Genomic DNA, 72,089 nt, shown 5'->3' with positions numbered 1-72,089 from the left:
ACAGCAACAAGTAAAAACAAAGCAATTCAGATAGTAATAACTGTTATGAAGAAAATAAAACAGAGTGATATGAAAGAGAGTGGTGGAACAAGATTGTTATTATAGATGTTTGCTTTCAAGGAAAGTGATGTTTGAGTTGAGACCAAAATGACACAAAGGAACTATGTGAAAATTTAGAGGAAGAGAGTTCTAGGGAGGGAGAACAGCAAGTGCTAAGACCCTAAGGCAAAAACAAGTTTAACTCTTTGCTGAATAGAGAGGAGATAAGTGTGACTGAAGCATAGTGTAGGGTAATCAATCACCCTGGTTTGTCCTGGACTTTCTCAGTTTCACCGCTGAAAATCTCATGTCCCAGGAAACCCCTCAATTCCTGTGTGGGATTAGGGATTACCACAGAAACTCATTAACTTGACAGAGTATTTTTCTCCAAGTTAAGCATGCTGTAGTCCTTCCATCTGAACTCAGATGGTATAGTTTGTTCCAAGACCTTTCAGTCACAAATCCAGATCTACTCCGAGAATATACTTGATTTTTTTCCAGCGCCCTCTTGAAGAGTGGCCCTTTGAACCAGACATGCTTCTGAAAGCATGGAATGACCAATGTCCAGCACAAAGAAACTACAGGTTGTGGCAGCATTCTTATACTAAGTCATCCTAGGATAGCCAGCAATTCTTAGTAGTATTATGCTTAGCAGGGAAGTAAGACCACTAACTCTGATTTTTCCACAACTACTCTCAAACCAGTTAGTCCACTTTCTGTAATTGTACAACTAATTTTCTTTTAACCTCAAGGCTCAGTTTTATCATTTGCTAAGCAAGGCTTCATCCTGTTCAGTTTGGCTCAGAGTTCCTTCCACTGAGTTCTTTTTGAATGCCAATTCTAATATCCAAAACTTTACCTAAACACTTCTTTCTTTGTGTCACCAAAAATTTGACAAATTTGTCTTCTGGGTTTTTATCTAAGTCATTTGATAAAAATATTGAACAGGACAGGGCCCTGGGCATGTCACTGGAGATATTCTTCCAATATAGCATTAATAAATTAATCAATATGTTAGGAGAAATTTGTTAAGCAGGTACTAAGTCTGAAAATTTCAAGCTTACTGTGTTATCCATGATTTTGGATATGACATGCAATCATGAGGCCAAAATATTGCCTGAAGATAAAGTTCCTCTCATTTACTCTTGTAGATACTGAGAATAATGGAGGATAAGACTGAAAATGTGGTAGAGAACAGAAATCTAGGAGGGAGAAAAAGAGCCCTCAAAGCTTATTCAGTGGTCTTACAATTTGGGAACAACCAAAAGAGGAGGAGGCTTGAGGAGAAATTAAGAGTTAAATATCTAAGCCTGTTATTGAAGTGAAATCAACAATTCAAAGACACTTATGCAGCCCTATGTTCATTGCAGCATTATTCACAATAGCCAAGACGTGGAAGCAACCCAAGTGCCCATCAACTGATGAATGGATAAACAAGATGTGGTATATATATACAATGGAATACTACTCAGCCATAAAAAGACAAAATCGTCCCATTCGCAACAACATGGATGGATCTTGGGGATATTACGTTAAGTGAAATAAGCCAGACTGAGAAAGACAAACACTGCATGATTTCACTCATATGTGGAAGGTAAACAAGCACATGGATGAAGAGAACAGATTAGTGGTTACCAGAGGGGAATGGGGTCGAGGGGTGGGCAAAAGGGGTAAAGGGGCACATATATATGGTAATGGATAAAAATTAGACTATTGGTGGTGAGCATGATGCAGTCTATACAGAAACTGATAAATAATAATGTACACCTGAAATTACACAATGTTATAAACCATTATGACCTCAATAAAATAATTAAAAAATAAAAGGATTTTTGTAATGAAGCTACACCCATAGAAGATATATAAACAAATGAGTGTGATTGTGTTCCAATAACACTTCAATTACAAAAATATATGGTGGGCCAGGTTTGACCAGCAGGCTGTAGTTTGCCAACATCAGCTTTAGATGATTCAGAATTACCCTTATAGAAATATCCTCATAGATGTATATTTTATTCTGGGAATACAGTTTCCCCCACCTCTCCTTCTCTATGTTAAGAAGTTTCTAGTACTGAGCTTCAACATTGTATGTTGGGATTTCTTTAACTTCCTTTTATCTTGGCTTCCTTTCAGGTTTATTTCTTCCAATCTTTCTCTTTTATGAGCTAGAACAGGCATCAGCTAGGTTTTTCTGTAATCAGGAATATTTTAGATTTTGCAGGCCATAGGTGTCTGTTGCAACTACTCAGCTCTGCCCCGCTGTATCACAAAGAAAACACAGGGATTATGAAAACAAATGAGCATGGATATACTGTGAAAAACTTTCTCTACAAAAACAGGGAGTGGGCTGGATTTGGCCAACATGCTGTAGTTTGCCAGCTGCTGATCTAGAAGGATGGTGATTATTCTTGAAATCATATTCTGTAGCCTGGACACCACCTGGCATTTGTTTTTTGCATTATACTAATTGGAGACCACCCCTGCCCTATAGATCACTGCAAACAGTAGTTCCTTAGGCATCCACAGGTCTTGTGTCCTATGTCTAATAGCACTCCTTGGTGGTTCTATGTGCCCTCTGAATCCCTCATAGAATTAAGGCCTGGAAACATCCTGTTGATCTCACAGTCCCCATTCTCAGAGTCCTCTGAGACGGCTGCTTTTAAACCTGCCAGTTTTCAAATCCCCTGCCCCTGGAGTGAAATTTCTGCCAATCTAATTATGAGGTGATAGCAATTAGCAGGAATTAACACCCATCATGTAAAAGTTCAGGTTTCCTTCAGTGGAACAAACTCATACCCAGACACATTGACAGTCATCTGCCAAAACAGTCTAATCTCCTTTTGCACCAGAGGTTATGAGCATCCCTGGATGACTGAAGCCACTGTTGGCAATGGGCACTTAGGAAGAACAGAAAACTGAAAGGAGAAACTAGAGAGCACAGCAAGGAGAATCTCTGCAAGATGATGAGTCCAAATGACTGTTCCATTCAAAAGAAGAAGTAAACCTAGCAAGCATATTCATTATTCATTTAAAACAACGTTTCCCCACTTGACTTTAGAATGAGTGTTAGATTTTCAAATGCATAGAATTCTTATTTTATTTAAATTTTAGACTAATTGAAAAATGAAATTTTAAGTCTATGTCTTCCCCAAATCTGAATTAAAAGAACAACGTAGTCTAGAAGTCCTGAGGCTAGATTTCTTGTCCTGGTTTTGCCAGAAAACTCCAGACTTCAGTTTTCTCTCCTGTGAAGCAAATGAATCTCACTAGACAATTACCATTTTTAATCAACATTTTTTCCAATCAATAGAGAAAATATGGAAGCTGCAGAAAACTATAGGTAATTGAACAAAAATCACAGAGAATCCCACTGTTTATTCATGACCTTTAACAACATTTGGGTTCTTTCCCTATTCGTATGCCTAACTATTTTTATGGTCATTATGTCATGCTATATGAAATGTTGTGACCTACTTTCCTACTCAAGTATTTTCCCATGGCATTAGACAATTGTTCAGGACTCTTCTAGCTCTATGATTTCAGGTATGTTTGGTTTCTTATGGTCAATATAAAGACCATCATGAATTATGGTGAATAATATTTGATTTTTTTTAACAATAAAGTCAATATAAAGCTTTTCATTAAAACTAAATAGAACAACTGTAAAAGTAAATTATTATAGACTTAGAAGGAATTATTACAATCCTTTATTTACATTTGTTGTCCCATGGTTGGATGGTAGTCCAAAGAAAAGTCCAACGTGGTAAATTGAGGACCTATTCTATTATTCCTTTCTCTCTCAGGAGAAGCGTTTCATCTGTAAGGCAGGAAGTTGGCTTTTGTGACAAATTACTGGGGATGAACAAATATAATGTTTTAAAAACCTGAAAGATCGCCTGAATTAAGCAGTTAAGAGTGTACATTTTCACCACCTGGTAAAATAATGAAACAATATGGGCACCATGTGGAAAAGAACAAAGATGGTTGCCTTTGAGGATGAATTATGGCAGGCTTTATGTGACAATAAAACACTATTGAGAGCTCAATAAAACAATGTTTGAAGTTTGGACTTGGGCCAAATATTGAATGAGCACCTCCTACACACAAGACATTGGCCCTAGGCACATAGCATCTCAGGAAAACCAAAACACTGTTGTTGTCTGCAGGAACTCACAGTTAGGTAGGGGGGTGAGGGATGACACTTGGACACAAGTAGCTAAAAGGTAAGGTGCAAAGTGGTAAGTCTCCTAGCAGACAGACATTTGAGGTGTAACAGGAATTTCTTTCTTCTGTTGACCTGGAGCAATGTTTCAATGGACCATTGTAGCCCAGGAAAGAATCCTTGGGCTGAGCCATGTCATATATCAACACAGAACACACATAGGCTTTTCTTTTTCATTTAGTAGAGACCTGAAGTGAATTCCAAATGTAACTCAGAAGGGGTAGCCCCTTTACTAAATGGGGAGAGGAATGTTCTCAAAGTCCGTTTATTAAGAAGGCCAGGGAAAGAAGTGGAATCATACCTGCTAGGGGACACAATATCAAAGGTTTCAAAGCTGCAAAGGGAAACCATTTCAAAGCCTCCAGGATCAGGTCCCAGAGAGGCAATGAGAAGGCCCTTCACATGAAGGAGTTCAGAAGTACTTACAAGAACATGCCCAAGAGAAGGAGTTTATTTCTAGACCATTAATACTAAAGTTGCTTTCCTCCTTAATTAACTCTCTAGATCTTTGGAAACATAAAAGATTTCATTACCTTCCTGGCAACTTTTGTCTCTACATGCTCTGGGAATCCAACACATGTGCCTCTAAGTGGTACCAAGTACCAGGATAATAGGCAAGCAAATCTGCAACAGTCACCTGGGTGATTCTAAATATCTGGATGGTTGATAAAAAATTTGTTTAGTTTGGTGCCAACATCACCACCTTGCGGCAGCACACCTTGACTCCTCAGGTAGAACTCTGGTTCCCTTTTCTTATGCTCGCACTTATCCTTCTGTATTTTAATTATCTGTTCACTTGTGTGTGTCTACCACTGGGTCTAATTTTGGGAGGAGAGACACTGTGTCCTTCTTGCTCACTGTCATTTCCACAGTGTCTAGCATGGTGCCTGAAGTGTTACTATACACTCAGTAATTATGAGACAAGTGAAAGAACACTAAGACAACCTGCGGTGGGCCATCACTAAGTGGCATATACTATGGTAAGGCAGTAGAGAAAGAGTTCTGCTAAGGGGCAGCCAATCCCTTAGAGATTTGCCCAAGTGGTTGCACAATGGCTAGAGCTGCACCACTGTGCAAGGATTTGTTCCTCATGCCAGTTGAGGAAGGTCAGGAACGGGGCTGGAGCAGCCAACTTGATATTCTGATACCATTTGCGTATGCACTTGAGGACCTTGGAGCCCACCTGATACAGCTCCCACATTTTAGAGATGGAGAAACTGTGGCACAGAAGGGAACAGCTGCTGTCCCTAAGGCACTAGCTAGCAGAGGAGATTTTCATACCCATGTCTCCAGACATCCTGGTCAGTGCTCATCCCTCTGCAATCAGCTGCCTCTCCTGAGCGCTCTGAATCTCAACAGGCCAGGGTTTCAATGGCAGCTCCACAAAGGGAGTAGCTGTGTGGCCTTGAGTGATCACTTCCCCCTTTTCCCACCTCAATTTCCCCATTGGGAAGATCGGCTTTATAACATATGACTTCCAGGGCCGTTGTGAGCCAGCCTTCGTGGAAACAGTGTGTGTAATATTCTTAGCAGAGTGCCTGTTACATAATTGGTTCCCAACTCTTAGCTCCCTTCTCTTCCTCCTGGGGCCCATGAGGCCTTTCAGGACATGGAAAAATGAAGAGTGTCCTTAGCGCTCAGGAAGGGTCAGCTATGCTGAGGGTCTCAGTTGCTCAGCGCATCTCATCCCTCAGGAGACGAATTCGGAGCTCAACCCTGCATCGATGTGGTCTTGCTCTGGAGACTCTCCTGCCTGCTCACTCCTAACATCCCCCAAGGAAATGCAGCCTTCAAAACACAGACTTTCCAATTTTCCTCGTAAAATGAATGAAAGAACCTTTTGGGGAATAAAGTGATTTTTCTTTAGCTGTGCTTGTTTACTTTTCCATAAGCTCCCAAGATGGCTTGCATGTTAGCTGTTAATCACACCATCTGTTCAAACAGTACTTCAGTAAATGATTCGATTCATGCTTTTCTTCTAAAAGAATCTTTTTAAGAACAGTGTTTATGTCTCTGTTATCCTTCAATTGACAACGTAGCATGAGCTATTTTAACTTTGCTATCATTGTAAACACATATTGAATTTCCCATTTCTTAACTGTGCAGAAAACAGGACGTCTCTGCATTTGTTCCACTTGACTCTAGGCTTGTGGTGGGGGTGGGAGTGTAACTGGGCAGATATTCTATGTTTTCAAAAAAGAAAAAAAGATGAAGACAAGAAATTACAGGCAATATTTCCTCTGAAATCTAGAAGTCAGTGACAATGACTAGGTTTTAACTGCATGCGACTATTCAGGCCAAGCCAAATAAATAGTGTCCTTAGAGGTAGGGAAGTGTCAGCCACGCTGAGGATTTTGGCTGCTCGGATGCATCTCGTCTCTCAGGAGGCAAAGTTGCCACTGGTTTAGAGAGATACCTGGGAAGAAGGGCCTGCGTCCCTCCAACCAATCCAGGCCAAAATCTTGAGTGATACCAGGCATGTGGAGGAGGTAAAAGGGCTGTTGGGGCTTTTGGGGAAGAGAAAGGCCCTGGAGTTAGTACAGTTAGAAAGATCAGAGAGTAGAGGTGGACTTCTTATTGTTGCAAGATGTTCTGTGGACCTCTGAAGGCCTCATATCCATTTGAGTGTCTGGGAAAGTTGACACAGTAGCATGGGTGTGTTCCTAGTGCTGACCCATATAGATGCCATTCTCTCCTGCTCTTTAAGACCTGTAGCCACACACTACATGTACAGTCATGTGCAAAATGTAAGAGATGTACAAAGTGGGCACATGTAAACTTATGTGTGGGGACATCAATGAACAAGGTACTTCCTCTCCAGGCCTAGTGATAAAGGGTAGTTGAAGAAGGCTCATATTAGAGGAGGTATTCTTGCTGGGTTTCCAGGGTTGGATAGTTCACTAGTTCAGAATGCATACATTTTGCAGAGAGCACATCAATCCTGTGCACATAGCTGGAAATGAATGAAGCATTTATGGGAGTGGTAATAAATTTGTATGGTTGGATCAGCAAGAGTCAGGACACCCATGTGGGCTGGGTTTAGATCTTGGAAAGTCTTAAATGTCACACTGAAGAGTTTAGCTTTTTGCCTCCACATGACCGAATATATTGTTGAGGATTTTTAAACAAGAGTGATGTGTTCTGACACGTCACAGAAAGATGGGTGAAACCATAGTGTGGAGTCTGGATTGGAGTTGGTTGCTAAGGAGACCATGTCTCAAGTCATTATAATAGTCAAAGAAAGAAATGATGAGGGCTGGAATTAAGGGAGAGATAGTAGGATGAGAGACTAAAGATGGATTTGAGATTTATCACAGAAGTAGAATAGGCAGATCTTCAAGGATGATTGGAGCTTGTAGTGAGGGAGGAGGAGGATTAGAGGATGTCTCTCAAGTGGATGGTGGCACCATTCAGTGAGATCCAGAAAACAGGAGGAAATGGTGGGCTTTTAAGAAAGAAAGATTTTAAGAAAGATGAAGCTTTCTGTTTTGGAATGGTTCAATCTGGGTTGTCTGTGCAACTTCGAGGTAGATACATGTCCATTTGCTGTGAACACATGCAACCGGAGCTCAGAAGAGATGTCTGAGCTGTAGACAGAGCTTTGGTAGTTATTACTCTGAATAATGATTTGTAACAGTGTTCATGAGTTTGAACTTGCTCAGACCAACATATTCTGCTCACACAGGTTGTCTTTAAAAAGCTATGTTTAACCCATGCTGTAGCATGTCCTCTCTCTTCGTGGTTTGGGGTGGAGAAGTAAATCAATTATAAAACAATAGTCACCAAGTATACAATGAAGATTCAGTGCTCTCACCACCGTGGCCTGCATTCATTTCCCAGACAGGGAACCACACCGCCTGTCAGGTGTCATACTGTGGTGGCTGTTTGTTGCTGTGATGCTGAAAGCTATGTCACCAGTATTTCAAATACCAGCAGGGTCACCAGCATGGTGGAGAGATTTCAGTGGAGCTTCCAGACTAAGAGAGATTAGGAAGAAGGACGTGGCCATCAACTTCCAAAAAAATTGGCCATGAAAACCCTATGAATAGCAGCAGAGCATTTTCTGATGTAGCGCCGGAAGGTGAGAGGATGGTGCAAAAAGACCGGGCAGATTTCCACTCTCCTAGGGTTGCTAGGAGTCAGAATGAATTCAACAACACTAACAACAAATATGGTGAATAATATGTCACTATGTAGGCAGTAAAGGAACAAACAGTATGGGTAGGGTTGAAAATCCTGTAAATATCCATATTCCCTACATATGTAGGGAAGTATCATTAGTCAGGCATGTTGAGTATTGAAACATTGTGTAGAAAGATTTAGTTACCTTCAAAGGGACGTGGCAAACTGGCAGGGATCATGTGTCAGTCAGAATCAGTTTCAGCTTCAAGGGACAGAAAACTTAATATATAGTGGCTTAAACAAGATGGATGATTTTTTCGTACCTCACATAACAGATAACTAAAGATGAGAAGTCCAGAACAGCAATGGTAGTTCTACAGCATTCATGAATTCACTTTCCTTCCAGCTAACCGTTCTGCCCTCATTCTCATAGAGCAAGAAGGTTGATAGAGCCCCAGACATCACATTTACATTCTAAACATCAGGATGGAGGAAGGGGAAAATAAGGGTGCTCATTTGATTCTATTTAGGACTTTCTAGGAATTTCTCACAACATTTCTACTTATATTTCATTGATAAGAATTTAGCCACCTGGGCATGCCTAGCTGCAAAAGAAGATTGGAACTGTAGTTTTTTAGCTAGATATGTTGCCACCTGAATAAACTTTGGTGATCTATTACTAAAGAAGATTGGTAGAATGGATAATGGGGTAGACAACTAGCAATCTCTGCCATAGGACATAATCTCAGTTTGGACTCATTTGGTGTAAAGAAGAGCTGAAAGAAAAGAACCACCTAGAAGATCCATGGTAAGACTTCAAGTCTGACAAGAAGAACATGATATATATATATTTGTTTAGTGAGGAAGATTAGCCCTGAGCTAACATCTGTTGATAATTCTCCTCTTTTTGCTGAGGAAGACTGGCCCTGGGCTAACATCCATGCCCATCTTCCTCTACTTTATATGTGGGACGCTGCCGCAGCATGGCCTGATCAGTGGTGCATAGGTCTGTGCCCAGGATCTGAACCTATGAACCCTAGGCTGCTGCAGCGGAGCATGCGAACCCAACCACTATACTACCAGGTCAGCCCCAGAACATGATATTTTAGGAGTTGTTGTCCAGGCAAACACTTGACACCAGAGAGATCCAATATGAGTTACTGGGGATAGCCTTACAGGCACTTAGAGAAGAGTAAAGAAAAATGTGGGAGTAAATAATGTTTAGATAATAAACCAACCAAGTGGTGTACACTAGGGATATCCATCAGTATGTAGAAAGGCCCCAGTTCAGGGGTAGGATGCTAATCCATGGGTAGTGGTGATGGTGAAGGACGTTGACGGACAAAAGCACAGCAAGGTCTGAGTCCTAGAAGGAGTAGTCTACTAAGCAGATATCCAAGGCAGACACATTGATCCAGAACTAAGACACTTGGTAAGAGGGGAATAGCAAAAAGATAGACTAATTGCTGAGTCCCCAAGAGGGATTTTAGAACAGTGGTTCCAAAAATTTTGGATTTCACATACAGGTACGTATTTTTTTAAAGTGAGCTTGCCATAATGTTGCCAACTTTTTATTTGCTAAGTAAGGCTATATTAGAAACAAAACAACCAACTATCCATAATTTATAAACCCTATTATTTCATTTAAAAGACTATTTTAAGGTAAAAAATTAGGAAACAAATTCAAAGCAAAGAACAGTCCTTGTTCAAAATTCAAAATGGACAAAAGAATAAACAATAAAAAGGCTCCCTCTTACCCTTGTCCCTTCATCACCCAGTTTTCCTATCTGGTGGCAGCCACTGTTACCTGTTCCTTGGACATCCTTCCAGAGATATTCTATATATAAACAAGGAAATACATGTGTGTGTATGGCATTCTACACACACTGTTTGTATTGAAAAGGATATCTTGAAAAGCATTCTCTGTCAGTACATAAAGAGTTTTCTAGTCCTTTTCATGTCTGCATAGTAGTCCATTGTATAGATTTACCAAATTAGTTTAACAGTCACTTATTAATGGACATTTCAATTATTTCCAACCATAGAATGCTCTTTGAAATTGAATTAAAACTAACCATGACCAGCTCATTTCTTTACTTTCATTTCAGCATAGACTGGTAAAAACCTTACCACCACCAGCACCATTTTATGTACTGCCATTTGGGAAGCACTTTTCTACAGTTCTCCGTGTGCTTGAAGTCATTCAAGCTTGTGAAATGGGCCTTTTGTTTCTGGCTGTCAGGCACCTCCTTGATACCTTGATAAAAAAGTAGAATCCATCCAAAAAGGTGGCTTATCTCACCAAGTGGGGCCTGAGTTTCTGTTTCCAATTGCTTTTTTTCATATGTTTTCCCTGTGCTCAAATATTTTTCCTATTTGGTTTCTCCTATTGTCATTTGTAACCAGCCACTAGCATAACACATCGAGATTCGATATAGCTAGACGTGGGCTAATCAAAAATGCCAAATGTAGTAACAAAAGGACAAGACCTTGAATACTACTCAGGAATTTGGGTGGATCTGGCACAGGGAGAAAAGACCATTCTCAAGTGTTGGGATATATTAGGCCTCTCTTGTATATCTTGGCTTCACCTGTACATTATTCTAGCTGTCACTATGGCAACCAGCTGTGTGGGTTCCAACATACTTCATGCATATGCAACCTGACAATACCTCACCTTATGCCCTCATTATATGCATCTTAACTCCTAGGCTGTGATTTACTAGTGAACACTACTGTGAGACCCTCCCTGGTGCCTACATATATACAACCCAGAAACATAAAGGACTGGGTGAATGGGTGAACCTTTGTCTGTTGGGAAATAGGAGATGGTGGTTAAATTCATCCCCGTTGTTTCCACTCATGAATGGGACTGAGTTTATATAACTTCTTGAAAAATTCAATGGGACTAAGCAAACAGTCTCATCTACCTGAGGTCAGCTCAATTATACATCTTTGAATTGGCTTTTCCTGCTGCCTTGATTCATTATCCATGTCCCTTACTCTTGTTCTCTGGAATTGTACTCCCAATACAACAACTGCACATAATTACTCTGCCTCAAATCCAGGTAGTGATATGAGACAAGACCTCGTAGGCAAAACATGATTTAGGTAAGCATGACCAAAACAAACAAGTGAGGATACAGATCGACAGTCAGAATCAGGGGTTTAGTGACATTAAAGCTTATCCAGACATGTAGATGGGGCATGATGGTCAGAAATGCATTGTGTATGTGGGTGTGGTACTCAGTAGTCTAGGCAGCCAGTCCTCACTCAGGAGTTTTGACAGTAGAAAGTTGTACTCCAGGTCAGGTAGGATTCTAGTCTATGGAGGAATAGTGGGAACACTGCTGGCAAGAGTAAGGCTGCTCATAAGTCCTAGAGGGCCTAGACTACTAGGCAGTTGACCATGATCCAAAGAACTAGTTGGAAAAAAGGTAATGGGGGTCAACTGGGACACAGGGTAAAATATGGAATAGAAGTTGAATGTCCTGATTTTAAATCACAAAAGTATTTAAAGTTTCTTATATATCCCTTGCTTAAGTTCAAGATTAAAATTGGGGTGGGGCTTAGTATGTAGACAGGTGGGCAAAGTAATCCCTGCTATGTGGAAAGAGATGTTTCAAAGACCAAAGACTGGGAATGACACAGAAATTGACAAGAAAGGCAGCATTCCTATGCTTGATGACACCGTGGTAGGTGGAGTGAGACAAGTAGTATGCTCCCTACGCAGACCCCAAGTTTCTTGGTTTAGCGTTTCACTCTATGACCCATATTAATTTCTTCACCTGTTTGATTAGAATGTTTGAACATGCCACCAAAATCAATGGCAATTAGGAGTTTACCTTACATCAATTTACTTTAAAACACAGTCTTAGATGTATGGTGGAAACTACACTGAATTTATAGTCAGGACATCTGACTATAAGTTGTGCCCTTTAGTGAGTCATTTGACTTTTCTGAGTCTCTTTTCTATTCCAAAAATGGGGCTAATATTTGCCCTATCTACTTCATAGGTTTGCTGTGAGTATGAAATATGATAATATATGTGAAAACAATTTGTAAATTGCTAAATGTTAGGTAAATGATAGTTATTATTACAAGAAAGTGTCTTTAGTGCTTAGGGGATTAGAGCTCCTTATACGATTTGCCTTAAATTTTGCATATGATACAAATGCAATAATGTTGACTTCAGGGTGGAGAAATTTCATATATTTATGATGTTAGGTTACTGAACCACTGCTTTGTCCTTTCTAGCCTAATGCCAAAAATGTGGCTTACAAGCCCCTGCCTATGCAGCAAATGTCTCATTATCCTCTAGGGAAGTCCCAGTTTAGATGTAATTTTGTAAACAACATCATTAAGGATGAGAAAAGCATCACTGAGTCATTGTCATGTAAGCTATAGTCCTGAATGATATCCAAGGCAGAAATGTGTTCTCTGTGGAAAACTTTGTTCTTTATTCTCAGTGTTACAGCAAAGCATAAGAATTATAAAATAAAATGTCTAAATGTTTAAGAAATTCTGTGTGATTTTATGTATGTAAACTTTTCTCTCTCCCATTCTCATTAAAGTGTTACTTGATATCCACATTACCCTATCCTTGTATTCTAGATGGGATTGTCCATGCTCTTGATACTCAATGTGTGGTCCACATTCTGGTAGCATTGAGATCACCTGGGAGCTTGCCAGAAATACAGAATTTCAGATTCTAACCCTGACCTGTTGAATTAGAATCTGCATTTCATCACGATTCCCCAAGTGATTCACAAAGTTTGAAAACCAGGGGTCTACACTAACCTGCCCTTTTAAGTCAACCCACTTTAATCTTCTTAACTCCTTAGTCTCTGTTCCTATGCCTCATTCTGCTTTGCTTTGGAATCCTTACATCAATCTCTGACTCTAGACCTCTGGACTTGCCTTTCTTTGTAGTATATGTGTTTCCCTATGTGTCTACAATTCCGCTTTTCTTTATGCATGTTGGTTTAATTTAGCAACTTGGTGTCCTTGTTGCTTCCAGTATATAAATATATACTGTTATATATTGCAGCTCTACCTCCTCAGAACCCAATCCCACACCCCTACTCATTCAATTCAGCCAGTACTGGCTATGCCAGGCCAATTCCCTAGGAAGAAAGGGAGTTGGAGAAAGCCAATTTGGCTGTACCATGGAAGTTGCCTAGATTAGATGGAGTATACACAGTCTTGTTAAATTTCTTATTCCTGTACTCATAGTCTTTCAGTAGTCATCAGGCCCTTTTCAAAGTATAAGCTCCTGGAAGATAAACAGAGCTTTCTCTACTTCCTGGGCTCTCATTTCTGTATGTAGGCAAGGGGGTGCTAGGGTAGGCAAAACAAAACAATAGCTGATCCAAGTCATTCTGATCTGGCTCTGGAAATTACAAACTTGTTGCAGCAAGTATATCATGATAAATAACATACCAAGGAGACTGTGGAGAGTGTGACTTCCTGCCATATCTTTTTCTTCCATCAGGTGAATACCATGGCTACCTTGCTGTGTGAAATTTGTTGCTACTAGTGGTTAGCAGCACAAGTGTTTGTGGCTATCCCTTCTCTGGGAAGGGGCAGTTTGTAAGCAAGGGTATACTTTTTAATTTGTATATAAGAGACCAATTCTCCTCCTTATGATACCACAGAGACTGGACTGTCCACTGTACCCCAAGATCTAGATCTAGCACCTGATTTTCCTCAGTTATGATTGTAATCAATGAGAAATAAATTCATGTACTGAAGAACCATCTTCAGGATCCATGTTATGAAAGATGAAACTGTCATGACAAAGAGTTTTTTTGACAACAACTGATCCCCATTTGATTGGGTCTGAGATAAGTTCATCTTTTATTCAACTCTGCTTTGTAGACAACTGTGAAAGAACAAAGGACTGGTGACTCATTGAAAAGGATGCTGGACAAGATACCTAAGGCCATTAGACCAATATCTTTCTTTTGGCGGCCTTCATTAGAGCATCTTTCACATCCTTGTTCCTCAGAGTGTAAATAATTGGGTTCAGCATGGGTGTTACTGCCCCCTACAACACTGAAATGATCTTATCCTCATCCCGGGAAGATTGAGAGTGAGGGAGCGTGTACATGAAGATTGCTGTCCCATAGTAAATGATGACCACAGACAAGTGGGAGCCACAAGTAGAAAAGGCCTTGAGTCTGGCCTCTACAGAGTGGGTCTTTAGGGCAGCTACAGCAATCTGGAAATAGGAAAGCACAATGAACCCAAAAGGCAGGAACAGTACTAATACACCACCAGCAAACATCAAGATCTCCTGTACTAGTACATGAGAGCAAATGAGTTTGAAGATTACTTGGAGCTCACACGTAAAATGGTTGACTACACTGTAGCTGCAAAATTGGATTGGTGTGAGTAGGACAGGAATCACAACCATTAAGAAAGTACTATCCCAAACTCCTGCCACCATCCACATGCAAACATTTCTATACATAATGGGTGGGTAGCACAGGGGTTTTGAGATGGCAACAAACCTGTCATAGGCAATAACAACAAGAAGGAAACACTCCATCATCCCAAGTAAAGAGAAATGGTCATTTGGAGCAAGCAGCCACTATAGGATATAGTGGGAAAGTACTTCCAGCAATTCACCAGAACCACGGATATGGAGCTTGTAGAGCAGAAGATATCTAAGAAGGATAATTGGCTTGGAAAGAAGTACATGGGGGTGTGAAGATAGGAATCAATCTGGATAATGACAATGATGAGAAAATTACCCACCAGGGTGACAGAGTAGATGAATAACATTGCCCAAAAGAAGAGGAGCTGAGATGCAGGCTATCTGAAGAGTCCCACCAGAATGAATTCCACCACATTTGTATCATTTTTCTCACTTGGGGAAATCATCATCCTTTCTATGAAGAGAAAAAGGAAGAAAGTGTGACAAATGTGATGTAATCCTAAGAAGACATTGGAGAGAGTGCAGGGCTGAATGATGAGGGAGAACTTCACCAGAGGGAGAAAAAAGAAAAGAGGAAAAAACAATACAGTTTATGCCATTCTAACTATAATCCCTTGAATCTTCTCATAGCTGTGGGTAGGTCAATGACACCTTGTTTTTAGCTCCTCATCCTCTCACTCATAGCAGTCAAACCTGAAGAGGCAGAACCACACCCTCCTTATAGACTATTTGTATTAAAGGGGGTGTTTTACATAGAGATTTGATTGGGTGGCTATACTTTATTCCATGTCTGTAATGAGTATTTTAATGGTGAAGTACAGCCCTTCAAAGGAATTTCTATACTTACTAAGGCATTTACTTGGCCCAGAATGATGCTAGAAGCCTTCAGATGCAAAGGCAGGCAACTCAAATCCTAAACAGAACATTTCCCTTGTCTTTGCCTAGGTAACAAAATCAAAATTATTTTGCTTCCAGTCAAATTCAGGTCTTCAGCATCTCCTGTCTTTAGGGAACAATTTCTTAGGTACAAGAGGGTAAAAGATACAGTAGAAATTAAAGATCTAGTCACAGAACTCAAGGAACTTGAAAAGGGGAGTTTGACCACAAAGAGGAGGCAGGAATGTGGCAATGGCAGATCTGTGCCAATTTTGGATCTTGCTTCTTGTGAAATTGCATGCAATTCTTGCCCAGTATAACTATAGTATCCTGTAGCTGAATTATAACTCAGAGAACCAGTGTGAATCATAGGAAAGAGTGCTACAGTAAGGGCATTTTAGTTGGGGTTTGACCATTTACTTGCCGTGTGACCCAAGTGAGCTGCAATTTCATTACCTATAGAATGAGGAAAATACATACCTTTCCTACCTCACAGAATTGTGAAGTCCCAACAAGATAGTGGGTTGGGAAATGCTATGAAAATTATACATATATGCAAATGTAAATGATTATTGTCTCTGGAAGAAGGAATACAACCAAGGTTTTCCTTCATTCAACCTTCTTGTCTCTTTTCAAGGTGTAAGGGAGCCTAGGAATTCAGGAGTTGCTTTTATAAGCACCTTCCCTTACCCTCTAATGCTAGGAACAATATTCAGTCAGAGAAAAGCTTTATAAACAGTTTCTTTAAGTGTTGGAACCAATTTCCCACCATCTCTGTATTCCTGTCAGTAAGCCCTTATAAGGTCATCAGAACAGCCCATTCAGGCTAAGGATTCAGCATTTGACAGGAACACGGAGGAGAGTTTAAGGAAGTGTAGTGTTGAGTGATGTCCTCCAGTCTCCTTTACTCCCTTAATCGAACCACATGGATCTATAATCTTGGAAGTTATCTAAATTAGGTTTAAGAAGCTTTTTCCTACTGAATATAACTGACTCAACTCCCACATATCAGTCAGAGGCCATACATGAGTAAAAAGTAACTTTAAAAAGTTTAATGGTCTTATTTGTGAAGAAAAAATGATGATTTAAAACTGTTCAACCTAATTTTTTATTTGTGAACTTAAAAACACTTATTTTTTTTAAAGAGGAAGGCTAAAATTCTTTATATGAGACTTGTTGAACAAAAAAATAGTTTAAAATACACATTAATCTAAATTGTTTGCATAGCTAGAAATGTGGTGTTTTGAATACATAGATCTCCTGAATACTGATACCTATATATATCTATATTTACATTTCTGTATAATTTTAAAAGTAAAGACAATTTCTTCAACCACTTGATGAAACTAAGGATATTAAGCATAAAATTACTGTTTAGTTTGTAGTTCAGGGTCATCACTGAGAAATAACGGAAAGTGACAGATGAGGATGAGGAATGGAAGGAAGTAGGCGGAGAGAAAAGAGACTGTCAATATGAAAAATGAGTTATGGAAGAGAATACTTTTGTTGTGGTACAGGAGGGTAGAACTAAGACTGGGAGAAAGTCAAAGGGAGGCAAATTTCAGCTAAGTAGGAGGACAGGTTTTCTGTGTAGATAACTAGAGTTATCTAATATGATGGAAGAAGCAGTTCCATGAATTCATGAGCTCACTCTCTCACTGATGCAGCATTCAGTTTCAGCCTGGTCAACAGTAGAGTAGATGGATCTCCTGTATTGGACCACAGGCTGAACTAGGCCCAGTCTGTACAGCTGTGAGAATCTATGATGCCATAATTATGAAAGGGAAGAAATGGCAGAGGGAAACAAGGGCATAAAGAAGGCGGGAGAGAGAAGAGAGAGATCTAGGGGAAAGAGAGATCTAGGGAGTTAAGTTAGGGGAATATGGAGGAAGAGAGTAAGCAAAGAGAGATGGAAAGAGAGAGAAGGAACCAAGCTTATCAAAAGGAAGGGAGGGCACAGTTAAGCAAATTCTCTTTCTCATCAATTTTCTAACAAGGGTTGTTCTCATTACTTAGCTCCACTTCCACCATCCCTGTTAACTCCACTACTCACTCCATCTTTAAAAACAAAACACTTTATTGAGGTATGATTGACATGTAAAAAGCTGTACATATTTAATATATACAGCTTGATGGGTTTGGAAATAAGTATATACCTATGAAACCATCACCACAATCTAAGCCATAAATCTATCACCTCCAAAATTTTCCTCCTTCTCTCTTTATTTCTTATTATTATTTGTGATAACAACACAACATAAGATCCACCTTCTTAGCAAATTTTTAAGTATATAATACACTATTGTTAACTATAGGCTCTATGCTGTATAGTAGATCTCTAGGACTGATGAGCCAGCAATCCCACTTCTGGGTATATATCCAAAGGAATTTAAACCAGGATCATGAAGAGATATTCGCACTCCCATGTTCATTGCAGCATTATTCACAATAGCCAAAACATGGACGCAACCTAAATGTCCATTGGTGGATGAATGGGTAAAGAAAATGTGGTATATACATGTAACGGAATATTATTAAGCCTTAAAAAAGAAAGAAACCCTGCTATTTGTGACAACATGGATGAACCTAGAGGACATTACGCTAAGCGAAATAAGCCAGACACAGAAAGACAAATACTACATGATACTACTTATATGAGGAATCTAAAATAGTCAAACTCATAGAAGCAGAAAGTAGAATGGTGGTTGCCAGGGACTGGCGGAAGGAGAAATGGGGAGGTATTAGTCAGAAGGTACAAAGTTTCAGTTATACAAGACAAGTAAGTCAACTTCACAGCTTCTGTTTCCATCACACAAATAAACCTACTAGAAAGAAACCTAATGGACTATTAATGACTGAATCCAATGTTCTTTCTCAGTCTTTAATTTCATCTAACACTTCTTAACTGTCCCACTTCTTGAAATTTTTTCTTTCCTTGTCTTCTAAGATCCATTTTCTTTTGATTCACCTCTCATCTCTCTGATTGTTCTTTTACTATGTCAGCTCCCTCTTCTTTCTAACCTCTATATGTAGGTATTTCTAAAGTGTCTGTAGCATTCAAAATAAGCTAGCTTACTCTACAGCAACAAACAACCCCCAAATTTTGAGTAGCTTGAAACATCAAAAGTTTATTTCTTGCCCATGCTGCATATCCATTGGGGGTGGGTCTCTTTTTATTGAAGTCTTCCAGGGACCCAGACTGATTGGGGATTCTTCCTGATGCATGCTTTAATGATTACCGGGGCAGGAAAAAAGAGGCACATTGAATTGTGCATTACCTCTTTAAGGTCTTGCCTGGAAGTGACACGTCACTTTTACTCATATTTAGTTGGCTAAAGCAACCATATGGCAATGATGCCATGTACTTGGAAGAACATGAGAACTGGAGTACTTGTGAAAGATTCTACTGACCACCATATAGTCCTTCCTAATTTCTGTTACTTTACTCTTTCCATGGATGGTCATATCTGGCCTTATGACTTCATCTAATTCTTTGTATTCATGACTCCCAAAACTTATAGCTAGAGGCCAGATGTCTTTCTTTAGCCCAAGATTCACATGTCCATTTGGCTTCCCAAGCCCCAGACTGTTGGAAACTAAAATAAAAAAAATTAAAATGTACTTATCATCATCCTATTTTAAACTATCATTGTTACTTCTCTACTTGTATTAATGGCACCTGAATTTTCCCAATAAACCAGGTTGGGAACCTTATTCATCATCCCTCTTTCCTTAAGTTTCCCATATTGGTCGCTAAGGTTTGGTGGTTTTACCACTGCGCTGTCTCTTCAATGTTGCTCCTCTGCTTCGTCCCCATTACAGATTCCTTTGTCAAAGTCGTCTGTGTATCTTTTGTATGGACTCCTGCAATAGGTTCTAAAATAGTTTTCTACCCTTTTCATCTTCCCTGGACATTTTTGCCAGAGTAATCTTATGTTTTGGTTATATCACTCCCTTATCCAAAAACCCCGTTTCATTTTCCACTGCCTACGAAATCAAGTTGTAACTTAGCCCGGCATTCAGTGCCCTTCATTATCCTTTGTTATCTGTTCTCAACCTAACTTTCTGTCGGTTTTATTCACTGACCCTTGGTTTTTCCTTCATTTATTTGCTGCCTATGATATATGTACCCAATGCCCCATACATATTTAGAGTGACCAACAGTCCCTGTTTGCCTAGGACTGAGAGGTTTCCTGGGATGCAGGACTTCCAGTGCCAAAACCTGGGAAATCCCAGGCAAACTAGGATGAGTTGGCTTCCCTAGATTTTCCATACTCACCATTCCCAAGACATGCTACTTTCTGTGATGTTGCTCACATCCCTCTGACCACAATGGCTACCCATCCTCATTCTTTCCATTAAATTCTAGCCATTCATTGCTCAATCTCTTCCAAGAACCTTTTCTCTCAAGTCAGGATTAATAAAATTTCCTTGTGTTCTCTCATAGTATTTTGGGTTTTTTCCTCCTCTGTTATAGCACATACCACTTTCTTCAATAAATTTTAGTTAATTGAGTATGTATAATACATATTTATCTCCCTCTCTAGATTGTAAGCTCTTTGAGGGCAAGAACCTTGTATCATTTATCTCTTTACCTGGCATAATGCTTTGTCCACAATAGGGATCAATAAATACTTGTTTGATGGAAATTAGGGAGCAAAGAGAAAGATGAGGGCAAGGAAAGAAAGAAATGTGAGCATAGAGGGGGTACAGAGAGAGGCAGAGTAAGGAAGAGGGAGGAGATGGGAGAATCTCATGCATATCCAGCTCTTTTTTCCTAAAGTGATACCAGAACTGCTCCTTTTCCACTGGTATTCCACCCAAACATTTTTCCTAATAACCATCCAAAAACAACCCCTAATCTACTTAAGTAATTGGTTTTCATCAACTTCTTACTGATTGGGTAGTCCTGCTTACTGTTTACCTTGGCTGGAAACACCAATTATTTATTTACTGTTCTCTACCAGCCAACATTATACAACTGTCTATTTCCTATTTTCAGAGGCTCTTACCTCCATATCACTTTTAGCTTGTCCCTTTTTATCCGTCCATGGTAAGCATCCTCCACCCCTGTTGGGGTAAAAACACCTAAGGATAGAGAATTAGTTCTTACATTTTAATATCCTTAGCCTCTGTGTGCTGGTCTTAATTTGGGGAAGTAAGTGGAAGGCATGGAGGAACTTATACTGAAAAACACTTGGTTTTAGGTACTTGTTGTTGCCTTGATCCACCTCATAGGACATGGTCCCCTCTGCTGAGCTAAACTCTTCTTCTCTTTAAGTAAATTAAATTTAACAAATAGATATTGAGCATCTGTAATGTGCATGACACTGTATTACTACCTGCTGTGTTCTTATAATATTCTGCACATACTTCTATTAGAGCACTCTGTGTACTAAATTGCAGCTGTTGGTTTAGAGTTCGATTTCCTCACTAGACTGAGACAGAGAGTATGCTTTTTTCAAGTGCATCCAGTGCTCAGTACAGTGTCAAGGACAAAAAGGATGCTCAATAAATGTTGGAAGGATAATTGTATAGATACTTTAAAAGAGACAGAAATAAATGAAAGACATGGGTCCCTGCCCTGGAAGAGGTCACCATCCAACAGGTAGGAGAGAGGAACTCTGAATACAAATAACATTAAACAAGTCAGATAACCAAGTCTTGCCACTCTGTTATAGAACCCAGGGAACAACTGAGAGATTCATTTTGACCAGGGGATCTTGAGTCTATTTAAATTCGAACTCAATGAAACTTTTGGGTTTACTTAATAATGGCTTATGACAGGTTTTTCTTTGGTTCCAAATTTCCTGCAATATAGGCTTTTATTTTGTCTTAGAATTTCATGATTTGAGAACCAGTTTCATTTTTCTGCTAACCAATATTTTTTTCTCAAGATGGAGAGAGGGACTAATACTAAAAATCAAAGCAGATTTGCTGTTTTTGTTGGGAGAGGAGGAGGGAAAATGAGAAGGTAAAGGCACGGTAACCGAATTTTCTGAATCTAAACCTGATATGGATATTCTGGCAAGTATGAGTCAACTTTCAGGAACACCATGATGGAATATTAGAGGTTGGAGTTATCCCAGATAATTGACTTATGAGGCACAATGTGGTGTTTAAGGGTATAAGCTCTGCAGACAGACATCGGTTTGAATCTTGGCCCTGCCACTTCGATGTGACCTTGGCAAAACTGTCTAACTTCTCTGAGCTTTAGTTTTGTCATCTGTAAAAGAATTTCTACTTTAGAGTCATGTTATGAATATTAAATGATATGATGAATAAAACATTATCATTGGTATACAGTGAGCACTCAATAACTTTATTTTTATTCTATTATTATTATAGGAGCCTGAATATGACGCTCAAGTGATGCAGGCATTGACCAGAAGTTGGACAAGATGGTCTTTTAGATTATTCCAGGCCTGAGACTCTGAGCTTATAATTCTTTAGCTGGGGGGAAAAATAAACTTTACTCACCCATGCTTGTGCTGATCAGATAACCTCAAAGCCCAGACGCACTGCATAATTCTCCGACAGCAATAACTCAGCTGGCAGTTCCCAGGCAGAGATGTGGGACAAAGTCCAATATCCGGGAAGCGCTAGGATCTACAACTTCTTGTGGTCTGCTTACTGAAATTTGACCAGATAAGAACAGTTAATAAGAAGCTCTCAAGATAGAAAAGCTCCTTTTATCTCTGAATGTGAATATGTTGATGTTAAATACCTGAATGGATGAGGTTAATTTGAATAGTCTTCCATTGTTGTAAGAAATACGGAAAAGTGTTCGGGAAAACTTGAAAAATTCTTCTTCATACTTGTGGCATGAACTGGAGGAAGTCTTTTCTTATTCTGAAAAAATGATGGCTCCACTGCCTGTGTGGATGTAGAAGTTTTCAAGATAGAAGCTTTTAAGGGCTGGACTCAGAGGGACCCCATTGTGGTGCCTAAGAAAAAATCAAGTCTCATATTCTGGACCTGCCTTCTGTAAGTTTGCAAGCCATGCCAGGTTCCCATCAAGGCTGACCAATTTACCTTGAGGTCCCCAAATATTTCCAACTGCAGTTATTGACTTGAATAAGAAAATAAGCATTACAATGAAAGCGTTTAATGGCTATAAATCAATTGCCAAGAAGTTCATCTCCTTTGGATACTCAAGGGACAAGGTCCCTAGGAAATGAATTATTATTTCCCTTGCCTATTCTGCAATGATTACAGAGACTATCTAGGTAAATATTTTGAACACTAGATTCTCCTAGTGATCCCTCCCCCTTTTCTTTCCTTGAAGCAATTTTCTAAGTATGATCGTATGCTCCTATTTTTCCTTCCATCATGCAGGGGTAAATTTACTATAAAATGTCAGAGGCTGCATTCTTGGCTCAAACTCCCTCTGTAAGCAGACCCAAGCTATGGGCCTGATAAAAATTTAGCAAGAAAGCAGCAGAACTTAGTAGCTGAGTGAAAGGTCTGTTGTCAGGCAATCTTGAATTGAATTCCCAGCTCTGCCACTTACTAATTGTGTGACCTCTCTGCATCTCAGTTTCTTCATCTGGAAAATGGATATGATTATAGCCATACTTATCTAATAGGATTGTTTTGGGGATAAAATTAAACAATGCACAGTAGTGACTAATTAAAGTGTTCAGTAAATGGTAGCTACTATTATTATTGAGAAGCAGATTTCTTCATCAAGTTCACAAGATGAGAGGATGTAGCTGAAGGGGTAACTGTATACAAGTACTTTATGAAGTGCGAAGCAACTCTGAGAGTATACCATCAATTGTTCTATTGAGTTGGCATATCCTAGGATTAGAGGTATTTGTGGAGGGATGCAACTGTAGTCCCTTAGGACCCCTTCAACTTCTGGGACTATAGCTATATCAGGGGATGCTTGGACAACAGCAATTTGGAACACCAAATTCCTTGGTCCTTAAAGCAAAGCAGGTAAAAAATAGCCTTTAGTTATGTTACAACAAGGCAGGATAAGCACTGGGGTATGATATCTTGTGCCTGTCTTACTGTTTTACTTCTCCAGCAAAAGGTTGATGGTTCCCTATTTGGCTTTTCCATCAAGCATTATAAACCCAATGAGGTGTTTGAAATGCATTTATAATTCTTGCCTTTGGGATGTGACTTGGATAGTTGGAAAGCAAAGTTGAGGCATTCTGTGAAGAACTCCCATTCTTCTAGGAGTTGGAAACACATTTGAGGTCTGCACCTGAAGAGAGTAGAAGGGAAGCTGGAAGACACAGTAAGTTGGCTTTTCATATACCTGGGATTGGACTTGAAGTGCTGAGTATCAAATTGTTCATTTTTGTTGTTAGAGTATTAGTTGCCTAGTATAAAAGTGTTGGCTGGGAGAGTGAGATCTGGGTTTTAAGGCACCTGCATGAATTTGAAACAAAACTTTGGACAATCCATTTGACTCTCTGAGACTTAGGTTTCTTCTCTCTTTTTTTTTTAATTGAAGTGAAATTTACATATAGTGAATTACACATATGTTAAGCGTAAAACTGATGATGTGAAAAATGTATATGCCTATGTAACCACAACCTCAGTAAAGATATAAAATATTTCTTAAATCCCCCTAAATTCTCTTGTGGTCCCTTCCAGTCAGTCTCTACTTCCACTGGCAACCATTGTTCTGTTTTCTATTTCCCCAGATTAGTTTACCAGTTCTTGAACTTCACGTGTATGGAAGAAAACAGTAAGCACATTTTTGTATCTAGTTTCTTGTACTTAACATTTTTAAGATTTATCCATGTTGTTGCATGTTTTAGTTGTTTATTGTTTCTTATTACTGAGGAATACATAGTCCATTGTATGTATATATCATAATTGGTTTATCTATTCTCCTATTGATAGAATTTGTGTTGTTTCTGATTTGGAGCTGTGTTGAATAATGCTGTTACCAACATTCATGTACAAGTCATTTTGTGGACATATGTTTTCAGTTCTCCTGGGTAAATACCTTGGAGTCTAGTGGCTGTGTCAGAGTGGACGTAGATTTAATTTCTAATAAGTTTTCAGATGTTTTTTGAAATTGATTGTAAAATTTTACATGCCCACCAGCAATATATGAGAGTTCCAGTTGCTCCACATCCTTGCTAATCTTGGTGATGTTGGTATTTTTAATTTTAGCCATTCTAGTGAGTGTGTGGTAGTACCTCATTGGTTTTTTAAAAACTATTTTGAAATAACTTTAGATTTAGAGAAAAGTTATAAAGATAGCACAAAGAGTTCCCATACACTTTTCACCTTAAGATTATCCTCCTATTGTGTTTTTCTTAAAACAGTTTGATTTATTTATTTTTATTTTTATTTTTGTGAGGAATATCAGCCCTGAGCTAACATCCATGCTAATCCTCCTCTTTTTGCTGAGGAAGACCGGCTGTGAGCTAACATCTATTGCCAATCCTCCTCCTTTTTTTTTGTTTCCCCAAAGCCCCAGTAGATAGTTGTATGTCATAGTTGCACATCCTTCTAGTTGCTGTATGTGGGACGTGGCCTCAGCATGGCCAGAGAAGCGGTGTATCGGTGCGTGCCCGGGATCCGAACCCGGGCCGCCAGTAGCGGAGCGCGTGCACTTAACCGCTAAGCCACGGGGCGGCCCCTATTGTGGTTTTAACTTGCACTTCCCTGATGACAAATAATGCTAAGTACATTTCATATGACTATTGGTGATTCACAATCTTCCTTTATAAAGTATATTCTTAAGTCTTTTGCCTATTTTTATTAGATTGTCTTTTTGTTATTGATTTTTAGGAGTTTCTTATATATCCTGAATATAATATTTTGTCAGATATAAACATTGTGAATATTTTCTCCCAGTCAGTAGTTTGCCTTTTCATTTCCTTAATGGTATTTTTGAAGAGCAGAACTTTTAAATTTTGGTGAAGTTTAATTTATCCACTTTTAAATGGTGATCTGTGAACTTTTCACGATCTAGGAAATCTTTGCCACTGCCAATGTCATATAGATATTGTATATTTTCTTCTAAAAGCTGTATAGTTTTAGTATTTACTTTAGTCTATGCTCCATATTCAATCAATTTTTGAGTATGGTGTGAGATTGGAGTAGAGGTTCATTTCTTCTTTTTTTTTGGAAATGGGTATCTATGTTAGTTTTCTAGGGCTGTCATAACAAATTGCCACAATCTGGGTGGCTTAAAACAACAGAAATTTTTATCTCACAGTTCCAGAAGCCAGAAATCCAAAATCAAGATGACAGCAGTGCTCTTGGGAAGAATTCCCCCTTATTTCTTCCAGCTTTTGGTGGCTCTAGGTGTTCCTTGGCTTGTGGAAGCGTAATTCCAATCTCTGCCTCCATCTTCACTTGGCTTCTTCTCTGTGTGTCTCTTGTTCTCTCCTCTTCTTGTAAGGACATCAGTCATTGGATTTAGGGCCCATCCTAAATCCAGTATGGTATCACCCTGAGACCCTTAGCTGATTACATCAGCAAAGAGACTTTCTCCAAATAAGGTCACATTTGAGGTTCTGTGTGGAGATAAATTTTTGGGGGGACACTATTCAGCCCACTACAATATCCAGTTGTTCCACCACCATTTCTTGAAAAGACTATCTTTTTGGTATTGAATTACCCTGTAACCCTTGTCAAAATTCAATAGCCTTTATATGTGTGGCTCCAGTTCTGGACTCTGTATTCTGATCCATTGTTCTATTTGCTTACGCTTAAAGTGATGCCAACTTAATATAGCTTTAGAGTAATTCTTAAAATCAGATAGTGTGAATCATCCAACTTTGTTTTCTTTTTTCAAATTGTTTTGCTATTCTAGACTCTTTGTTTTTGATATATATTTTAGAAAAAAATTTTAAATTTCTACAAAAATTTCTTTTGGGATTTTCAATGGATTATGTGGAACATAGAGATGAGTGTGGGGAGAAGTCATTTCATAGAAATGCAATTGATTTTTGTATATAGACCCTGTAGTCAGTGAACCTTATATATTCACTTATTAATTCTACTAACTTTTTATTTTCATAAGTGCCTTGAATTTTCTACCTATGAGATTATGCTGTTTGCATAGATTTCCAGTTTGATGTCCTTTATTTCTTTTTCTTGCCATATTTTACTAACAAGAACCTCCAGTACACCACTTACGTAAGTGGTGCGAGTGGACACCTTTAACTGGTTCCTAAGCTCAAGTAGAAATAGTTCAGTCTTTGAGCTGAATATGATGCTAACTGCAGGGTTTTTTTGTTGCTGTTATTTATTTATTTTTTGGTAGTTACTGTTAAACAGGTTGAGGATGATCCTTTCTATTTTTAGTTTGCCAAGAGTTTTTATCATTAACAGTTGTTGAATTTGATCAAATTCTTTTTCTGCATGCATTAAAGTGATCATGGGGTATTTCTCCTTTATTCTATTTATATAGTTAATAACATTGATTTGTTTTTTGGATATTAAATCTACCTTGCATTCCTGGGATAAATACACATAGTCATAATGTAGTATCATTTTAATATATTCAATTGTATTCAATTTGTTATTTTTTTGGAGGATTTTTGCATCTATGTTCTTGGAGGATGTTGGTCTGTTGTTTTCCCTTGTAGTCTTGTTGTCTGATTTTATTATCAGTGTAATAATCATAAAAAATATTTTGGAAGTATTTTGTTCTCTTCTATTTTCTAAGAGAGTGTGTATAGCAGTGATTACTTTTTCCTCTTAAATGTTTGGTTGAATTTTACCAGAAAAGAAATCTGATCCTGGAGTTTTCTTTTTTCATCTTTATTGAGAAATAATTGACATTTAACATTATATAAGGTTAAAGTGTACAGTGTGTTGATGTGATACACTTATACATTGCGATATGATTACTACCATAGCATTAGCTAATATCTCCATCAGGTCACATAATTACCATTTCTTTTTTGTGGTACTGGAGTTTTCTTTGTTGGAAAGTTTTAAACCACCAGTTCAATTATTTTAATTGATATAAATTTTATTCAGGTGTCAATTTCTTCTTGGATTAATTTTGGTAATTTGTGTTTTTGGAGAATACATACATTTCATTTAAGTGGTCAAATTTATTTGTGTGAAGTTGTTCATAATATTCTCCTTTTCTCTTTTATTATCTTGGGAACTATACCGATGTCCCTTCTCTTATTCCTGATTGTTATTTCTGTATTGTTTTATTTTTCTTCATCGGTCTAGATAGATATTTATCAATTTTATTGATATTTTAAAAAATTAGCTTTTGGTTTACAATTACCCTTAAGCATTGCTTTAGCTGCTCTAACAAATTTTGATAAGTTATATTTTAATTATAATTCCATTTAAAACATATTATTATTTCATTTGTGTTTTCTTCTATGACCCATGGCTTATTTAGAATTATGTTCCTTAATTTCCAAATATTTGGGTCTTTCCTAGGTATCTTATCATTAGTGAAATCTAATTTAATTCTGTTATTTCTAGAAAACACACTATATGATTTCAATGTCTTAAAGTTTATTCTTTTATACTACAGCATATGCCCAATTCTAGTGAAAAAGAAATGCATTATGCATTTATATTGAGTTAGTGTTCTATAAATACAATTAGGTCAAGGTGCTTTATAGTGCTGTACAGATCTTCTATTTCTTTGCTAATTTTTTTATCTAGTTGTTTTATCAATTGCTGAGAAAGGAGTGTTAAAATCTCCAACAATGATTGTGAAATTGTCCATTTCTCCCTTTGATTTTGTCAAATGTTACTTCAGGTATTTTGAAATTCCATTATTAAGCACATATATATTTATAATTACTATTTCTTCCTGATTGATTGAGCCTTTTATCATTATGAAATACCTCTATCTCTGGTAACACTTTTTGTCTTGAAATCAATTTTATCTGATATTATTATAGCAACTCCAGTCTTCTTATTTTTACTGTGTGCATTTATATATTTTTATAATTGTTTATTTTTAACCTATCTTTGTCTATATATTTAAAGTGCTTCTCTTACAAACAAAATTTATTTGAGTTTTGCTTTTTACCATTCTGAAAAATCTCTGCAATTTAATTTGAGTGTTGAATACTTAACCATTTACTGTAATTATTGATGTTGATATGATTATTGATATGTAGTCCATTTTATTATTTCATTATTATTTTGTTACCACTTTTTAATTCTTTTCCCTCTGTTCCTCTTTTAAATAACTTTTTTGGGATTATTTGAATATCTTTTAGAATTCCATTTTAATTTTGTTATTGGCTTTTTAGCTATATTTCTTTCATTATTTCTCATAGTTGTTCTAATGAGTAGACTCCAGCTCTTTAACTCATCAGAGTCCACTTATGGTTAATGTTGTGTCACTTAACTTAAAATGTAGAACAGCTGAAACTATATAGGTCATTATTCTCTTATCCTTTATACTAGGGATTGTCAAACTGTGGCCCATGGGCCAAATCTGGCTTGCAGTCCATCTTTGTATGGCTCTGGAGCTAAGAATGTTTATACATTTTTAAAAGATTATAAAAACAAAAACAAACAAGAATATGTGGCAGAGATACTATGTGGCTTGAACAGTCTAAAATATTCATTACCTGGACATTTACATGATAAGGTTGCCTACCCTTGCTTTATACTATTGTTGTTACATATATTACATCTACGTATGTTATAAATCCCATAACACAATGCTATAATTTTTATTTAAACAATCATATTATGATGACAAGGGCAAAAAATGTTTTGTTATCCAGATATTTATCATTTCCAATACTTTTCATTAAATTCCGAGAATGAGTCCTTCTGTCAAAATTACCCTTTAGCATGAAGAACTTACTTTATAATTTCTTATAGTGCATGCAGTTTTGCTTGTGAAAAATTTTGTTACTTTTATTTTATTAGGTTTGGAAATGTCTTTATTATGCCTTCGTTCTTAGAGAATATTTTCACTGAATGTAGAAGTCTGGGTTGGTGGTTTATTTTATTCTTTCAGCACTTAAAAGATATTGTTCCATTCTATTTTGGCCTCCATATTTTCTGATGAGAATTCAGCGATTAATCTAATTATTTTCACATCTATTGTGTTGCTTTTCTCTTATTGCTTTCAAGATTTTCTCTTTATCCTTGGACGTCAACAATTTCACTATGATGTGCCTTGGCATGGCCTTTTTCATGCTTAATTCTGTTTGATGATTTTGAACATCTTGAATCTATAAATTTATGCCTTTTTTAAATTTGGAAAAATTTCAGCCATTTTATCTTCAAATATTTTTTCTGTTCTATTTTCCATCTTTTATTACTTTGGCACTACAATTATACTTATGTTGGACTATTGGATATTCTCTAACAGTTCCCTGAGGCTTTATTCATTTTTGATCAATCTTCAATTACTTTAGTCTTTCCTCTGTCATTTCCATTCTGCTTTTAAGTACATCAGTGAACGGAATTTTATTAATTTTTTATTTTTTTTAAAAAATCACATTCATCAATATATTCTTATTTATTTATTTATTTATTTATTTATTTATTTTCCCCCCAAAGCCCCAGTAGATAGTTGTATGTCATAGTTGCACATCCTTCTAGTTGCTGTATGTGGGACGCGGCCTCAGCATGGCTGGAGATGTGGTTCGTCGGTGCGCGCCCGGGATCCGAACCCGGGCCACCAGCAGCAGAGTGTGCGCAATTAACCACTAAGCCATGGGGCCGGCCCCTGAACTGAATTTTAGACATTGTAGTTTTCATTTCTATAATTCCAGTTTGGATTTTTTTCTTTGTTTCTATTTCTTTGCTGAGACTTTCTGTCTTTCCATTCAAGTACTTTTTTCTTTTAATTCATTGAGAATAGTTAGAAAAATGCTTTAAAATACATGTCTGCTAATTCTGTCATTTGTGTTATCTTGTGGTGGGTCTCCATTGATTTTATTTTGTATTAAGAATGTATCACATTTTCCTGTTTCTTCAGATGTTGGATGATTTTGCATTGTGTCACAGACATTATGACTATTAAGTTGTGGAAGATCTAAATTCCATTATTTTTCTCTGATAAATGTTGTTTCTTTTGTTTTAGCTGGCAATTATTTTGGTTATACTCAAAGTGCAAACTCTACTTTTTTGGTGGAAGCTCCTATCTTATTTCATATCTTTTGCCTTTAACACAGCTTCTTTGAACCTGCCATCCTTATGTGTGATTCAGGGATCAGCCAAATATGTGGTCAGACAGAATTTGGGAATTCACTACCTTGGTATTTTCCTTCTTGGATATCCCTTCTCTCTCTAGCACTGTGGGTTCTCTAGATTCAATTTTCTGTATCCCCAGAAGAGAAACACTACCTCCCCTGCCCACCACCACTACTCTGCACACCATGCTGCCTACATATGACCTTAAGCTAAAACCCATGAAAATGGGAACTCATTTTGTGCAACTACTCTCCTCCAAGTGTGAACTTGTCACAAGATTCTGCCATTTTCTATTTACTACCCAGTGCCTCCGAGTAGCTGCATTTTGTATTATATCTGAAATGTGTATTTGTTATTTGTAGGAGTTCTGGTCTAGTAGGATCTTACTCACTTATTACCAGAAGTGGAAGTCATCCCTCTCTCTCTCTCTATTTTTCCTAATCAGACTTGCTAGGGGTTTAACCATTTTATCAATATGTGCAAAGAACAAACTTTTACCTCTACTCATTTTCTGTTTTCTAGTTCATTGCTTTCTTCTCTTGTTTCTGTTATTTCTTCCCTTCTCCTTACTCTGGGCTTACTCTGCTCATCTTTTCCTAACTTCTTACAGTTTAGAAATAGATAATTGATTTAAAATTTTTCTTCTTTTTAATGTAAACATTTAAAGTTACAAATTTCCCTCAAAGCAGTACTTCAACAGTATCCCATGAATTTGTATGTTGGATTTTTATATTTATTCAGTTTGAAGTATTTTCTAATTTTTCTTGTGATTTCTTTCTTAATCCATGTGTTAGTGGTGTGCTATTTAAATTCCAAATATGTGGATATTGGACTTTTCCAGATATTCTATTATTGTTGATTTATAATTTATTTCTTTTATGGCCAGAAAAGATATCCTGTTAGATTTTAATATGTGAAATTTTATTAAGACTTCTTTTATGGCCCAACCTATGATCTATCTTGAAAATTCGACGTACACTTCAATGTATGTGCATTCTGAGATTGTTGGGTGCAGTGTTTTATAAATATGAATTCAGTTAACGTGGTTGATAGTGTTGCAAAAATTTTCTTTACCTTTACTTTTTCCCCAGATGGAATAATTTTTATCACTCTGTCTCGAACTTTGTTAACTATTTTTCCTACCATCTCCAAGCCATTGAATTTTCATTTCAAATTCTATACTTTTCATCCTATAATTTCCATTGATTCTTTCTTGTAGTTTCAGTTTTCGTTTTGGGTTACTCATTTGTCCACTTATTTTGACCACTTTTTCTTTTACGTCCTTGAAGATATTTATGATAGCCTTTTTATTATCCTTCTCTGCTAATTCAACATCTGGATCGTTATGGTATCTATTCTTATTCACTTTTTTCTTATAACTTTGTGTTATATTTTTCTCTTTATTCACATGTCTAGTAATATTTGATTGCATAGTGGATACTATTGATGATATTTTGTAGAAATTTTTGATTCTCTTATCTTCCTCCTGAGAGTATTTTGATTTTCATTCTAGCTGACAGTTACATTATAGGCTGATCATCTTGAACTTTTGGAGCTCTCATTTTACTTTGTTAGTGTGAGTCTGATTCAGTTTTGCCCACAGTCTTAGGGTAAACCCTTAATCCTTGGACATAGTCTTTATTCCTAAGGCATGATCCTTTGGGGGTTTCAATGGAAAGCCTAGGATATTTACAAAGGTCCTCTAACTTGGTGCAATTCAGCCTCCAAACTCTGTCTCCCTTATGGTGAGCAACTGCTAAAATCTCTGTTCCAATTTTTCAACCTTGTTTCTGTTGCTTTCTGTCAGTTTTCTTCTTATTTATTTTTTGTACATGTGCAGTTCAGGGGTAATATAAGTATTTGATGGGAGTTTGTACATAAAAATTGAGGCTCACTTGTCTGCGACATTCTTCTTTTTGGGATTTCTCCCTTCAATTTCTAGCCACTCTGGCAAGCCCCACCTCCCATCTTCTGATACCTCAAGCCAATATGACTTGAGACTTCTGCTTGTGTTTTAGCCACCTCACACCAAATTTCCTGGGTAGTGCCTTCAGGTGAAAAGCCATATAGACTGGATCTCACCTGGTGTGGTTTGGTACTTTTAATAATTGAATTCTCTGCAGTTTCTGCCTTCAAATAGTTCTTTTTTAATATTTTGTCCAGAAGTTCTTTTTTGTTGAGATAATTGGTCCAAAACAAGACACACTGCCATTACCAGACTCCAAATTAGTTTTCTTTTTAAAAAAATATTCAAAAGAGAAAAAAAAATCTTTGCATGACATATCTCACAGGATAACATGTGTAGATTTATTTACAAGTAAAATTGAAAATGTCATGCAGTTATCTGTGGTTCCTCATATAATACATATCTCAGTCTCTGGAGAGGGGTCTATGTAACCTTGGGAACAATCACTTATTCTCTCAGTAACCTATTTATAAAACAGAAAATAATATCTATCTCGATTTTACCTCATAGAAAATGCCAGTTTTCTGGTCAATTATCTCTTGTCATCTAACTTGGCCTATCAGCAGCATTTGACAGAGTTGATCATTCTCTCCTTCTTGATATTCTTTGTTTTTGTTTTCCAGAACAATACGCTCCTCTGATTTGCTTTGTAACTCACTGGCTCCTCCATGTAAATATCTTTTGCAGGCTCTTTTTCTCCATGGTTTCTTAAGGTTGGAGTTCCTCAGTTCTCAGTTCTTGGAATTTTTGTTTTTTCCAGCTACTTATCTCTTGGTGATCTCATCCAGTCCCATGGCTTTAAATATACTCTATATGTCGACAATTCCCATATTTATATTTCCAGTTCACATCTCTCCTCTGAACTCCAGAATCATATATTTAACTGCTTAACTGATATCATCTCATTTTTGTTTAATGAGCATCTCAAAATTAGCCTGTGAAAAACTGAAATCTTGCTTTCTCCCTGCACTTCCTCTCTCCAAAATATTCCATGTTATCCCCCACTCGATTATCCCACATCTCTAGTTGTTTACAGCATAAACATTTGAGTCATCCTTAACTCTTTCCTTCACACCCCTGATCTAATCCATCATTGAATCCTGGTGACCCTTCCTTCAAATATTTCCAAAATCCTGTCACTTCTCACCACTTTGATTACTAACTTGTTTTAAGCCACCATCCTCTTTTACCTGGGTTATTGCAATATCTTTCTCAGTAGTCTCTATGCTTTTGCCCTTGCGCCATTGAAGTCAATTTTTCATACAACAGTCAGAGTAACCCTTATAAAATGTAAGCCAGAGCAGGACACTCTGCTACTCAAACTCTTCCAAAGAGTCAGGAATAATTATAAAAGTATGTTGATGGGTTTATAAGATATAAGGATGTAATTTGTATGACAACAATATTACAAATGAGGGGGGAAGGAGCTGAGTTATATAAGAGCAAAGTTTATGTATACTGTTAAAAATGTGTTATTTATCTAAATTAGACTGTTATACATTAAGATGTTAATAGTAACCTCCGAAGCAACCATTAAGTACATAACTCAAAAAATATATTAAAAGAAACAATTGAGTTAAAATGAGATACTACAAAAATTTATATTTAACACACACAAAATAATAATGGAGGAATAGAATAACAAATGAGATAAAGACATACAGAAAAGTAATAGCAAAATGACAAATCTAAATCCTACCTTATCAATAATTACATTAATTGTAAATGGACTAAATTCTCTAATCAAAAGACAGAAATTGGCCAAAGAGATTTAGAAAAAAATCAAAACATGATCCAACTCTATACTGTCTACAAGAGACTCACTTTAGATTCAAAGACACAAATGTATTGAAAATAAAATTTTGGAAAAATATATACCATGCAAATAATACCCAAAATAGAGCTGATGGAACTAAACTAATATTGGACAAAATAGACTTTAAGAAAATAGTTGTTACTATATATAAAGAAGAACATTTTGTAATGATGAAAGTGTCAATCTATCAAGGAGACATAAAAATTATAAACATATATGCATCTAATAACAGAGTCACAATTCACATAAAATAAAAACTGATGGAACTCAAGGGAGAACTAAATAATTCAACAATAATAGTTACAGACTTCTATATCTCATTTTCAATCATTGATAGAAGAACTAGACAGAAGATAAACAAGAAAATGAAAGGCTTGAACAGCTATAAACCAATGAAATCTATCAACATTCTATTGAACACTCCACTCAACAACAACAAAATAAATATTCCTCTCAAGTGCACATGAAACATTTCCAGGATAGATAATACACTAGGGCATGCAACAATTCTCAATAAGTGTAAAAAAATTGAAACCATACAAAGAATGTTTATGACTACAATGGAATAAAATTAGAAATTAATAACAGAAATTAGAGTAATTCCCAAATATATGCAAATTACACAAATACTCTAAATAATCAATATGACAAAAAAGAAATGACAAAGTAAATTAGAAAGTACTTTGAAATTGGTAAAAACACAAAATACCAACATTCATGAGATATACCTAAATTAGTGCTTAGAGAAAAATTTTTAGCTGTAAATATTTATATTAAAAAAATAAATATTTCAAATCAGTAACCTAAGCTTTCACATTAAGAAACTAGAAAGTGAAGACAAAAGTAAGCTCAAAACAAGCATTGGGAAACAAACAATAAACGCCAGAATGGAAATAATTGAAATAGAGAAGAGAAAAATAATAAAGAAATTCATTGAAACAAAATGTTTATTCTTTGGAGAGATCAAAATAATTTATCAACTTTTATCTTAGTTAACCAAGAAAAAGAGAAAGAAAACTCAAATTTCTAAAATCAGGAATGAAATTTGGGACATCACTATCAACGTTAGAAACATGAGAATAATTATAAAGGAATACTATTAATAATTGTATGCCAACAAATTTGATAAACTAGATGAAATGAACAAATTCCAAGAAACACACAAACTGCCTCAAAAGGAAGTAAAAAATCTGAATAGACCTATAACAATTAAAATGATTGAATTAATAATTAAAAATCTCTCAACAAAGAAAAGGCCATATCCATATGGATTTGCTGGAGAATTCTGCCAAACATTTGAAGAATAATTGACACCAATCCTTTGCAAACTCTTCCAAAAATAGAAGAGAAGGGAAAACTTCCCAAGACATCAAATAAGGATAATATTACTCTGATACCCACACCAGACAGACATCACGAGCAAAGAAAATTACAAACTAGTATCCCTTTTGAATGTAGACCCAAAATCCTTAACAAAATACTAGCAAACCAAATCCAGCATCATATAAAACTAATTATTCACCGTAACTAAGTGATATTTATTCCTGAAATGCAAGATTGGCTTAACATATGAAAATCAATGTAATATCAATTAACATTAGTTCTTTAAAGGAAAAAAAACTACATGATCATGTAAATAGATATAGTTAAATAATTTGATAAAAATCTAATACCTTTCTATGATAAAAAAGCATTAGGCAACTAGAAACCTCAACCTGATAAAGGACATTAATGAAAACCATACAACTAACATTCTAATTAATGGTGAAAGACTGAAACCTTTGACCCTAAGATCCCAGAAGACTAGGATTTCTACTTTTGCCTCTTCTATTCAGCATTGTACTGCAATTTTTTGCCAGGGCAATTAGGCAAGAAAAAGAAATAAAATCATCCAGACTGGAAAAGAAGTACATCTATCTCTATTTACAGATGTCATGATCTTTTATGTAGGAGATCCTAAGGAATCCACAGGAAAAAACTATTAGAACTAATAAGCTTTCAACAAAGTTGTAGGATACAAGATCAACATACTAAATCAATGTTATAGCTATACGCTAGCAATGAACAATCAAAAATGAAATTAAGAAAACAATTCCAACTACAATAGCATAAAAAAGGATAAAATACTTAGAAATAAATTTAACAAAGGAGGTGCAAGCCTTGTTCAATGAAAACTACAAAAAAAAGTTGAAGGAAAGTAAAGAAGCCCTAACTAAATGGAAAAATTTCCCATGTTCTTAAATTGGAAAACTTAATATGGTTAAGATGGCAATACTCCCCAAACTGATCTACAGCTTCAACCCAATCTCTACCTAAACCCCATCTGGAATTTTGCAGAAATCAGTCCATTGATTCTAAAATTGATATGGAAATGCAATGGACCCAGAGTAGCCAAAAACAATCTTGAAAAATAAGGACAAAGTTGGAGGATTCATGAATTTCCCAATGTGAAGGTTACTAAAAGATTATGGTAATCAAGACTGTGTGGTACTGATATAAGGAGAGACATATTGATCAATGGAGTAGAACTGAACATCTAATAATAAACTCATACATTTACGGTCAATTTATTTTTGACACAGGTGCCAAGACAATTCAATAGATCTAGTCTTTTCAACAAATGGTGTTGGGACAAGTGGATATCCACATGCAAAAGGATGAAATTGGAACTGTACCTCACACTATATACAAAAGTTAGCTCAAACTGGGTCAAAATCCTAAATATAAGAGTTAAAATTTTGCAACTCTTAGAAGAAATATAGCTATAAATATTTGTGCCATAAATATTTGTGGCGTAAATATTTGTGACATAGGCATAAATATTAGGCAGTGATTTCTTAGATATGGTACCAAAATCACAAATCACACACACACGCAAAAAAAACCCCAGGAAACTTGACATCAACAAATTAGAAAGCTTTTTTACTTCAAAGGACACTAACAAGAAAGTAAAAAGACAACACACAGAATGGGAGAAAATGTTTGCAAATCAGTTATCTGATGGGGATTTATATATAGAAGATGTAAAGAGCTATTACAACTCAATAATAAAAGGGAAGTAATCCAATTTAAAAATGGGTAAAGGCTTTAATACAAACCTTGTGGTAACCACTAAACAAAAAATTGGAAGAGAAACACAAATGATAAATAAAGAGAAAAATGAGAAAACCATCATATAAAATCACCAAACTGAAATGGCAGTCAGAAATACATGGGAAGAGAAACAAGACAAATATAGAACAACCAGAAAACAACAGATAAAACGGCAGTATTAAGCCCTCATATATCAATAATCACTCTAAATGTAAATGGATTGAATTCTCCAATCAAAAGACACAGAGCAGCTGGATGGATTAGACCCAACAATATGCTGCCTCAAGGAAACACATCTCAGCTCTAAAGACAAACATAGGCTCGGAGTGAAGAGATGGAATACGATACTCCATGCAAATGGGAAACAAAAGAAAGCAGGTGTTGCCAAAGTTATATCAGACAAAGCAGACTTCAAGATAAAATAGACAATGAGAGACAAAGAGGGGCAGTATAAAAGGATAAAAGGGACATTCCACCAAGAGGACATAACACTTGTGAATATATATGCACCTAACTCAGGAGCACCAAAGTACATAAAACAACTATTAACAGACCTAAAGAGAGAAATTAACAACAACACAATAATAGTAGGGGACCTCAACACCACATTTACATCAATGGATAGATCATTCAGACAGAAAGTCAACAAGGAAACAGTGGAATTAAACGAAAAACTAGACCAGATGGACTTAATAGATATATAGGACATTCCATCCAAAACCAGCAGAATACACATTCTTCTCAAGTGCAGATGGAACATTCTCAAAGATGGACCATATGTTGGGGAACAAGGCAAGCCTCAATAAATTTAAGAAGATTGAAATCATAACAGGCATCTTTTCTGTCCGTAATGCTATGAAACTAGAATTCAACTAAAAGAAAAAATCTGGGAAAGTCACATATATGTGGAGACTAAACAACATGCTACTGAACAACCATTGGGTCAATGAAGAAACCAAAGAGAAATCAAAAAAATATCTGGAGACAAGTGAAAATGAAAATACGTCATACTAACTCTTATAAGATACAACAAAAGTGGTTCTAAGAGGGAAATTTATAGCACTACAGGCCTACTTCAACAAACAAGAAAAATCTCAAATAAGTAATCCTAAACTACACCTAATAGAACTAGAAAAAGATGAACAAAGCCCAAATTCAGCAGAAGGGGAGAAATAATAAAAATCAGAGCAGAAATAAATGAAATAGAAACCAAAAACCAGTAGAAAGGAGAGCAATGAAACTAAGAGCTGCTTCTTTGAGAAGATAAACCAAATTGACAAACCCTTAGCCAGACTCACTAAGAAAAAAAGAGAGAAGGCTCAAACAAATAAAATTAGAAATGAAAGAGGAGAAATTACAATGGATACCAGAGAAATACAAAGGATTATAAAAGAATACTATGAAAAACTATATGCCAACAAATTGGACAACCTAGTAGAAATGGATAAATTCTTAGACTCATACAACCTCCCAAAACTGAATCAAGAAGACATAGACACATGTGTGTGGTGATGGGTTGTAATTAGTATTTTGGTGGTGAACATGATGTAATCTATGCAGAAATAGAAGTACAATGATGTACACCTGAAACTTTTACAATGTTATAAACCAATGTTACTGCAATAAACAAAAAATTAAAAAAAAAAAAGAAGACATAGAGAATCTGAATAGACTGATCACAAGTAAAGAGATTGAAACAGTAATCAAAAATCCCTCAAAAAACATAAGTTCAGGACTAGATGGTTTCTCTGGAGAATTCTACCAAACATTCAAAGAATATTTAATACCTATCCTTCTGAAACTATTCCAAAAATTTTAAGAAGACGGAATGCTTCCTAACTCCTTCTATAGGCCAACATCTCCCTGATACCAAAACCAGTGAAGGACAATACAAAGAAGGAAAATTACAGGCTGATATCGCTGATGAACATATATGCAAAAATCCGCAACAAAATATTGGCAAACCAAATACAGCAATATATTGAAAGGATCATACACCATGACCAAGTGGGATTTATACCAGGGACACAGGGATGGTTCAACATTCACAAATCAATCAATGTGATACAGCACATTAACAAAAAGAGGAATAAAAATCACATATCATCTCAATAGACGCAGAGAAGGCTTTTGACAAGATCCAACATCCATTTATGATAAAAACTCTCAACAAAATGGATATAGAAGGAAAATACCTCAACATAATAAAGGCCATATATGACAAACCCACAGGCAACATCATACTTAATGGTGAAAAACTAAAGCCAACCCTCTGAGAACAGGAACAAGACAAGGGTGCCCACTCACACCACTCTTATTCAACATAGTACTGGAAGTCTGGCCAGAGTTATTAGGCAAGAAAAAGAAATAAAAGGTGTCCAAATTGGAAAGGGAGAAGTGAAACTCTTGCTGTTTGCAGATGACATGATTCTATATATAGAAAACCCTAAAGAATCCATCAGAAAACTATTAGAAATAATCAACAATTACAGCAAAGTTGCAGGGTACAAAATCAAATTACAAAAATCAGTTGCATTTCTATACTTTAATAACGAACTAGCAGAAAGAGAACGCAAGAGTACAATCCTATTCACAATTGCAACAAAAAGAAAAAATACCTAGGAATAAATTTAACTAAGGAGGTGAAAGACCTATACACTGAAAACTATAAGACATTAATGAAAGAAGTTGAAGAAGACAAAGAAATGGAAAGATATTCCATGCACATGGATTGGAAGAATAAGCATAGTTAAAATGTCTATATTACCTAAAGCAATATACAGATTCAATGCAATCCCAATCAGAATACCAATGATATTCTTCATGGAAATAGAACAAAGAATCCTAAAATTGATATGGCACAACAAAAGACCCCGAATAGCCAAAGGAATCCTGAGAAAAAAAGAACAAATCTGGAGGCATCACAATGCATGACTTCAAAATATACTACAGAGCTATAGTAATCAAAACAGCATGGTACTGGCACAAAAACAGACTCACAGACCAGTGGAACAGAATTGAAAGCCCAGAAATAAAACTACCCATCTACGGACAGATAATTTTCGACATGGAAGCCAAGAACATAGTGTGGGAGATCAAGATTTGGCCATCCTAAAATATATCTCTTTACCTTGATTGTTTTCTCTGAGGGACATTTGACCTCCCCCACTAACTGCCTAAAGAATTTGACATGGTGGTTCCTTCCTGGAACAGATCTTCTATCATGGTGGCTGTAAACATAATGTAGGATAAATGTTACAATAGAAAAGGCACCAGCAAGCCCATCTTATTGGAAGTTCTGTCTCTCTGGCCACATTCTCTGGATGGCCCTGCAAGGAGTTGCCAGACAAACATTTACGTTTATAAGGGAAATCTCCATTTGTAAAGGTATCTCCCTTTCTGTTTTGGGAAGAGGAGGGGATGGCCTCATTTCTAGAGGCTTATCAATGTGGAAGGTGAGGCCTTAAATCTGCATAATAACCTCACTCTTGTTTACTGTGCTTTAGTGGTAATCTCCTGTAACTGACTCCCCCCATCCCCAACATCCTCCTTTGTCGTTGGCTGAACATGGTATTTAAGACGAGAATTTCTGCTATTGTGTTGAGAAACGCAGTGTCCCTGCTTTCTCCCATGCATACATGTTATTAAACTTGGTATTATTTTCTCCTGCTAACCTGTCTTGTTAATTATTTGGCCAGCCATAAGAACCTTAAGGAAAAGAGCAGAGGGAGATTCTCCCTCTTCCCCCACCATACAATGGAGAAAGGAAAGTCTCTTCAATAAATGGTGTTGGGAAAACTGGACAGCCACAAGCAAAAGAATGAAAGTAGACCATTATCTTACACCATACACAAAAATTAACTCAAAATGAGTTAAAGACTTGAATGTAAGATGTGAAACCAGAAAACTCGTAGCAGAAAATATAGGCAGTACACTCTTTGACATTGATCTTAGCAGCATCTTTTCAAATACCCTGTCTACTCAGGCATGGTAAACAAAAGCAAAAATAACAAATGGAACTACATCAGACTGAAAAGCTTCTGCAAGGTAAAGGAAACTATGAACAAAACGAAAAGACAACCCACCAACTAGAAGAAAATATTTGAAAATCATATATCTGACAAGGGGTTAATCTCCAAAATATATAAAGAATACATACAACTCAACAACAAAAAAGTGAACAACCCGATCAAAAAATGAGCAGAGGATATGAACATACATTTTTCCCAAGAAGATATATAGATGGCCAACAGGCACGTGAAAAGATGTTCAACATCACTAATCATCAGGGAAATGCAAATCAAAACTACAATGAGATACCACCTTACACCTGTTAGAATGGCTGTAATTACCAAGAGAAAAAATAACAAATGTGGGAGAGGATGTGGAGAAAAGGGAACTCTCATACACTGCTGGTGGGAATGCAAACTGGTGTAGTCACTATGTAAAACAGTATGGAGATTTCTCAAAAAGTTGAAAATAGAAATACCATATGATCCAGCTATCTCACTACTGGGTATTTATCCAAAGAACTTAAATTCAACAATTCAAAGAAACTTATACACTCCTTATCTATGTTCACTGCAGCATTATTCACAATAGCCAAGATGTGGAAGCAACCCAAGTGCCCATCAACTGATGAATGGATAAAGAAGATGTGGTGTATATACATAATGTCACACTACTCAGCCACAAAAAAGACAAAATTGTCCCACTTGCAACAACATGGATAGACCTTGAGGGTATCATGTTAAGTGAAATAAGCCAGACAGAGAAAGATAAACATTGCATTATTTCACTCATATGTGGAAGATAAACAAACAGATGGACAAAGAGAAGAGATTAGTGGTTACCAGTGGGAAAGGAGGTTAGGGGGTTGGCAAAAGGGGTAAAGGGGCACATATATATGGTGACGGATAAAAATTAGACTATTAGTGGTGAGCACAATGCAGTCTATACAGAATGCTGATAAATTATAACATACACCTGAAATTTCACAATGTTATAAACCATTATGATCTCAATAAAATTATAAAAAATTGGGTAAAGGACCTGAAAATGCATTTTTCTAAAGAAAATGGAAAATGGAAAATAACCACATGAAAAGATGCACAACCTCATTAGTTATTAAGAAAACACAAATCAAAACCACAATGAGTCACCACTTTTGGCACACTAAGACGGCTATGATAAAGTAGCTGAATAGTAACAAACATTGGCTAGGATGTGGAGAAATTGGAAACATCACATATTGCTGTGGTGTGGGTTCCTTTATTTCTCTAGTTTTGCAGACACATATGTATTCACATCCTGAAGATTATTATGTCTGAAATATATGAACAAGTACCTTATGAAGAAACAAAATTTGATATTTCTATACAATGGAATATTATTCGGCCATAAAACATTATTCAGCATAGAAGAACCTTGAAAACATTATGCTAATTTAAAGAAGCCACATGTTATGATTTCATTTACGTGACATATCTAGAATAGGCAAATCCGTAAAGACACAAAGTAGAGTAGTGGTTGCCAGAGGCTGGGGAAAAAGAGACAATGAGGAATAATGAATAATGTGTACAGAGTTTCTTTTTTGGTTGATGAAAATATTCTGGAATTAGATAGTGGTGATGATTGCACATATTTGTCAATGTACTAACTGCCATTGAACTGTACAATTTAAAATGGTGAAATTATGGTATGTGAATTATATATCAATAAAGCTTTAAAAAAACCTGAAGTCCTTACAATGGTCAAGAATTACCTACACAATTTGATCCCTTGTTCCTCTCTGATGCTTTCCTCCTTTTGGCTCACTCCTTTCCAGCCACATGGCTTCCTTGGTGTTCTTCAAATACATTATGCATTCTCCTTCTCTAGCACCTTTGCCTGGAATATTATTTTCCTACATGTTCACATAGTTCTCCCCCTCTTTGCTCAAATTTCCCATTCTCAGGACTTTTCTGATCACCCTATTCAAAATTGAAGTTCCTATACTGCGTGTCCTTATCCCTGTTCCCATGCTTTTATTTTATTAACCTGTTATAAGATTTATGTCCCCACACTGTAATATAAGCCTCATAAGCATAAAGACTTTTTTTTCATTGATGTATCCTAAAAACCTAGAACCATGCCTGACACACACAGTAAGTTATCTCTCTGTCTATCTTTCTCTGTATTTGCACGTGTGGATGTGTGTGCACATGAACATGCATTTGTGTGTTTGTGTTTAGTTGTTGTAGTTGAAGGAAGGAATGAAGGAATGGATGTCATGCCACCTCCCCATCTCTTTGCTTACTTAGCTCTATAGCCACATTTGTCTTCTTTCTGTTCCTTACACATGCCCAGTTCTTTCTTTAGGAGCTTTGTATTTTTTCCCCTCATTCTAGTACACTTATCTCCTCATTCTTCAAACTTCACAATAAGCATTTAATGTGGATCTTCAGTTTCAGTTTAAATATTACTTCTTCTGAGAGATCTTACCCTACAATCTGATCCAAAATAGGTCCCACCCATTACTCTCTGTTTGTTTCCTTCGGATTACTTATGATGATTTTTAAATTGTTTTATTTATATATGTGATAATCTATTTAATATCTGTCTTTCTATTAAAATGTTTAGTACGTAAAGTCAGAAACTTTGTCTTTTTCACTGTAGATCCCCAATGCTAGTAAGTTACCTAACACATAGAAGATATTCAATAAATATTGGTTGAATATTGAATAAGTGAAGTAAGGAATAAAAAGAGGCAATGTGTGAAATAACCTCCAACACTTACACCCAGAGACACATATATGCCTATGTATGCTTTCCATAATTCCAGGTATGGGCTTCAGTCAAGAAAAGTGTGATAACCTTGCTGCACACAGAATAAACTAGGCATTTCAGTAGACAGGCACCTCTGGTGCCAGAGTTACATAATATTGATAATGATAAGAATACTAACAATAGCTAACATTTTCATTTGCTTACTATTTGCCAAGTAGTATGCTAAGTGTTTTACATGGTTTATCTTTTTCAATCCTCATAGCAACCCTATGAAGTAGAGACTATTATTATTATATTACTGTTATTATCAAGTACACAGATGAGGATGGGGTTATCAGGAATGTAAGAGTAACTTGCCCAAGGTTGCACAGCTAAAAAGTGATCTTTTTAAATCCAAGAAGTCTGAATTTAAATGAGGTCTTTCTAAAGCCTGTGTGTGCATGTCTATGTGTATATGTGGGAATGCAAATACACAGGGCCATTGACTCAAATATGTTAGTGAAAAACTTTATCTGATGACTATTTTAATTGAAACAACAACAAAAATATTGCAGGAATAAATGAACATTTTCCTGTGTGCTCCTTTCCATATGATTAAAATGGTAGATTTAATAGTTCTGCTCTCATGACTTGTAGAAACTCAAGGAGCATTCTGCAGATAATTAATTTTATTTTTTGTTACTCAGTACTGGTGTTGTTGACAAACTCACTCAAAAACCAAGGATATATTCTTAGCCTTTTTCAAAATTTAAATTTCTTTCTTTTAAACGCTTCCAGGAAAATTTGTGGTTACGGCTCTCAAATGCATTTTCTTCACTCCATTGCTGCCAGTACACATCACCCAGCTCTTTTCTCAGTGATGTTGATTTTTAAGGGGTCAGTTCAACCTTCTAAGATGTCACCTTGTGATTTTGGCACACTTTATGAGGAGATGGTGTGCAGGGAGGCAGAGGTGCCCATTATTAACCGCAAGTCATAAGTGCTGTTTGGCAGAGATAAGAAATTTAAACAAGTTTCCCAAGGCATAGGTAGTTCCAAAGTATTCCTTGTTTATTCTAACTCAAACTTGTTTACTTAGCAATACAAGGAAGGTTTGAAGAAAACAAGTTTCACAATAAACATTTAACATAAAGGCACCTTACACTCATATCTCTGACTGATTAGTTGTTTTTATAATCTGTTACGCTTTCTATTTATCCAGAGTCTTGACTTCATGTTAGAAATCTTCCTGCAACTTGTTCTCCACTTCCAGATGTAACATATTTCTCTCTAGAGAGAACGCTGTCTAGCTTCTTCCTGAGGTGATCAAAAGGGAAGACACTGGTTTACCTAATTTTCTCTTGTAGCTAAAAAAGGTCCCTACCTCTCCCGAACAAATTTATCTCTGTCAGCAAAAGGTACATCTCGTTGCTTGTTCTTCTCTACCTCTTCTCAGTCCTCAATGAAAATGATCAAACTAAATAAGTATTAGGTTTGCAGTTTTACTCTTGTTTTTCCTTCCTTTTGAAGAATCACGTTTGTTTCCCCCCTCTAGTGTTGGACTTCATCTGCTCACTTGTCTTGTTAGTTAGTTAATAGTATCTTCCCTTTAGCTTCAGGAATGCTTTCGGTTAAATGAGAAGTATTAGAAACACCAGAAATAAAACTTACACAAGAATTTGTTCAAGGTTAAATTGGTAATGTTACAACAAAATTTGCATAACACTGTAGATTCCCTTTCTAAAGTGTTCTCTCTTGGGGTTCCCACAGTTTTATTATTTTCGTTTTCATTTACAATAGTCTCCCGTCAGCTTCTGTTGTTGAGCGATTAGGTATTAATTGCAGGAGTGCTTACCGGAGTGAAATAGAATGAATCAAACTAAGGATCTGCTTGTTAGGATGTATCTGGAAACAATGATGGAGTCAATCAATGTTTAAACAAATCTGGGGGCTTCTTATTAGTCATATGTCACCGAGTGCAGCATTTTCTGTTTCAAAAATTGGACTGGTTCCTCATCATTTTGGTCCAACAACAAAGACCTTGACTCTTGAAATACAAATAACCAATGAAAATGGGGCAACATATTCAACCTCATTTCTAATAAGATAAATTCCCATTATGACAACAGTGAGAACATATTTTTTCAGTCTATCATATTGTTATGGATTATTTTTAAATGATATGGTCATTATTGGCACAGACATAAGCAAATGAACACTCATGCAATGGGTATGGATGTTAGAGAGCGAATTGACAGTTCTTTTCTTTTTTGGCTGGCATGTATTCAGTGTCTACCATGTGTCAGACCTTGTGATAGAAGCTTAACATGTATTATCTCATTTAATTCTCAAAAAAACTTTGTGAGGTAGGTACTCATAATCCACACTTCACTGATGTGAAAATTGAAGCTGAAGGATGGAAAGTAACTAACTAAATCCCGCACAACTGTGAGTGGCAGACTTAAATATAAGTCTACTGGATGCTAAAACCTATGCAAGCCTCATCGAGTGTTGGGATTACAGGTGATTTTTCACTTCTTCTATACCCACCATGTGTCTTAAAATAGTGAACATTATAATGTTCATAATCCAAAAATACTGTACAAATTTGCTTGTTTTTAAAGGAATTTCTCCTGAGTTATATTTGCTCTATGTTTGTGAGGTCAACAAATTTGGAGGTTGCGTGCAATTATCCAGGAGTAGCGTACATTGACAGAGAAAATGTGAGCCTATCTACCGATCAAGACATGCACTTGTAGATTCCATAGGGTCATCAGTTCTGGCCCTCAGTATCTACACAGTCTTGAGGGGCTCCTTGCTTCGGTGGAGGATCTTCTATGTGGAAGTCTTATATAGCAGTTGAGTAATTTTCCTCTCTACCCACTCACCTCCATCACTCCGAAGTCTGGGTCATCATATACCTCATACAAAAAGCAATGAGATAAAAATTGCCCATTTTGAAACTTTGCTCTTTATCAGCTATAAAAGAGAATCTTAGAATATTTAAATATTTCTCATTTAGTAAAACAAAATCAAACTTCCCAGGATTAAAATGTACTAACTGTTCTTTTGCTTTATAAACTAGCACACAAGATTGTCCTGTATAATTTAGTACTTAAATGGATGGCATTGTAAATGTTTAATGTGTTTTTCTCAGTGGGAGGATGTTCTTTATCACATGCCTGTTGGAAATAGAAAAAATGCATTTATAACTAATTACCTCACTAAAATATTGTTTAGTATTTTTACCTTGTTATTTTTACAAGTCAATGTCAAGCTGTTGGTTAGATGAGCCTCCACGGGAAATTCATGTCCTTTTTAGAATTCTTTCTTCCTAATTATTTTTCTTAGGGTATCTTTCACATCCTTTTTTCTCAAGGTATAATTGAGGGCGTTCAACATAGGGGTTACAATGCCATAAAATGCAGAGATGACTTTATCCTGGTCCTGGGACTCCCTCGACTGAGGTGTCAGGTACGTGAAGATGGCTGTTCCATAAAATATGGTGACTACAGTCAGACTGGATCCACAGGTGGAGAAAGCTTTGAGCCTGGCTTCTGCAGAGCGGATCCTCAGCACGGCAACCGCAATGTGAGTATAGGAGATGACAATGAAGGTGAACGGCAAGGGCAGTGTGAATATGCCGATGATCAGACCTAAAATAAGTCTGACTGGAGTGTCTGAGCAGATGAGCTTTAGTAGGGCCTGGACCTCACAGGTAAAATGGTTGATGACATTGTGTGCACAAAAATGGGCAGGGATTGCAATAATCGGTATTATTGCTAAAAGGAAGGCACTGGCCCAGGTCACCATGGCCAACCGTATACAGACCCGGTTGTTCATAATGATGGTGTAATTCAGGGGATTGGCGATTGCAATAAATCTATCGTAAGCCATGACAGCAAGGAGGATACACTCTGTCATCCCCAGAAAAAGAGCAATGGTCATCTGAGCATAACAGCTAGTATAGGAAATGGTGGGGTAGTCTCTTAAACCATTGAACAACAAAAAAGGCACTGAATTGCTAGAGTAGCAGATATCGAGGGAGGACAGGTTGCTTAGGAAAAAATACATAGGAGTTTGAAGCCGCCTGTCAACTCTAACCATGACAATGATGAGACTGTTACCTACCAATGTGATTAAGTAGACCACTACCATGGTGCAATAAAAGGCAATCTGGGATTTTGGATGATTGGACAAACCCACTAGGATGAAATCTGTCACTTCACTGTTATTATCAGTAACAGAATATCCATTTTGTTCTATCTGCTGAGAAAGAAGAAATTCAACTCATTTTAATTTGGGAAACATTTACTCAGCGTCTGCTGTGTCCTCAGTCCTATATCAGGTGCTGTTAGGAAGAGATATCTACAAAACAAGTGATGCTGTTTGTAAGTTTATGTTCTAATTTGGGAGATAAAGCATTCATACCCAGCACAAGATTAATTTGCAAAGTAGCACAATCCATTGTGCGTCTTAATTCCTTCATCTATAAAATGAGGGGGTTTTGACTCCACCTGAAACGTGCTTTGAACACTCCTCTTAAAGAAAATGTGCTAATTTACTGCTCAAGAGTAATCACATCCCTGAATCATGAAATTGTGATTGTTCTTTCCCACTATGGATTTTAGCCAGAAATTTGTCTTTAGCTGGTTCATATCCATGACATAAAATGTTTACCCAGTTCGCTCTCATTTCTTCCTTACCCTGCACACCCAACCAGTCATCAAGTCCTATTGGCTCTTTCTCCTGAATATACTTTATTTTTTTTTAATTTAATTTAATTTAATTTTTTTAAAATTTTTTGTTTATTGCAGTAACATTGGTTTATAACATTGTATAAATTTCAGGTGTACATCATTATACTTCTATTTCTGCATAGATTACATCATGTTCACCACCCAAATACTAATTACAACCCATCACCACACACATGTGCCAAAATATCCCTTTCGCCCTCCTCCCTCCCCCCTTCCCCTCTGGTAACCACTTTCTACCTACAAATCTCCATATCCACAGCCAACATTTATCTAGTCAGAGCCACCATCATTTCTTATCTGCACTAATACATGAACTGCCTGATAGGTCTCCGTACTTCCATTCTTGCCTCTCTATAGTCTGCTCTCCATGCAACCAGAGGGACCTTTTACAAATCTACATAGTTATGACCATATCTTTCTCTTACTTAAAACCACTCTAGGGCTTCTAATTACGCTTGGAATGAAATCTAACCTATTTACCGTGACCTACAAGACTCTAAATGATCTGACTGTAACCTTATCTTACACTGTCTCTTGTGCTCACCGTGTTCCAGCCATACTGTCTTTATGAAGTGCTCTAAGTTCATTCCCACCTCAGGGGTTTTGAACATTGTGTTCTCTCTGCTGGAAATATTCTTCCTACCCTCTTTTCTTGGTGAACTCCTAGTCAGCCTTAATATCTCAGCCTCAAAGGAACTTCATTAGAAAAGCCTTCCCTAACCCCACTCATCTAAATCAGATCTCTTTGTTACAATTGTTCATAGCACTCTGAACTTTTCCTGCATGGCTCGTATCACAGTTTATATTTATATATTTGTGTGGTTATTTAATTTATGCTCCCTTACTAAATTGTAAGCTCTAGGAGGGAAGGGGCCTGACAGTCCCATGCACTGCCTTATTTTCACCACTTCACACAGTGCCTGGTGTGAACTCACAAAATATGGGTTCAATACATGTTTGTTAAATGAATCAAGGCCAGTTATTTGGCTCTTCTCTCTTACCCAATGTCATGAAACTGATTTGACTGAAACTACATTGAATAGGCTGAAGGAAATAAATGTTTGAGGGTAAGAAGCCTATGATGAGAAGGAGTCAATATCTCATAGTATTCAGTCTTATTAGTGCCATGTAGCTCAGAAATGAACTTTAATGTCTTACATTTTTTTAGCCCTACAATTTGCTCTTTGCTGGGAGGGAAGTTGCTATAGTGAAGAGAGAAAATGGGTATATTCTAGAATGTGAAAAAAGTATTTTAACCCTTTTCTGTCCATTCAAATTTTTATTTACTTTGTTTAGTCTAGTTCTATCAAGTATGAATGCTATCACAGACCAGCTCATTATTAGGGTCAAGATCTTTTTCTGGTATGGATGTAAGATTCACATCAAGTTCTAGTCACAAATCAGAATTGTGGGCATTTATAGTATATAGTTTGAGACTCATGAGGCAGGAGTCAGGCCTTGGTGAGGGCAAGCTGTGGATGGGAAGGTTTGTTTTGGGAGCTGAGCAGCAGGAAGGACCATCCAGGCTAAGGATGTAGGTAATCCCTTTGGATTCTCTACTTAGGACAGACTCTAGATCTCAGAAGATAAAAGACCTTTATAGACAAGTAATTCAGGAAGTAGAGTAAGAATTTGTAACAGGATTGTCAATAAAACCTAATACAGGATAAGGGGGCTCTGAATAGAAATCAGAACCAAAGGCAGACAAACTGAAAAAATACTCAGCTTCTGCTAAGCTTCTAGCTACAGTTGTTTTTACTTATTACAGACAGTTATCCTGCAAGGAGGCCCTTGACTATCTCTAATGAGAATTAGAAGGCTTCATTTTGTTCTGTATACTCCCAGAATTGGAATAAGAAAACAGAATCAACCTGAAAGGAAAAAGTCTTTTTGGAGTAGAGTTATGAGACTGAGACTGAGGCAGAAATCAGGTGATCTTGTCTTTATGCAATGGTAACACCACAACCATAGTTTCCTAATAGCATTACAAGAACGGAATTTTCAGGGCACAAACCTTTCAAGGGATACTAAAGTTTCACACTAGAATGGCAACATTTTTAATCATAAAGCTTTATTTTGACTTACAATCCTCACCACCTTATAGTCCTAGAGACCTCAAAACAAATGTCAGTATAAATAGCTGGAAAACAACATATTTTTGTGTTTACATGATTTGAGTGAATCTCATCAGACTAACCATATCTATATGTTTATTGAATAATTCAATGTTTTAGCACTGTAAAGGACAGAATCTTCCTAAATTAACTAGACATGTGTGGGGAGACTCACACATATATTCATGGGTTTTTGATCTTTCAGAAATATTTTGGGGCACCCTTCAAGGCTTTTCTTCACACACACAAGGCTTTCCCAAAGAGGAGCTTCCTGTTTCCATTTAGCATGCAAGAGCATGCTTCCCAGGAGCACTCATTTCATTTTTAATACTAAAATTAAGGGACACGTGGAGTATCTTCCCTGTTGTCTGAGCTCTTCAGAAAGCTCCCAGGAGCTCAAAATACACATAATGGAATGGGTAGTGCTTATATACAGGAATTTCTATTATCCATATCAGGCAGTGCAGAGTGGTGGTTAAAGGCACGGATTCTGGATCAAAGTTTTAATCCTGGATCCATCACTGATTCACTGTGTGACATTGGTAATATGCTTAACTTGTTTATACCCTAGTTTCCTCAATTGCAAAATTGGGATAATTATAGTATCTATCTCATAGGGTTTTTGTGCTATATACATATTAACTATTATTATTTTTAAGTGAGGCCTCACTTGGGAAGTAGCACCCATGACAATGTATCCACATTGGTTGTCTTTTTCTCTGGTGCGTAGAAAAGAATTCAATAAATGAGGACAGAAATAAGGCAATATGGTCAGATTATGCTGTGATCCCTCTGAAAGCATAATTTTGTATTTTTTCTATGTCTGTAACTCTAGTACTTGCCTCAGTTCCTGACACATGGCAGGAACTCAATTAGTATTTTTGGAATCAAATTGATTTTACTCACCTGAATAGCTAAAAAACCAAACAGCAGAAACGCTAAGGTCTCTAAGAGATGTGTTGATACAGCCCCTTGTGTGTTGCAGGATCATGAGCTCACCGAAGTGTTGGAGTCTTTCAAGTGGAGTGAGTTACAGTTGCATCCTGGGAGATCCATGTCAAGAATAATCATTCCATATGTATATGTTGATTTGTTTCAAGAGACAAATATGGCTTCTTTCCTTCTTGCTGGGATATATGTTCTCCACTTGCTCTTACAATGGGTTGTGTCTTGATTCTGCTCAGCATTTTAGAAACCAGGATTCCAAATGGTCCAAAATATGAACAAGAAAAGAAAGAGAGAAGGATCTTAAATGTTCTCTGCTGCTACATTCTGAGTTTATTCATTCTGGTTCCAAAGAAGTGATTTCAATGAAGAGACTTCAGGGACCAGGTCCCTAAAAGGCAATTAAATCCCGCTACTGAATTGAAGCTGTATAATCATTTGGGAGTGTTATTTCTAAATCTAAGTCATTAAAATACAAGTAGCTTTTGTCCACTAATTCCAATACTTCATTAGTGACAATACGAGAAAAGTATTGACTAGCACTGTCAAGTCCATGTCTGCTCTTACGTTACTAGGGAGTGGAGCCATCGCTAACGTGATTACACAGAGTCCTGTGTTTCTTGGGAGTGTTCCCAATACACTGACAAAAGCAGGTCATAATGAATGGGGAAGGAGGAGTGGTCACAATCTATTGGGACTCTATGAAAGCTTTTAATTAAGCATTCAGGTAAAGGAAATTCTGTAAACAGTGTTTACTGGAGGTCTCCTCTTCCTCTTCACTTTTCCCTGACTTCCCCCAAACCTTCCCAGCCATCTTTGATTTGAATCGTTTCTGGAAATCCCACTTTTTCCTAAAACTTTCCTAGATTAGTTTTGAAGTGCCATACAAACTGTCACTGTCTGAATATAATCCTACATCTGCTCATTCACTGCTCCATTGATTTACTTCATCTGTGCATGCACCTGATTACAATAGTTTTATTTTATTGATTTCTTGCCAAATTGTGCTCTGAATATATGATGTACTTGTTTATTATTTTTATGTGTATCCTTGTTAAAATTTCCAACTTAGATATCAAAATTTTAGGGTCTGGGAATGAGGAAACTTTGCAAATAGTCTAGTCGAGTGCTACTTAAAATGTTTGCAATGAAATAAGGACAGAATTGAGAGTAAACATTTAGTAACTTTTAAAGTGATTTGACTTTGCCATGACATTTTTATTGTATTTTATAAAATATCTGTCTGTAACAGCTTGGAAATTTAAAAAAAAGCTGTTCTATCTGTACCACACATAATCTGAAAAGTATTGGTTTAGCACTTATTCATATAACCAATTATTATTGTGTGTGTACTCTGTGCTAGGAAGCCAGAGATGAATAAAACAAACTTCCTGCTCTCAATAAGCTTATGATTTAATTGGGGGTAAACACTCCAAAACAACTAACTATAAAATAACATGCAAGATATTAAATTTAGGGTTGAACAAAATGTTATTAAACAAAAGAAATGGAATTAAGTCACTCACCCAGGGTTAAACAGAACGGATGAGCTCTGGGGAGGGCTTCACTGAAGAAATGACATTAGATCTGGCCCTTGAAGGATGGCTGAGGTTTTGCCAGGCATAGAAGATGGAAAGGACACTGCAGGCAAAAAGAACAGTGTATACAGTGGCACAGATGCGTAAAAGGCTCGAGAAAGAAAGGATTGTTTTCCTGGAGCATGGGGTCTGTGGAGATGAGGTCAACAATGAGGGTAGAGAGGTTAGCAGGAGCCTCAGTTAATGTTGCAATAGACAATAGGGAGCCACTGAATGTTTCTAATCTTGGAGTAGGGTTGTAGAGAGGGGATTAATGTGATGAGATTTTCCCTTTAGAAAAATCACTCTGGAGACATTGATTGGATAGCTAGTTTAGAGGGAGATAGACTGGACTAGAGAAAAATAGTTAGAAGCTTGTTACAGTCATCCTGGTAAAGGTTGATGAGGCTGTGAACTAGGACAGATGCATTGAGGAACGAGAAGAGGAGATGGATTTGGAAGACATTTCAGAGCAAGAATCAATAAGATTCAGTGAGTGAGTGGTTGTCAAGTGTAGGTGAGAAGAAGATATAGAGGCTAACTCGGAGAATAAAGAAAATACTATCATGTAGTATTTGTAATATGCTTTTAACTTTTTAACATTTAACATCTATGATCTCATTTGATCTTTCAACCATTCTGGGGTTAAAATAGGTTGAAATAGGTAGGTTAAGGAATATATTTTCCCCTGTTTGACAGGTGCAGTCCAGAGTGGTTAAGTGATTCGCCCAGAGTTTCATAGCTCATTAATGGCAGAACCCAGACTGGAATCCAGACTTCCTGACGCCTAACCATGTGCTTTTCTCACTCCATAATGAAGTTGTACTGCAAAAGTGCTTGACCTGCTGATCACACCTAACCAGAAACAGTTACTAGCCATTTTACTAGTGGGGAAAAAAGAGGAGAGAGAGAAGGCACCTAGTGAGATGAGCACTAACTCCTTTTGAGTCAATTGAGAATTAAATAACAATAATAATAACTCTACAATAACAATAATAAAAATCGGTAACTTTTATTGAGGACTTACTATGTCCCAGCCATAGTTCTCAGCATTTTATATAAATCAACTGATTTAACCCTGTTAATGACCCTATGAGGTCAGTCCTATGATTGTCTTCCTGTTATTGATGAGGAAATTGAGGCAGAAACTTGCCCAAGGTCATATAACGCAAGTGTAAGGGTCAGATTTTTAACCTGGACTATCTGAAAACAGTATTTTTTCCTTTCTCTGCTCAGCAATATTCTTGCTTTCTTCCTACTCCTCTTTTCTGAAGACTCCCTGAACCTATCAGGCTCCTATCAGAAAGAGCATCTAGGCGTCAGGACAATTGTATTCTCTTTTTAAAAGTTTAATTTAATTTAATTTTTTTATTGAGGTATAATTTACATATAATGCTATATTAGTTTCAGGTGTACAACATAATGATTCAATATTTGTATATACAGTGAAATGATCACCACAATAAGTCTAGGAGAATTGTATTCTAATCCCAGTCCCATCACTAACTGTTGACCTTGATAATATCACAGCCTCTCTAAATCTTTTTATCATTTGTAAATATCAGTTTCATAATATTAATAATAATACCTGTTTGCTTACCTCATTAAATTATTTAGAAAATCATATGAGGTAGTATATGTTCAAGAATAAGATAAACTGTGATGTGTGTAAAGAGCTTGTAAACTTAAGAACTAGGAAAATATAAATTCACACAGTAATGTTCCTTGTGTACATGTCTTTCTACCCACCTAGACAGTGAATTCTTTGAGGGAAGGGAACAAATATGCTTTCTTCACCACCGCATTCCTGGCAATAGCATAGTACCTGTTTATAGTAGATGATTAATAAATATGTATTGAATGAATGATATATGTATGGATGCTTGAATGCACTGGTGAAGGAGTAGCCTTGGAACGCAATATTTAGGAAGCAAGTAGGCACTTCAATCCGTGGAACGTTAGGCTCATGTGATCCAGACATTATGACAGCTAATGTTTATTGTTTTCTAACTATAGGCCAGGCACTTTTCCAGGGGCTTTACCAGAATTGAGTCATACAATTCTCATAACCAAGCTATGAAGACATATTCGACACTGTCCCTACCCTTTTCAGCTCTCACTTGTATTGTAAAACTTAGAAATTACATTTCTCACACTCCCTTGCCAGTAAAGTTCAGTTGTGGATTTCACCCATAAGAGATATTCACAGGAAACTTAGCAAACATAAGAGAAATAGACACCACCATTGTTCCTTCTGACATCACATTTAGGTATGTAGACTTTGTCAAACAGAGATTTAAGTGGCTTCTGATCATGCTTCTGTGAAACATCTGCTTCAGTGATGTCATTGGTAGTAGTTTCCTAATATCCCTCAAACTTCCCAAGATTCCTGCCCTTCCTGCAACTATCTGTGGTTGTTGGCAATGTTCCTTTACCCTCCCTCTCACAGCCATTCCAAACGCTTTGTAGACCTCTAATTCTCTTTATTAAATCCTCTCCTGCCTGGAATAACTTGAGTGGTTTCTGTCCACATGGTCAAACTCTGAGCACTACAGGTAGGTTCTATTATTAGCCAACTTAGGTGAAGAGATGAAAGCACAGAGAGCGACTTGAATGAAGAAGTGGCAGAAGAAGGTCTAAATCCAATGAGCTCAGCTCCAGGGCCTGTGGTCTAGTTATACTCCACTGTCTCCTCTCAACTGATATCCCAAATTCTATGAACGGGGCATGGTGTCTTTTTCTTAAATCCCCACTGAAAAATATCATTTGAAACCTATTTTTCAGTTTTCAAACTTTCTCTATTTCTGACAGAACTATCTTAGTTTCAAACCAATCTTTATTTTCTTTCCAGAGTGAAGCAAGGTAAGCTTCACTACCCAGCTACCTGGGATGTGGGGTGCACAGTGGAATACTTCTCTCCACGCCTGTGATTGATCAAGTGGAGAAGCAATATTCAACAGTAGGAGTTTTCAACAATCTAGAATTGATTTCATTTCACAACACCCTCATAGAGTTCATTTTTTATATTTAAAATGAATTAATATCAATGTGGAGTTAGATGGCCTTTGGGGTTTAGATACCTAGAAACAGAATGTCAGTGCTGGAAGGGCCATAGCTGTGTTAACTAGCTGGTGTGTGTGCCTACTTTTTCAGTCAAAGCTAACATTTAAAGTCAGGAAGATAGATCTATATATATTGATCTGGAGGAATGTCCATAATATATTGTCAAGTGGAAAAAGCAACTCGCAGGGTAAATGGATGATATGATTCCATTTTTTTTAAGAAAAGAAAGAAAATCTATATAAAATAACACCTAGATGCAGAATGTTAGAACTAGAAAGGTCCTTGCGTTAACAAACCACAACCTTCTTATTATATTGATGAGCAAATTTGAGGGCCAGAGAATGATATGACTGAGGTCACACAGCTAGTTAGTAGCAAAAACAATTCCACAGCCCCCATCTCCAGACTCCACTATGTCACTCTGTCTGTAGGCTGTGCCTGTACCAACAAGTCAATAGAGAGACAAAGCATCTAGTGACAGAGCTACCATTTTGTGGTAGGGGCACATTAGTAAAAATATGATTCTCGTTTTAAGCTGTAAACCTACCTGTAATAGAAAGTGGACTATTTCTCTCCCAAAAGACAGGGTCATTAAAATGAATACTCTTGACATCCCTCTTAATTTCTGAATTTTTCTGTACCTGAGTGCTCTATTATTTTTTCCTCTAAAATGTTATTGATTTCACCAATTTAACTTATTTTCACAATGTTAAGTTGAAGTCTTTATTTCCATGTTTATAGTAAGGAACATTTTGCTTAAAGTATTAAACTTACCCTAGCATCTAACACAGTGCCTGGCTGAAAGTAGAAAGTTAATATTTGTTGAGTGAATAAATTGAAGATTGAAATAGCTTGGTTTTCTCCTAAATATTATTTTGTTTATTGATATTAAAACATGATTTCGGTGGCTGAAAATACCATAAACCTTTAAAAATATATTAGATAGAATTTGAATAAATGTTGCATTTATTTGAAAATTAGGTTATTTTGATAGATGGTTTATTCTTTCTCATTTTTTTTTCATTTAATGAGTAAACATGTGAAACAGGTCCCTTGTATGTCTGGTGCTCTCTTTGCAGCACCACATAATGTCACCTCAACTCCCAGCAGTCAGGGTATGAGGAATGCACTGAATATCTGTTTGCTCAGTAATGCCTTGCTTCACATCTAGGTGCTATGCATAGTATTTTTTTCCTACTCATTTGTCTCTGGTTCTCTATCAGGCTGCTTGAGAGATAACTTCATCATCTTTGGTGGAATTATCCAAAGTAAAGTGAGACCTGGAGACAGGATATTCTGGGTCTTACCCGTGCTCTGTTTTCAAACAGTTTCATGATCCTGGGGAATGTATACCCTGTTCACTGTGCCTCTGATTCCTCATCTAAATGAGAGATCTGTAGTAGATTGTTGCTTGCCAAAACTTTTTCTGTTATTTTTAGAACTCCATTTTCAAATGAAATCGTTCACAGAAAACTTCAACTCCATTGACAGGCTCCAGGCACCACAACTGAATCCATAGGATGATGTGAACAAAAGTTTAAAAACCACTGCATTATGTCCATCAATAAGGAATAGATTTTTAAAAATGTGGTAAATTTGTACAATGGAATATTATTCAGCAATAAAAAGGAACAAAGTACTGATACATGCAACAACATGGATGTATATCAAAAGCATACTGAATAAGAGAAACTGTACACAAAAAGAGTACATACTGTATGATTCCATTTATAGCCAGTTCTAGAAAATCAAAACTAACATATAATGAGAGAAATCAGATCAGTCGTTGCCTGGGGCTGGGGGTGGAGGGAAGGATGGACAACAAAATGATACAAGGCAACTTTTGGAGTTGATGGAATTGTTAGGTAGCTTGATTGTGGTGGTGATTCTGTGGGCATCTGTCAAAACTCACAAAATTGCACACTATAATTGGATAAAGGTTATTGTACATAAATTATACCACAAAAGTGGATTAAAGATCACTATATTAAATATCTAAGGTCTGTATATTTGGATGCAGTGAATGGGATCTGGAATCAACCAAACCTAGATTTAAATACTGGCTCTGCTCTTGACTGGCTCTGTGGCCATGAGCAAATCACTTAACCTCTAGGAGTCTCAATTTTCTCATCTCTAATATGGGTTGATAATAACATTACTTCACTGAATTGTTGTGATAATTATATGTAATAATAGATGTAGAGAGCTTAGCTCGGTGCCTGGGATATAGTAAGTGCTCAATAAGTGTTAGCTGCATTTATAATTCTGTGATTCCAAATAATTTCCTAGACAATATTGGAAAAGTTCAGAGGTAGCATATGGGTGATCTGAATTCTAATTTTGATTCTACTACCAATTATGTGTGACTTTAGTCAAGTCTCAACTCCTTCTCTAGGTCTCAGTTTTCTCATCGTTAACATGGGGGGAATTATAATGTGTTTCTTACCAATTTCATAGAGATATTAGGAATATAAAATAAAAGAAAATAATAAATTTGAAAGAAGTTTCAAAAAAAAGAAGAAATAAAACACTCCACACGAATGTAGGAAATGACTATGATACAATTTTCTCATGATTCTGAGGTTAAGTGGAGCAAGGAAATTGTGCTTTCCCAGCAGGGCTTGCCCTCAGTAAAATTGTAAAATTTCCGACATTCGTCTTCTGGCCTTCTATTACACCATTCTTTGTTCTACTTTCCAGTTTTAGTTATGCCTTGCTTCCTGCTAACAGTCTTAGGAGATTCTCTTGCTGCTTAGGTCTCTTCTGTCAGTGAAGAAATGATTCTGATAAGCTTATTTCCCTGAAGTTGACTAACTTAATGGGTGACCAGTAACACTATGGTCTATGTAAAGAAAGTTCTATGTATGGTTCTACGTAAAGAAAGAGTAAAAATAATGCCTCTAATGAAAATTCAAGTCTCAATGGGGATAATATTTTGGCGTGGGAGTAATTCCTGAAGCTTTTCATATAACAATCACCTACTCTACCAAGGGTAAAGTCAGACCCTTCAAACAATTTTTGCCATCAGTGAAGATGTAGCTGAGTGTTAGTTTAAAAATTTAGAAGCAAATAAGGCTCATACCCTTTTCGCCATAACTTTTCTTATTGCCCCTTTAACGTCCTCGTTCCTCAGGCTATATATTAGGGGGTTCAGCATGGGTGTCAAAGCCCCATAAAACAGTGAGATAAACTTGTCATGGTCAGGGGATAATTTGGACTGAGGTTTCATATACATGGAGATGGCTCCTCCATAGAAGATTGTCACCACAGTCAAATGAGAACCACAGGTGGAAAAGGACTTGAGCCTTCCCTGGGCTGAGCGAATCCTTAGGACAGCAGTGGTAATTCGGACATAGGAGAGGAAAACAAACCCAAAGGGTAAGAGTAGGGAAAAGATACCCGTCATGAAGATCATAAGCTCATTGAGGCTGGTATCAGAACAGGCCAGTTTAAGGAGGGAGCGAATCTCACAGACAAAATGGTTGATGACAGCCTCACAGAAGCGAAGCTGCAGGGATAAGATGAGCAAGGCAGTGAGCATAAGTGATTCCCCCCATGAGGTAACAGCCAGCCAGAAACACACTGGACCATTCATAACCACAGAATAGCGCAAGGGATTGCTAATAGCAACCACACGGTCATAGGCCATGACAGCCAGTAGGAAGCACTCTGCTTTGGCCAAGACCAAGGAGACACTCATTTGGGTCAAACGTCTTGGGTAAGAGAGGTAGGGATAGGTAGAGAAACAATGCACCAAGGCCTGGGGCATGGAGACTGTTCCATAGCAGAGGTCTAAGAGAGACAAATTACTAAGGAAAAAGTACGTTGGAGTGTGGAGGTGTGGGTCAACGTAGATAAGAAAGATGATAAGTCCATTCCCCAGCAACGTGCTGAGGTAAGTTAGCAGCAGCACTGTAAAAAAATGTGACTCTCCATTCAGGATAGTTAGAGATTCCAATAAGGAGAAACTCAAACACTGCTGTAACATTGTCCATGGCCATTCTTCCCACTTGCCACTATTCATTGGATGAGTGCCAACGCAGTTGCCTAATTTTACCTGAAAGAATGAGAATAAAGATGAAGGGATAGTGTGAGAAAGGTGCAAATAATAAGGGTGTACAGGATCATTCTCTTTGTCCTTTTCAAAAGATATGGAATACAAATGAGATATCTGTAATGGGAACAGAGGCAAAGCCAGAAATTTCCCCCTGCCCTGGAAAATAGCAAATCCCCCCATCCTTTTGAAAACGGTTATATGAAAATTCTCCAACCCAACTTTTCCAATATGAAAAGTTCTTCCACCAGATGCCTTCTTGGATCACTTTTTTTTTCCCCAAGAAAAGAGGAAAAGGAGGCCACCTTCCTGTTTCTCTCACTTGTCCTCCATTTTCCAAGACAAATCTGATTCATAGAGATGGTTGAACCTCAGTTGGCATGAGTTACTAATCCACACCAAGAGGGTACCTTCTGACAGTCTAAGCTAAAGTATTGCCTCTTCTTGTGTCTGTCTGTGACTCGTAGATTGTTCATGCTTCCATTTTCCCATTGTGCAAGTATCTACCACGATGCTTGACATAGAATTCTGCAAAGTATTACTTTGATCTGAACAAATATTATGTAAATGGAGTATTTCATGGAACCTTTGAGGTCTGTGAAAACCCTCTGCTGGTTGAAATTACCTTTCCAGCTTCTCCTGCGTTTTCTGTGCTGTGGTTGTTGAGCCCTAGTTAGGAGTGTGAAAATCTAATGTGATGTTTCTAAAAGTGTGGGTGCTAAGGCAAGGGCTGAAGTGACCAGCCTGCCTGAAAAAAGCTCTCTCTTCCCACCCTCACCACTCTCTTTCCCCTCACTCTGCTTTGTTTTTTCTTAGAGCACATTCCAATATCTGAAATTACATTAATGATTTGATTACTTGTTTATTATTTGTCCCCCACTCAAATGTAAGTTTATCGAAGACAGGGGCCTTGTCTGCTTTGCTTACTGGCATATCCCTAGTACCTAGAACAGTGCCTGGGGCATCATAAGGACCTGATAGATATTGAATGAATAAATTAATACATAAAGTCCTAGGCAGTCACATATATTATCGAAAATCTAACTACTCCTCTTGCCACCTGCAGTGCCATCCTTTATTCCAAGCCATTGTCATTACTCACCTGGATTTTGTCAGTAACTTCTTCATTGGTTAACCTGTTTCTGGCCTTGCCCCCATTCAGTTCAAATGATTCAGTTAAATTGTAAGTCAGATCAGGTCACTCTTCCATTAAAAAAATTTCAATAGCTTCCCATTTCAACCTAATTTAACACCAATCTCCTTACTATGACCTATCAGTCCCTGCTTGGTTTGCCTCCCCATTACCTCTCTGACCCCGGTTCCTACTACTCTTTTCCTTGCTCGCTTTGCTCTAGTGACACTGGCCTCCTCACTGTTCCTTAAACACTCATAGCACATCCATTTCTCAGATCTCTTTGAGCTTGCTGCTCCATGTTTATGAAACCCAGATCCTCGCATGGCTTGCCTTTTCACTTCCATCAGGTCTTGACTCACAAGGCATCTTTTCAGTGAGTCCTTCTTTGGCCACCCTGTTTAAAAGTTCATCGCTAGCCCCTGACATTTTATATCCCCCTTTCCTACATTATTTTTTCTCCTTAGAATTATTACTTCTAGTACATTATATATTTTATCTATTATTGTATTTATTGATTGTCTCTCTCAACTAGAGTGTATGCTCAATGAAGTCAGAGAGTTTTGTTTATTTAGATTACTGCTATATGCCCCAAACCTAGAATAGTGCCTGGTACATGGAAAGTGCTCAAGAATTATTTGCTGAATACCTGAATGGAGCTCTTTAGCTGTTCCATATTGAAAGACAAACTCTCTTTTTCCATCTACCTCTTCCCTTGACACTGCTGCTTATATGCCAAGCACCCCTTAACGTATGTGTGTTCCTTCATGAGATTAACTCTCCCTTCTCTTTCTGATCCCTTCCTTGAAGCTTCTGCTACTCACTGGCTATGTCTCTGGATAAATTTCTTCCCCTCACTGGCCCAAATTTTCATTTGCAATATAGTTAAAACTAAGTGATCTCTAAGAGCCCTTCCAGCTCTAACATGCTCAGATTCTCTGATTTACCTCAACTAAAATGAAAACAAAACAAAACAAATCTTTGACTCCTCAGAATCTGATGAATCTAATACATTTTCCTCCATTGTTGGAGAAGCATGTGAGCTAGAGAAGGGGTTTGCTAAGGGATGGAATTTCTCTAACGGTCTCTGAAATGGGAGACTCACTTGTCCTTAAAAGTCTTTAGCAAAGAAAATTCCATAACTCCCCCACTTCCTGTCCTGGCCTCCAAGTAACCTATCCCCGTGTCTCATTCTCTACCTTGTTCAGCCTCTCAAATAGGCTAAGTACACAAGAACAGTAAATCCATAGATGTGAAAGTGTATGCCACTTGTCAAGTGGCAAACACATGTAAGGGCTGCAGAGGAGGATGACCTGTATTCACAGCAGTGTCCTCACAGCCTAAGAGACCTAATGCTGGTTCTGTCTTCATTTATCACAGGACCCTGAGAAAGGAGTTTTCCCTTGGATTGCCTTCACCTTTCCAAGTGAAAATTGAGATAATCATCTCCATAGAGGGAAAATACAGATAGATGAGTCACATGGCTATATGAAACAATTTCCTGAAGTCTGTTATATTTTGTTAGTACAGTCATACCTTAAATTTCTTTGAATGGTCTATATATTTAACTTCCAATTATCTATACATGGGCCATTCATAGTGAAATATCTGGAAAGACGATGAGCAGGCTGCAGATGGGAGAATGAACTAGTTTTGCATAGAAGTAGACAGCTGATTATTATGCCATTTAAAGGTCTCTGTTGCTCCTAGAACTCTGTAAAACACACTGCTTTTGCTGTTAAATGTTAAATATTGATAAATAAATGTTTTTTCTCCTTATATTAATCTATCATTCCTAATGAGCTATAGGATGTATTTTGTTTCTCCAATATTGAGGCAGGGTTTATAAAGAGTCTATCCCTCAGTCTCCTATGAGCCCAGTAGAATAAATTAATGAGCCATTTGACTAAAAATTGGTCGTCAGTATATGGTCGTGGGAAGACTTGTTTTTAAGTGGTATTAAGCTTACTGATAGAGACTGGGATTGAATCTATGACCTTGCCTCCATTAGTACTGTGTTTGGACCTATGGAACTAAAATTGATGACAATTTCCCTCTCATACTTAAAGGCTACTCAGCATCGAAATTGAGAGACCTATTTTTCATTTAGTCTGGGTCCTGCCCTCCAAAGACCCTACTGATTGTCTCGTTTTAGAATTATCATTAAGAGATTCCTGGTAAACTGGTCCCAGCATGTTTCCCATCTTAGTCTTGTCACTTGCAATTATTTACACAGCGCACCTTTCCTTTCAATTAATGTGTGCCCTTTGCCTTCCAGGAGGTTACCCATGTCTGATAAATGGTTAAAGATAAAAAAAAAGAGTGGTGAAGGAAAGAAATTGGAACCTTTTCCTGTTACAGACTCACCGTTGGAGGTCCCTCTCAAGTACCAGTAGATGGAGCAGAATGAGACTGCCCAAAAGACCAATTTTCCGAGAGTTGTCAGGTTTGGAACAGTGATGATCTCCCTGCAAACGCTTCTGGTGAGATTTCAAAAGCCTTCCCAGCTTTTCAAACTCCCAAATGCCTGGAAACCTCAAATGAAAAAAGATTCTTTTGGATTAGGTCAAATCACAATTGCCAAACCCTTTGATGTGCAGCCCTTGGTGATGGTGTCTAATTAAATTATTTAATTTCTTAGGCAAACAATTTCTTTCATTGGCATTTGACCCACGTATGTCCTTGTTCAGTCTCCCCTAGAAAAGTTATAACATAAGGAGGATTGAGGCCATTTGAATGCTTTGTGTCAAGACCCTTAGGTTATTTCAGTTTTCAACCTGCTAGATTAGACATCTTTTGCTTCCTGGCAATATATGTCTATCTATTATCTTGTCTTGATAAACTGGAACACAATTAAACCAAACTGTTGCTTTCTTTAGAAAGAGGGAAATGATAACAAAACATGCTGCACCCAAGGCTTTAAACTAAACTGTATGACTTCCAGGAGATGTGCTCTACTCTATACATACCCTACCCAGTTTCCTACTCTTTCTCCACCACCTATTTTCAGTGCTGAAGAGTGAAAATATCCAACATGAAGACTCCAAGGTCCTGTGCATCTCTCTGTCAGCAAAAAGATCTAATGACGGGCGCTCTACCTACTAAGGCTGGAAAATAGACCCAGGCATTTCAAAATCATTATACTGAACTTGAAGCCCAAAAGCCTTTCAGTTACCCCTCACTTATCCAGAAAATATAACTACCACTACTTGCCTTTTGTTGAGCAATTTGGTTTATAGAAATTGTACTGTTTCTCCTTTTGTCTCCATCTAGGTTCAAAATCCGTCCATCTATATGTTTATTTGGAAGCTGTCACCAGAGCTCTATCTCTGGAAGCATACTTTGCTCTGAACTAAATCTAAAATCCTGAATCCTCAGCCTACTGATGATGTCTGGAGTCCAATTATCTTCTAGATTCAATTCCAAATGCAGGGAGTAAGTTGGTGAGCTGCTATAACTTTAAGTTGAGGTTTCAAAGTGCTACCAGATCATTTATTTCATGAGTAGAGTTCAAAGTTTCTGATCTTCACCAGAAAGAAATAATTAACTTCTGAGAGCTTCAGGGACCGCATCCCAAATGGGCAATTAAATTTTGCCAAACCAGTGCTGTTTGAAAAAAAAAGTGGCATTTTGTGTAGAGAAAACAAGTAAAGAAAAGAGAAAGTAGAGTTTTGAGACAGTGGGAATTTTGTATACCACTGCTGGGCTTTCTAGAGAACTAAGAAATCATTCTTTTTTTGTGTGTCCATAGTCTCTTCACATTCTTTCTGTATTAAATTGGTGTCATGACAGAGCCTGCAGCTGGTAGAGAAATGTCTATCAGGGGACATAGAGCGTGCACAACAAAGATTGCATGTATTATTGATTCCCACATAGAAATAGCCCTTATGTTTGCCTTTCCATTCTCACTTCCACCACCTCAACCTGCTCAAACAGCCTCCATGGGCTTTTTTTGCAACTGCATCCAGTCCGTATTCCTTCATCTAACATGCGAAGTCAACTATGGCAGTCCCTCATCTATCATTTAATTCATTCATTCATTTACAAATTAATACATTTATTCAACAAATATTTAATGAGCACCCAGCATGTGTCAGGCAATGTGCTTGGCATTGAGGATACAATAGAGCAAAAAAAATCCAGACGCTTTCGTGGGGCTTACTGTCTGGTGGCAGAAACTGACATTAACCAAACCATCAAGAATATAAATATGCACCTGTGGTAAGTGCTGTGCAGACAGACTACATGGTGATATATGTTATTGATTCCCACATCCACCTCTGTCTCCCATGACTCCTCAACAAGTTCCCTCCACTTGAGTTAGGTTAGCCTCTTCACTGCTCTAAAAATATCTTCATGATAACTCCCACTCCTTCTACATCAATGGTCCTTATGTTCTACCAACTTGGAAAGCAAAGTCCTACCCAATCCATCTTTCAACACTCAGCTTAGTTCTTTGATTATTTTGTTATCTATTTTGTATCTGGTTCTCTATGTTATCTGACTATTCAACTTTATCATAGTCAATCTGAAGACAGATCATTGTTTTTCTACTTCTGTAACACTTTTTATGATAGCGGCAATAGATACAATATAGGGTAGTGGGAAGCAGTTTGAGGTAGCTGTTAAGGCTGTGTGCTCAGGGGCTTACTACCTTTAGGAAATTGTTCAAGTAATTCAATCTGGGAATAATTTTTCTTGTTTAGGAAATGAGTAAATACATGTAAAACCCTTGGAATAGTGCTTGGCATGTGTTAACTCTCAATAAATATTAGCATGTTAGCTATTTCTACTTTTTAAAAAAAATTATTTTATTGAGGTCATATTGGCTTATAACATTGTGTAAATTTCGGGTGTATATTATTATATATCAGTTTCTGTACAGACTGCATGTTCACCACCAATAGTCTAGTTTTTATCCATCACCATGCATATGTGCCCCTTTACCCCTTTCACCCTAACCCCTTCCGCTTCCCCTCTGGTAACCACTAATCTGTTCTCCTTATGCATGTGTTTGTTTATCTTCCACATATGAGTGAAATAATACAGTTTTTGTCTTTCTCTGTCTGGCTTATTTCGCTTAGTGTAATACCCTCAAGGTCCATCCATATTGTCACAAATGGCACAATTTTCTCTTTTTTATGGCTAAGTAGTATTCCATTGTATACATATACCACATCTTCTTTATCCATTCATCCATTGATGGGCACTTGGGTTGCTTCCACATCTTGGCTCTTATGAACAGTGCTGTGATGAACATAGGGATGCATAAATCTTTTTGAATTGTTGATTTCATATTCTTTGGATAAATCCCCAGCAATGGGATAGCTGGATCATATGGTATTTCTATTTTTAATTTTTTGAGAAATCTCCATACTGTTTTTCATAGTGGCTGTACCAGTTTGCATTCCCACCAGCAGTGTATGAGGGTTCCCTTTTCTCCATATCTTCTCCATTTGTTATTTCTCGTCTTGCTAGTTATAGTCATTCTGATGAGTATAAGGAGACATCTCATTGTGGTTTTGATTTGCATTTCCCTAATAATTAAGGAATATCTTTTCATGTTCCTGTTGGCCATCTGTATATCTTCTTTGGACAAATGTCTGTTCATATCCTCTGCCTATTTTTTGATCAGATTGTTCACTTTTTTGTTGTTGAGTTATTTATATATTTTGGAAATTAACCCATTGTTGGACATACGATTTGCAAATATTTTCTCCTACTTGGTGAGAAAATATTTGTCTTTTCATTATCTTCATGGTTTCCTTTGCTTTACAGAAGCTTTTTAATCTGATGTAGTTCCGTTTGTTTATTTTTTCTTTTGTTTCCCATGCCTGAGTAGACATGGTATTCAAAAAGATACTGCTAAGACGATGTGGAGGAGTGTACTGCCTATATTTTCCTCTAGGAGTTTTCTGGTTTCAGGTCTTACATTCAAGTCTTTAATCCATTTTGAGTTAGTTTTGTGTATGGTGTAAGATAACGGTCTACTTTCATTCTTTTGCGTGTGACTGTCCAGTTTTCCCAACACCATTTATTGAAGAGACTTTCCTTTCTCCATTGTATATTCTTGGCTACTTTGTCCAAGATTCCCTGTCCATAGATGTGTGGTTTTATTTCTGGGCTTTCAGTTCTGTTCCATTGATCTGTGTGTCTGTTTTTGTGCCAGTACCATGCTGTTTTATTTACTATAGCTTTGTATTATATTTTGAAGTCAGGAATTGTCATACCTCCAGCTTTGTTCTTTTTTCTCAGGATTGCTTTGGTTATTCATTCTTTTGTCTTTCCATATAAATTTTAGGAATCTTTGTTCTATTTCTGTGAAGAATGTCATTGGGATTCTGATTGGGATTGATTGAATCTGTAGATTTCTTTAGGTAATATGGACTTTTTAACTACGTTTATTCTTCCAATCCATGAGCATGGAATATCTTCCCATTTCTTTATTTCCTCTTTGATTTTTCCATTTCTTTCTTTCTTCTCTGATTTTTCTCAATAATGTCTTATAGTTTTCTGTGTTTAGGTCTTCCACCTCCTTCATTAAATTTTTTCCCAGATATTTTATTCTTTTTGCTGTGATTGAAAATGGGTTTGTATTCTTGACTTTTCTTTCTGCTAGTTTGTTATTGGTGCATAGAAACGCAACTGATTTTTGTATGTTGATTTTATACTCTGCAAATTTGCTGTAGCTTGTGATTATTTCTAATAGTTTTTTGGTGGATTTTTAAAGGGTTTTCTAAATATAGAATCATGTGAGACACAAACAGGGAGAGTTTTACTTCTTTCTTTCCAATTTGGATCCCTTTTGTTTCTTTTTCTTGCCTAATAGCTCTGGTCCAAACTTCCATTACTATGTTAAATAAGAGTGTCAAGAGTGGGCACCCTTGTCTTGTTCCTGTTCTCAGAGGGTTGGCTTTCAGTTTTTCACCATTACGTATGATGTTGGCTGTGGATTTGTCATATATGGCCTTTATTATGTTGAGGTACTTTCCTTCTATACTCATTTTATTGAGAGTTTTTATCATAAATGGATGTTGGATCTTGTCAAATGCTTTCTCTGCTTCTATTGAGATAATCATGTGATTTTTATTCTTCATTTTGTTAATGTGATGTGTCACATTGATTGATTTGTGGATGTTGAACCATCCCTGCATCCCTGGAATAAATCCCACTCGATCATGTTGTATAATCATTTCAATGTATTGGTGTATTCGATCTGTTAATGTTTTGTTGAGGATTTTTACATCTATGTTCATCAGCACTATTGGCCTGTAATTTTCCTTTTTTGTGTGTCCTTGTCTGGTTTAAGTATCAGAGTAATGTTGGCCTTGTAGAATGAGTCAAGAAGTATCCACTCTTCTTCAATATTTCAGAATAGTTTGAGAAGATAGGTATTAAATCTCTCTGAATGTTTGATAGAATTCATGCAAAGGAAAGCAGGTTGAGCCATACTTATATCAGACAAAGAGACTTCAAGATAAAAAAGATAGTGAGAGACAAAGGGGGACATTATATAATGATAAAAGGGTCATTCCACCAAGAAGACATAATATTTATTAATATATATGCACCTAACACAGGAGCACCAATGTGTATAAAGCAGCTATTAACAGACCAAAAGGGAGAAATTGACAACAACACAATAATAGTAGGAGACCTCAACACCCAACTTGTGTTGCTGGATAGATCATCCAGATGGAAAGTCAACAAGGAAACGGTGGCCTTAAATGAAACACTAGACCAGATGGCCTTAATAGATATATAGGACATTCCATCCAAAACCAGCAGAATACACATTCTTCTCAAGTGCACATGGAATATTCTCAAAGATAGACCATATGGGAAACAAGGCAAGCCTCAATAAATTTAAGAAGATTGAAATCATATCAAGCATTTTTTCTGACCACAATGCTGTGAAACTAGAAATCAACTAAAAGAAAAAAGCTTGGAAAGTCACAAAAATGTAGACACTAAACAACATGCTACTGAACAACCATTGGATCAATGAATCAACCAAGGAGAAATCAAAAAAATACCTGGAGACAAAGGAAAATTAAAACACAACACATCAACTCTTATGGGATGCAGCAAAAGCGGTACTAATAGCAAAATTTATAGCAGTACAGGCCTACCTCAACAAACAAGAAAAATCTCTAATAAGTAACCTTAAACTACATCAAAAAGAACTAGAAAAAGAAGAACAAACAAAGCCCAAATTCAGTAGAAAGAGGGAAATAATAAAAATCAGAGCAGAAATAAATGAAATAGAGACTGAAAAAATAGTAGAAATGATTAATGAAACTAAGAGCTGGTTCTTTAAGAAGATAAACAAAAATGACAAACCCTTAGTCAAACTCACTAACAAAAAGAGAAGACTCAAATAAATAACATTAGACATGAAAGAGGAGAATTACAACAGTTACCACAGAAATGCAAAGCATTATAAGAGAATACTATGAGAAGTTATATGCCAACAAATTGGGTAACCTAGAAGAAATGGATAAATCCTTAGACTCATACAACCTTCCAAAACTGAATCAAGAAGAAATAGAGAATCTGAATAGACCGATCACAAGTAAAGAGATTGAAAAAGTAATCAAAAACTTCCCAGAAAACTAAAGTTCATGACCAGATGGCTTCTTTGGTGAATTATATTTTTTACTTTTCCAAAATGCATTCACATAAATTGGTACTTATATTTTATAGATGAGAAAACTGTGGCCTAAAGCAATGAAATGAATTGACTAAAGGTCACACAATTAATTGGAGACAGGAATGGATAGAAAACTCAGGGTTTATTACTTCCAGATCACTGACTTTTGAGAAATATCAATATTGTCTTTAGCTTGATGCTTGCTTTCAGGGCAAATGTCTGAGATCTGGTACTCAGCAAAATTTTGCCCAGATCTTTGAGTAACCCACTATGACATGATATCGGTACCACATTAAGACACCTGTCTTTAGCCAAGGCTTGTTTCACTGCCAATTAGAAAACAGTAATATTTAGGATATGGAATCTGTTCCTATGAGAGTACTTAACTTCAGTCACCTTCATGACCACTGAATGCATCCCTAATGTGTCATTTCTCAAATTGGTCAAAAGGGAGGACCTAAGGAGAGAGTGGACACCTTACCTTACCTGTCTGACTTTGGGCAAGTCACTTCAGCTTTCTGAGGTTCAGTTTCCTTTGCAGTACAGACCATTTCTGAGGTCCATTCCAATTTTGACACCCTTGATTCTAGAGAAACTGTTCCTATCCAAAGCATTCTTTTCTGAAAGTGAGTCATAAATATCTTTCTTGTATATGGAAGACAACTAAAGAAGTTATCTTAAGGCCTAGTAAAAGGGTGGCAGGAATGATCTGGGTTAAGGTAAAAAGAGAAATATTTGTGGATTCTGTAGCTTAGTATAGAGATATACCTTAACCATCAAATGAAGGTCTTAGAACATTGAAAAACAGGAGTTACTGTGGGCAAAGGGAAAGAGGCAAGGGTTGGGGACTGAGCTGGTGGGAATAAATTTTTCTGCTTTGGAAAGATTGTAACTAGTAGAAGACCTCTTCAGTAATTCTGCTTCTGGTGCACTCTTGGAAAATCCTTAATCAGAGGATAAGCAAAAGAGAGAGTATGTAGTGGATTCTAAAGGGCTAACTGTAGTATAGGCAATTCCTCATCACAGTTTTTGGGTGGCTGTCTGGAGTTATGCACAAATCCATAATCTTAATTTAGCAAAGTGACAACTCTGCTTTCTCCCTTTCCCTTATGTTATGAGGTAGGCCTGGGTCATGGACTAGGAGCCATGGATTAGCAGGAAAAAAGGAAGATGAGGTTCTGGAGAGAACTGACCAGCCAAACATCTCATAATAATCTTTAAACAAATTTATAAGAAAATTTGTCTCAACGTTGAATAATGATGTACCCATCTTAAATTGGAAAAATGTTCTTTCCATCTGTGATGCTTTGGGTTGGTCCTAGACAAATAGAACACTTCT

The 72,089-nt window shown here is 36.9% G+C and overlaps 2 protein-coding genes across 2 annotated transcripts; both read right to left on the bottom strand.

The window, feature by feature from the left end:
• Positions 1–47,770: 47,770 nt before the first annotated feature.
• On the bottom strand, positions 47,771–48,610 carry LOC131400363 (olfactory receptor 13H1-like). Its single transcript, XM_058535117.1, has one exon. It carries the CDS (start codon positions 48,608–48,610, stop codon positions 47,771–47,773), a length of 840 nt encoding a protein of 279 aa, XP_058391100.1.
• Positions 48,611–59,987: 11,377 nt separating this feature from the next.
• On the bottom strand, positions 59,988–60,912 carry LOC131400362 (olfactory receptor 13H1-like). Its single transcript, XM_058535116.1, is given in 2 exon segments — positions 59,988–60,833; positions 60,835–60,912. Coding segments are annotated over 2 exon segments (924 nt in total).
• Positions 60,913–72,089: the final 11,177 nt, after the last annotated feature.

Source organism: Diceros bicornis, chromosome X (assembly GCF_020826845.1).
Source record: "Diceros bicornis minor isolate mBicDic1 chromosome X, mDicBic1.mat.cur, whole genome shotgun sequence".
Taxonomy (NCBI): Eukaryota; Metazoa; Chordata; class Mammalia; order Perissodactyla; family Rhinocerotidae; genus Diceros; species Diceros bicornis.
The sequence above is the reverse complement of the archived record's forward strand: the minus strand, read 5'-3'. Positions and strand labels throughout refer to the sequence as shown.

Bases quoted from the DNA above. Each gene is read 5' to 3' on its own strand.
- LOC131400363 (XM_058535117.1), bottom strand. From the start codon at position 48,610: ATGGTAGTGGTCTACTTAATCACATTGGTAGGTAACAGTCTCATCATT.